This window comes from Eleutherodactylus coqui, chromosome 13, assembly GCF_035609145.1.
Source record: "Eleutherodactylus coqui strain aEleCoq1 chromosome 13, aEleCoq1.hap1, whole genome shotgun sequence".
Classification (NCBI taxonomy): Eukaryota; Metazoa; Chordata; class Amphibia; order Anura; family Eleutherodactylidae; genus Eleutherodactylus; species Eleutherodactylus coqui.
In genome coordinates, this window is record NC_089849.1 from 76,732,128 (window position 1) to 76,804,216 (window position 72,089).

The 72,089-nt window shown below is 46.1% G+C and overlaps 2 protein-coding genes across 2 annotated transcripts; one reads left to right on the forward strand and one right to left on the reverse strand.

The window, feature by feature from the left end:
• Positions 1–8,152: 8,152 nt before the first annotated feature.
• On the reverse strand, positions 8,153–21,857 carry RFNG (RFNG O-fucosylpeptide 3-beta-N-acetylglucosaminyltransferase). The gene is made up of 9 exons (XM_066586604.1): positions 21,768–21,857; positions 18,101–18,528; positions 17,526–17,574; positions 15,226–15,328; positions 14,214–14,367; positions 13,318–13,403; positions 13,072–13,237; positions 10,488–10,573; positions 8,153–10,405 (listed from the first exon to the last, which is right to left on the reverse strand). Exons 2-9 carry the CDS (start codon positions 18,473–18,475, stop codon positions 10,336–10,338), a joined length of 1,089 nt encoding a protein of 362 aa, XP_066442701.1. The 5' UTR covers positions 18,476–18,528; positions 21,768–21,857; the 3' UTR covers positions 8,153–10,335.
• Position 21,858: 1 nt separating this feature from the next.
• Positions 21,859–58,720, forward strand: GPS1 (G protein pathway suppressor 1). The gene is made up of 14 exons (XM_066586603.1): positions 21,859–22,009; positions 29,510–29,602; positions 31,855–32,036; positions 32,643–32,807; positions 32,926–33,061; positions 34,690–34,767; positions 38,439–38,499; positions 44,898–44,983; positions 45,071–45,165; positions 45,252–45,357; positions 48,041–48,121; positions 55,567–55,704; positions 55,783–55,917; positions 57,975–58,720. Exons 1-14 carry the CDS (start codon positions 21,977–21,979, stop codon positions 58,047–58,049), a joined length of 1,464 nt encoding a protein of 487 aa, XP_066442700.1. The 5' UTR covers positions 21,859–21,976; the 3' UTR covers positions 58,050–58,720.
• Positions 58,721–72,089: the final 13,369 nt, after the last annotated feature.

Sequence of the window (72,089 nt, forward strand, 5' to 3'; positions counted from 1 at the left end):
CAAGGGGGAGTAGCACCCCTTGAACAGTCCTTCTGCGGGAACCCGAGTGATGGCCCCTAGGGACAACAGCTCTTGCACCCCCAACTGGAGGGCCTGAGCAGACGCAGGTGACTGGCAGGGGGTGACCATGAACCTCCGGGGAGGAAAATTCAATTTTGTAGCCATCCGAGACTAGGCGTAAGGCCCAAGGATTGGAGGTCACCTCGTTCCATCTAAGGGCGAACCCCTTCAGTCTACCCCCTACTTGTAGGATCCGGGAAGGCGGATTCTCACCCTTTCCGCCTTTGGGATAGGACCAGCGTCCGGTTTTTCCTTTCCCCTTGTATGCTCTAGAGGGAACAAAAGGAGGAGGGTAGGAGGAGGAAGGCCGCTTAAACGATTTCTCCAATGGTAGTCCCTGGCTCTTATCCGATGCCTTCTCTAGGAGAGTATCCAAGGAAGGCCCGAAGATTCTGTGTCCTTGGAAGGGCAGGGAACAGAGTCTATTCTTGGAGGCGTTATCTCCTGTCCAGGCCTTAACCCAGACAGCCCTCCTGCTGTGTTCGAGAGGGCTGCTGAATGGGCCCTGAACCTCATTGACTCCATAGAGGCGTCTGCCAGGAAGCCGGTTGACTCTGGAGGAGGGGAAGGCAGCTGGAGATGTCCTCCCTAGAGCCCCTCTGAGAAATCAGCGTCTGGAGTTGGTCTAACCAGACCGACATAGATCTCGCCACAGATGTGGCCGTGATGTTGGCTTTGACGGTCAGGGCCGCGGTCTCCCAGGCCTTTTCCATCGCAGAATCCACTCTGGTATCTAGTGGATCCCGCAGTTGGGAAATGTCCTCAAAAGGGGAGGGCTGCTTTTTGAGACCCTGGCGACCGCCAGATCCACCTTAGGGACGGTTTCTAGGAACTCGATATCTTCTGGTGTGAAGACCATCCGATCCTTGAATTCCTTGGACAGGAAGAATTTCTGATCTGCCTGTTTCCACTCTGTCAGGATCAGCTGTTTTAAAATGTCATTAACTGGAAATGACGGTTTTGGCTGTGGTAGGAGTCCCCGGAACAGGCAATCCTGAAAGGATGGCTGCTGCGGCACCTCTTCCTCCACCTGCATGGTGCGCCGGACTGCAGTTAACAGCTGACCCAAGTCCGCCGATGAAAACGGGAATTTTTCTTACCGATAATTCCCTTTCTTAAAGGCATCATGACAGCATACACCTGGAGGCCGCCCACCCGCCGACCCGATGGGACAGGAAGAGGCAGAACACAAAAAGCACCTCCCCCCCACCAAACACCAGCGCGTTCCAAATAACCACAGTGACAGTATACTTAACCAGAAGGTGTGTTTTATTGGCCCCACACACCTTAGACAAAGAAATCATAAGCATACACATTACCTCATGTGTTTAAGCCAACAAGGGTAACCGTGTCGGTAGGGGGGGAAAAGCCCGTATGCTGTCATGATGCCTTTAAGAAAGGGAATTATCGGTAAGAAAAATTCCCGTTTTCCCTTCGTCATCATGACAGCATGCACCTGGAGGAATACCAAATAACTGGCATGGGCTTTTTTAGGGAGGGCGCTCGCGCCGAACGGACCGCCCCGAGCGCTGCTGGCATACCTCTCTAGACGTGGATCCCTGGAGACACCGGCGTCCGAGCCTGCAGGTACCGGGGCTGCTTCCTACCGGTACGACAACCCCACTGGGCAGCGTACCGGGGGAGGATTTTCCCACTGGGGGAACAGTGCTGGGTAGATCCTGCAGGTGAGGGTCCCCTCGTAGGGTCTCACCCGCGCAAGCCGTGCCAGCCCGAACAGAGAGTCGTCCCCCCACGGGCGGACAGGCTGCATGGGAGTCTTCTTTCTTCATTCACCTCCAGCATACACCTGGAGGCCCGCTTGGACTGTCCTGTAGGGACAGGAAGACACTGGTGAGCCGGTGGTGGGAGTTGCCTTTTGTATTTTCCGCTTCCTGTCCCAACAGGTGTCCAGCAGGCAACCTCCATGTGTATGCTGTCAGGATGACGAGGGGAAAAGATGGTGACGGGATATTTAAACCCGCTCATTTGTCTACTTACAGTACCTACTGTAACAGCTGGGAGCCCTTCCATGCCGTGATCAATAGCGATCTCGGCATGGAATCAGGTAACCTGTCCTCCTGTCGCCCATGGGCACCCTGCAATGCAATTGCGAGGTGCCAATGGGTTACAACGGCAGCAGGAGGCCTAAAAAAGGCTGAGATACCTGGCAGACACAGTCTGATTGGCTGAGAGCATATCCTTGCGGTAACTGCAACAGGTTGCATGTCAAATCTATCAAACTTTACAGGAGAGACAAAAAGATTCCCATTTTGCCCCCATCATTTTGATTTGTCCTATAGAAAGAGAGGGAATTTGATGATTTCTTATTGGTGTGTGGACATACGACATATGGCAATTGGCATAGTTCACTAGATTGGCCACCAGAGTGCAATAAACCAAAATTAGTTTGTTTTTTTTTACATACAACCTATTGCAGTTACCACAACAATATGCATAGTATACTGCATAAGCAGAGGCCCATTTACACCAGCCGATGATCGCTAAAAAAAATTGCTAATTGGCGATCGTTTTAGCGATAATCGGTGCATCTAAATGTGCGCCCATCGTGCGCTTTTCAGGCACTGTTAGCTGATCTTTAAATTCAAGCTAACCTAAAAATCGTCACTCACTTTTATCAGCAGTTCTCCAGTGTGCTGATAGCACACAAAGGATCTGAGAGAAGATAATTAACTGTGTTCAGGGAAGGCTTCATTTACACACCTAATTGGTACTTAAGTAGCTACTTAATAGTTTATGCAAAATGATTGCTCAAAGCTGTCACTCAAACTGTCATTTAAGTGATCATCGGCCCGTGTAAACCAGCCTTTATGCAGTGAACTAAGTTAGTGATCAAACAATCACATTTTTAAGTCCTCTTGAGGGACCAAATAATTGTGTCAAAAGGTGGTTCAATAAAGTTTATAAAAAAATAAAAAAAATCGCCTACAAAACAATTTTTAAAGGCATTATCTGGGGACATGATATTCTGTAAAGTCTTGCTTAGCCTGCAGTAATAAAATAACAGACTACATACAAACTCTTCCGTGCACCCGCATTGCTGCCATCTTGCTGGCATACCAATCCCTGAAGGTCTTCATTTACAGGTGCAAAGAGCTAGCGATTATGTCCCAGTCAAAAAGGCCATGTGACCACTGCAGCCAATCACCGGCTCTTTTCAGCTGGTCAATAGCCGCAGTGCTCATGTGACCCAGTGTCAGGTCACCATCACTCCCTCCTAGAAGTGAAGTTCAGTACGGACCGGAGACACGGCAGCGGTGCGGGAGTTTGAAAGGGCGAGTATGTTATCTGCTTTAATACTGCAGGCTGAGCAAAGTTTTACAGAATATCATGTCCCGGAAGAACCCCTTTAAATAAATAAATAGAAATACATATAAAACAGGTATCGCAATGCTTGTAACAATCCAAACAACTGAAATATTTCATTATTCATCTCATACGGTGAATAATGTAAAAAAAATTTAAAAATTCAGAATCGCTATTTTTCATCCACTTACCTCACAAAAAAAAACCTATAAAAAGCAATCAAGAAGTCGCATGTACCCTAAAATGGTATAGATGAAAAGTATAACTCTTCCCACAAAAAACAAGACCTAACATAAGCTTAGTAGGTGGAAAATTAAAATATCATGGATTTTGGAATGTGGTCATGCAAATTCAATTTTTCTTTCTAAAAAAATTAAATGTTTTGTGTTAAAGTAGTAAAAAACGAAAAAGAAAAAAACGACACATATATGGTATTGTTGTAATTGTATTGCCCTGCAGAATGAAGGAGGGGGATTATTGATGTTGTAAGGTGAACACTGTAGAAAAAAAAAAATTAAAAAACTATTCTAGAGTTGCTGTTTTTTTTTGCTACTCCCACCTCCTGGACAGCAAAATAAAAAAATGAGTAAAAAGTTAATGTTAGCCCAAAATGCTTCGAATAAAAACTCCAGGTTGTCCTACAAAACGTAAATCCTCATGCGGCTCTTTCAATCAAAAAATTAAATGTTCTGGGTCTATTACTGCGGAGATAAACAATTATCTTTTGTGCTTTATTTTAATATCCAACAGCAGTAACACATTAAAAAAATTACATTAACTTGCTATCACCATTATCATGCTGATCCAGAAAATAACACGGTGAACGCCAATACAACAAAATTCAAAAAACAGTGGTGACATTTCTGGATTTTTTTTTTACATCCCCCACAAAAAAAACCCATTTTTTAAAAACACAGTAGTGTCATTAAAAATACAACTTGTCCTGCAAAAAACAAGTACTAATATAGCTATGTAGACAAAAAAAAGTATATATAAAAGTTATGGCACTTTTAAACTAATGAAAAAACTAAGAAAAACCTTGGTCCCCAAGGTACTAAATAAGACGGTTAGTAAGGGGTTAAACAATAATTAAAAGGATATTCCAGGCTCTTACCAGTATAAACCTGTCCACTGGATAGGTAATAACGAGTTAATTGCCACTTAAGATCCCTGCCCATCAGCTGATTGTCCTGCCCACTGGAATCATAGAATGGTAGAGTTGGATGGGACCTCCAGGGTCATCGGGTCCAACCCCCCCCCCCCCTGCTCAGTGCAGGATTCACTAATTCATCCCAGACATTGGATCCTAAATGGGTAGAGTTGGAAGGGACCTCCAGGGTCATCTGGTCCAACCCCCTGCTCAGTGCAGGATTCACTAAATCATCCCAGACAGATATCTGTCCAGCCTCTGTTTGAAGACTTCCATTGCTGGAGAACTCACCACCTCCCATGCGAAACCTGTTCCTGTGGCATTCTTTGCTGTACATGACTTTTTGGGGAAGAGTTAATAAAAAAAGGAACAAAGAAAAAGAAACTGCAATTTTTCCAATCTGATCTATTCCATGTGAAAACTCTGGGGCTTTGCATTCCATAAACTTGAAGTGACTATCTGAGGGCAGTACTGGCTAATTAAAGCAGCATATAGTGTCTTAGACTAATTATATATAGTCAACAGTGTGCATCAGGTAGAGAAGTGGTGCAGCCATTTTGTTTGGGAGCAGAGGGAGCAGTTTTGCATACACAGTGTAAGGCTGCATTCCCACAAACGTATATCGGCTCGGTTTTCACGACGAGCCGATATACGTTGTCCTCATCTGCAGGGGGAGGGAGGATGGAAGAGCCAGGAGCAGGAACTGAGCTCCCCCCTCTCTGCCTCCTCTCCGCCCCATTTGCAATGAGAGGAGGCAGGACAGGGGCGGGGCTAAGTTCTGAGGAATTAGCCCCACCCCCATTCCACCTCTCCCCATTGCAAATAGTGCAGAGGGGCGGAGAGGAGGCAGAGAGGGGGCGGGAGCTCAGTTCCTGCTCCTGGCTCTTCCCTCCTCCCCCCCCCCCCTGCAGATGAGGACGACGTATATCGGCTCGGCGTGAAAACCGAGCCTATATACGTTCGTGGGTATGCAGCCTAACTACACACAGCAAACAGTGGATCAGGGTAAAGTTATACCCTTGTGAAGGTTGTTACTACGGTACCAGCAGTACTGATTGGAGGAACTTTTATTCTGCGGTGTTTGCTGTAAGTGTTCTAGAGGCGAGCCTTCTTCCTGCAGTCCTCTCCACAGAGCTGCTTCACAGCCATGACTGACAGCTGTAGCATCCAACCACGCAGACCACTAAAGGTTATCAATCGGACCGTTGTAGCAGATTAACCCTTTCCAATCCACTGTCTGACCTCTGAAGACATTATGATTTAAGGCTGTACAGCTCCGATGTTGGAAGCCGTCCGTCGGGGTTCTCTTACTGTATATTGCCAGCCTCTCTGCTGTTGGAGCCTATCCAACGTGTCACCTAATGCAGTACTGGCTTTAGCCAGCAGATAGCGCCGTTGTATAATGGCAGAAAAAGAGTAAGCCCCCTAGGAAAGCAAGGATACAAATTGGATTGGAAAGAGTTAAAGGGATCCAGTCACCAGATTCAGGATGTTTGACTCAGAGCTGAGCGCCAAGTCATGGAGGCGGCCCGTGCCGGCTACTCCCCTCCTGCATTATACAGACTGCCAGCTCTCTATCCTTTTGTGTATAGGCAGACAGCCATCACTCCACATGGTGTGGGTGAGGAAAGACCAGCACAGCCCGCCGGTCAGAATCCCCTTAATGGAGAGAAATAGGTACGCCTTCAGGACACTTGCAGTGTCAGAGTACGGCTCGTTTCACATGGGCAATCGCGATTCTGCCACGGGAAAAATCTGGGGCAAAAGTGCATTTTTGTTCTTGCGATTTTTGAGCATCAGTGATGGTTTTTTTGGGAGAATAATCTCACATCGCATCACTGTTGCCCTGTGATATAAAAAAAAACAACAAAACACAACACACGATTTATCTCAAGAGTCAATAGAGCTTTCTAATGTTAAAATCGCAACCTGTGTTTATTGCGATGCAATAAAAAGGAGGCTGCATAGGGAAACATGAGAGATTTAAGGAAAAAAAAACGCATGTCACAGAAAGAAAGAACATGCTGCGATTTTTTTGTTTTCTCAACATCACATCAGTGAAAGCAAATCGCTAATGGGAAGGAAACCATTGGTTTCATAAACTGCTTTTTTACGGACCTTTGCATCAGGCAAAAATTGCGCAATTTTCTCGCCTGTGAAACCACCCTAAAAGTGCATTTTATCAGTACCGCCACTAGCAACAGCCTTGAGAAAAGTATGTTTTAGTCCAGCTCATTGCAGCTGTCAGTTTTGCATCAGACTCCCTTGAATGGCCGTATATTACAGCGACAGGCGCTTCACAGAATAGACTTGCTAAAGGATACTCTTTATGGATTCAGCTTAAAACCATATAGACATGGGGCACATGTAATGCCAGAGGGGGAGATCTACATCAGGTGTGTGTTGATTCTGCCTCAGGAGTGAGTATATACACACCTGACATATATCCCCCCTCTGGCATTACATGTGCTCCATGTCTAGAGGGTTTGCTCATCTCTAAAAGGAACCCATGGGCTTCACACACATGCATTTTGTAGCGATGTTGTATCGCTACAAAAACATGTGATTTTGTAGCCCAGGTGAAACAGGCCTAAAGCACATAATGTGGTGCAAGGCATATTCTATAGGTTTTTGACTCGAATTGAGCTAGAAATTTGCCCTCTAATTTGCAAGTCTGGTGCACTTATGAGGACAGCACTCCACACGCCCGCAGGTCCGATTGGCAGGAGGCTGTGTACGCACCAAGCCTTACATTAGCCGAAATGTTGCATCATTTATATGACTGGGGTACGAAAGAAAAGTATGATGGAGATGCTGATGCGTTCGCACTCTATGGATTTTTGAAGCTGGGGGAATCATCTCTGCGGTGATATCTGCTGCATGATGGAAACCCCTGGTGCTGAGCTCACCTATAGTGACTATATACATAGCAGCCTGTCAAGCACCAGCCTGAAGGGCAGGAAGAATGCCCGCGTCATGAAATGCCAGTCTTAAATGCCACCATAGTTTCAGTGCTCTAATTAGGTAAATGCCACTATTTTTGTGCCATTTCGGCTACTGGTAGAACAGACCTGTAATAGGTTGCCATTCTAGAGGGAAGCAAATTACTCTAACCAATGCACTTCTAAGAGCTTAGAAAAGGGATCTCCTATTAAAAGGACGTGCTGCAAGCAGGTCTCAATAGGGAATCCGTTATCGCAGTCTTGGGGGGTCTTCAGAAAGCCCCAGGCTGCCATGACACCCATAAGGCCCACCTCCAATCTCTTCGAAGAGGCACTGTTCAGGACATTTAAATCCCAATCAATAGGGACATTTGAATGCAGTTGACAACAGCATTTAAACAGCTAGCAGACACAACTGGTGTTATCTCCGATTGTGGCCGGTGTCAGCTGTCAAAGACAGCCGATATCCACCCATGTATGGAGTGGGCTAAGCTGCTAAGCCCACTACATACACCTAATGTATTGTGGTTGTCTATATACATCTCAATTGCATGGGGCATATGCAGTTATGATGTATTTGGCCGTATTATGTAAAAAGGGTTAATCCTTTGCGGTCAGTGAATGGGAAAAAAAAAGGTTTGCGTACACAAATTCAAAGAAAAAAAAAACTGACAAATAAAAAATATAAAGGTTTTTATTTACAATAAACGCTGTACAGATGATCAGATTTAATAAATTACAACGCAGATAGTTGTACATCAAATTATGGACAAATCATCCAAAGCGTAGTACCGACTGAGTGGTAAGTCAGAAGCAGAGTTCATGGAGCGCATAAACAAACCTAGAAGAATACTTTGTTTTCCCCTTAACAATAAGGCTTTATGACACGTTCTAAAACGCTGCTTGGTCAGGGTTTAGCTGCGGAGACGTCCGTGGTCCTAAGAATAGGACAGTTTAAAAGCCCATTTAAAAAAAAGGTTTATAGCTCAAAAGCCATCTTTTGAGCTATAATCGTTGCGTGTAAATGTGCCCATCTTTCACTTTTCTGCCGAATGATGAATTTCAGTTCGGCATGAAATCCATTGTTCGGCAGAACAGCTGATAAGACAGACCACACGCTGTGTCTGCCCGGGGAGCGCTGATAACATTGTCTCAGCTGTCAGCCCCTTGGCAGAACAAAGGGAATTTATTTAGAGAACAGCGGGTGGTCTGTTCTCTGAATACAACCTCACAGGCTACTAATTGGTACTAATAGGCATTAGTACCAAGAAGTAGTTTATGCAAAATGATCGATCAAAAGCCGATCACTGAAAATATTCTATGAAAAAGGCCAAGAAATACACAGACTGTCAACTGAAATAAACTGGACATACAGAAAGCACCAACTGCCTGCTTTCTATCAGCGATGGGGACTGAAACAGCCATTTGAGGTTCTCCAAAGCTGGACCTGTGGCTGTCTGTAACAAAGCGCTATAATGGAAAGTCCCTGCAACACGGAGGCCATCATCACCGATGCTTACTGGCCATATCTGCTCACAAGAAGATTCCGCTCAATGCCGCTAAATTTATGGAAAGTTTTAAAAGCCCTCGCAGCATTTTAAAAATTTCAAAAGGGGTCGTCCAGCCCCTCTCTCTTGCCCAATCTGACATCGGGGGTGTGGAGGGAAGCTGCGTCACACTGGGTGGGATATTTGCCCACATAGGAGACATATTTGATACAAGACATTGGCAAATGTCCTGCTAGCATGCAGCAGCGTCTCTCCACATCCAATGTTAGATGGTGTTGGAGTGAGGCTGGACAACATCCTTTAAAACTAAATGCCGATTGGGTCATGGTAAAATAGATTTAAAGTCACAAGTGGTTCTTAAAAAGGAGGTGATCTCACAACAATAACCCCTGCTCCATCTAGGACTCTTCTCCCCATCCTGATCTCATGGATCATACAGCTCACTCTTTGGACAAATTACATGTCAGTTGTGTATATAAGAAGATTAAGATACATGTCTCGACCATACAGGTGAGTGCTTGTAGCGCAGGACACGTTCTGCTCATGCATTGGCATTTGCCAGTCGTGCTAGAACAGCAGCGGTTAAGTTGCTTTACAGCAAGTTGTAGAAGCCTGAAGTGCGACCATTATGTCCATGCGTATAGCTCAGTTTCACAACCACATTAGATACATTCCATGATCAGGCAGAGTGCTCAGTGTATAATGAGCGCTCGGCTCAGTTATTACGAGAGTTGTGCAACCTGCCATGTTAGTGCATATGTACAGAATGAAGCCTCTAGGAGGCCAATCAAAAAGCCAATGCAAAGGTCGGTTTAGGAGGACCCACCGTGACCACTTCAAATGTTGGCAGTCAGGTGTGGGAATCCTAGAGTGAAGAATGATGAAGCTTTCTTATGCTATAAGAACTGGAAATATGTTAGATAAAGCCATGATGATGAACAGCAGCCTGCCTGAAATGGCTGATAGTAGGGAACAATAGAACACTCAGCTGCACGCCACGAGAGCCTCTAAAGGGGCTGTCCAGAATTAGAAAAACATGACTGCTTGCTTCCACAAACAGTGCCAGTCCTATCCAGGAGCAACACAATTCCATTGAAGTATATGGCACTGAGCTGCAATACCATGCCCAACCTATGGACAAGTGTGGCACTGTTTTTTAGAAAACGGCAGCCATATTTTTCTAATCTTGGACAGCCTCTTTAAAATTTAGTGTTTTGTTAAGTAGTGCAGAAAAGGAGAAGAAATGGAAGGAGCCCGCTCTTTCCCGGGAGTGTAGATCAACATAGATATAGTCCAGATATAGTCCATCATTTCACAGTGAAAGACCTATCAGACCAAGCCACAGATCACTTTAAGGTGAAGGCTTCTTGTTAGGACACCAGCTGGTGTCAGGATACAACAGGCAGTGGAGAGATTTGAACCTGCAGAAAAAAAAAAAAAGGGAAGAAAATATTAGTTTTATGAAGTGTGTAAGTTTGCTTTACGGAATTGGACAGAACTTACCGAGTGGGATCTTGGTCCAGGCTGAAGGACCCGGCTACCCGCACAACATTCCTTCTATTTTCAGGACCACCATAGCTTAGAGTCACCTGAAAGAAGGAGGATATTCTGTACTGTCTCAAGAGCATTGTCTTTATGTAAAAGGAGGCGCCAGGAGGTCAGGCACGTGGTGCTAGCTACATTTCTGCATTTTACAGATAACAGGAGATCCAGGATGCAGTATTGTTGGAGAGAAGCTAATTAGAGCGAGAAAAATAATTAGCTTGGCACAGCAAGATCTACAAAATAGTAGAGAAAAAAGAAAAAGAGTGGGGCAACTCTGGTAGAAAAGGGAAATATGAAATTGAAAACCATAGACAGTAGGTCCTCTTTTCGAAGGGTACCAAATCCAAGCTAGCATGTGGATGCAAGACTAGGTCTACACGATGCCCAGAAAGCAAAACTACAAAGGAAGAAGGGCTGCCATGAGCACAATGGAGGAAAGACATTTTAAGTAGTTGGCCAAAGAAAACCAAAACAAATGCCTCACAGCACAGGGTTAAGTTGACCACTGAAGAAACTTCCAGCACCAACATTTAAAAGGCAAGTAATGTTTTGGGGATTATTTTCTTCCTCTTACAGTTATACACAATTGGCCAATTTTGAGAAATCTTGGACAACCCATTTAGTTTCACCCTACAGAATGTCAGGCTAATGGCTGCTTTGGATTAGAATTTACAGGTGAGTGGGACAGCACCTAAAATTTGCATCTTATGGACTGCTCCACTTTACCCCTTAACACCATGTATATTTAAGTCATGGAGACGCAGGGCGTGTATAGAGCAGGATCGGCTATCTTTGGACGGGGAATGCAGGACATCTTTGGAAGTTGACAGCTACTAGCAACAGCCTGGTTCAGCGTGAACTACGATTGTGGACGGTAGCTTTTAAAACGCCACTGTTGGCTCTGACAGCAGCATTTAAAGCTCCAGATCAACCTCCCTATGCTGATATAGCACGGTGTTGTTCAATTGCCATGGCAGCGTGGGGCCTTGTGAAGCCTCTCAGGGCTGCTATGGCTGACTGCCTGTAGATAGGCTGCTTGTCAGAACACAACACAATACTATGGTATTGCATTATACTCCATGAGCGATCAAATGTTTGCAAGTGCAAGTCCCCTATGGGGACTAGGACTAAAAGAACAAAAAACAGTTTTATTGTTAAAAAAAATTAAAAAGTTGAAATTGTATGGTAAGCACTTTTTATAGGTGCCAGTTTGGGGTACACACGGCTATTTTGATCACTTTTATTGCTTTTTTGCGGAGGCAAAAAGAAAGAAAAAAAAAAATAAAAAAAGACATTTTGCCTTCGTTTTTGCTTTCTTCCGTTAACGATTTTTGCCATGCCGAACAAAAAAAATGTGTGTTCAATTTGTTGTACGGATACGACACCAAAATAGGTGGGATTTTAATTTTTTTTTTTATAATAATAGTGGAGGGGGAGAGACAGTATTTTTTTTTTTGTTTTTTTTTAAACACTATTTAGGTCCCTTACACTATTTATGGACTTGCATCATAGCACCTATGATCGCAATGCTTATCGTTTCTAATAGCGATCATAGACAATGGCAAAGTAGGACGCCTGTATCTGGCGTCCTTTTTGCCATGGCAACCCGTCGTACCTCCGCGATTTACTTCGCAGGGGTCCAAGGACGTCACAGAGGGGAGCGCGCTCCCTCCCTCTGGGAACTCTTTACATGCAACAATCTACATAGAGCATGGGAGGGAAGGGGTTAACAGCGGGGGTCGCTGTCCCTATGCACCCCTGCTGTTGCAGTGGGAGGCTGGCCATAGGTGACAGTCGGCTCCTGCTGCCACATAGCGTGGGATCTCTCCTGATCTCGCGCTATCCACATGATGTAAGTGTAAGGACGTACACTTATACCCTGTGGCATTAAGGGGTTAAAAGACATCATGTCCAGTAACTCTGGTGCTATACATACAACTGCCGGACTTGACATCACTAAGGTCTACATTTTCCTAGTGGTCATACTTGTTTATATGCAGTACAGCCACAAGTTTCCAGAGTAGAGAGCCACATGCCAAACTTTTGAAGAAAGCACACTGGTAAGGTAGTATAGTATTATGTGGCATCAAATCAAATGAATTACCTCTACTCACTAGCGGGGGATCTACAATGTGGTGCCAATTCATTTGAACGGAAGCCATATTATACATTAAATTAAAATTTCCCTTATTTACCAACACGCTTTCCCTAAAAATGAGGAATGAAATTTACACACCCCAGTATAGTTGGGGCACAATTAACCCTTTCCAATCCACTGTCTGACGTCTGAAGACATTCTATTTGAAGGCTGTACAGCTCTGATGTCAGTAGACGTCCGGCAGGGTATTCTTACTATATATTACTGGCCACTCTGTTGTCGGGGGCCTCTCCAGCATGTCCGATACCACGTTATTGGCTCTAGCCAGCAGAAAGAGAAAGTCCTCTAGGAAACCCTGAATCCAAAATTGGATTGTAAAGGGTTAATACTGGGAAGGCCAAGTTTGAAAAAGACAAAAGTAACTTAAGTCACAAAAGTACTTACCTGCTGAAGCAAAGAGCTCTGCGGAAGCTTCTGTAGGTTCTCGAGGTGTGAATGAAACAGGTTACTGTGCTGCATCTTCACTTCCAGCATCCCTTCTATAATGTAGCCAATAGTGCAGTCATCGGGGAGACGGATCTTCTCTCCTGTGCTGATGAAGTTCCCCATACTGAGGGCAAGAGAGGACTTAGGATCTCAGTCATTTCTGAGAGACGGTAGTCAAGATGGTTGGACACTCCACGCACTCACCTAGCCCAGGGACTCATCTTCAGGGCAAGTCCTCGACTAATACAGAAGCCCGCACCCCCAGTTGCGAACCAAAACTTGAGAGATGCCTGAAAATCAATACATGATAAGAAGTCACTGCATAACAGAACTACTATACCAAGAATGAGAATGCCCCGTATGCTGCATTATGGAGGGACTACATTCCACCCGGATTACCATTCCCTCCTAATTACATGCATTCGAAAGGGGAGTACTTTGCCCGTCCACACAAGATGTTCCATGCTATGACTAGATATACAAAGGAGGAGTTGAGCAGGTTGGTGGGCTCCTTGGGGGTTTGGATTTCCACTGCTCATATAAACTGGAGGCCAAGGGAAGGCAATCAAAATAAAAACCCCAAAAAAACCTCTTTAAGGCCTCATGTCCACGGGCGGATTGGATTCCGTATGCGAGAACACACAGCGGAATCAGACCCTGCTCGCGGCCGAGGACACTATGGGTCTTCTGCTTACCTGTCTGGGTGTTTTGTGGGTCTTCATTTTCTTCTCTGCGGATGTGTGCGGGCAGACCGCCGCATATGCGCAGTGGAGTTTTTTTTTTGTTTTTTTTTTAAATCTCCTGCTTTCTCGTGGAATCCGGGTCATTCAATTGCAAACAGCCCACGGATCGGACGGCTTCCATCTACTTCAATGGAAGCCGTTCATGTGGGATCCACAGCAAAATGGAGCATGCTAAGATTTGTTTTCCGTACCAGAAGGTCCGCAAAACAAATCCGCATGCTTCAATTAAGCTGTGGACGCCCATGTCTCCCTATGGTAGGCTTGAATTTCGGATCATCCATGCGTGTGCCCCGCCTGTGGACATTGGGCCTAAGACTGCATAGCTATAGAGTACCAATAGTAAATAAGTATGCTTACTGAACCATCTCCTTTTACTCTGTCCAGGGTCTCTACGGGATGATCCAGACTTGGCCTTCCTACGTAGACGTCGGCGTTGTGTGGGAACGCAGACAGAAGATTTAGCATGGCTCTCAAGTTCAGATAATTGTCATCGTCCAAATGACAGAACCACCTAAAACAAGAAAGTTACTGTAAATACACACATTGATCGGTCCTACTAATTACATAAGTCTTATCTCAATTGCATAAAAACACTATTTGGCCTTTTTCTTTTAAAGGGGGTTACCTCACCTGGTACCCCTGCAACCTCTATTATCCCGAGTGGAAAGCTGCTGACTCTAAAGGATCCTGCAAAACCAAGTATTCTATGGGTCCCCATTCTTTGGGCTTCATTTCTCCTGCAGCTTCAACTGCTACAGAATAAGGGTCTTCATTTAGACAAACAGTTACTTTAATTATATCCGCTTCTGAGAAGTCTGTATGATCTCCAGCACTCATCACTCGATGCGAAGCCCTACAGCAAATCTACCCAATTATGCAGAGAACATGTCCCTATATTACCATGTGTGGGAAAGATGTAAGACGACGCCTGCATAGGATGACATGACGGTGGTGATACACAGTGTTCTACCTTCTTGTGCTAAGAGAAGTTATCCCATGGGATAAGTGTCTGATCACAAGAGTGGGGGTCCCTTGTCCCGGTCGGATGAATGGAGTCCGCAATGTGCAGATGTGCACTGCGGAAATCAATCATTGCAGGGAATGGATTCCACAGCGACAAATAGAACATGCTGCGGATCTCAAGATCACAGCACGACTATCTTCTGTACATTAATGAGGTTTTATAAAACCCCATTCACATACACTGTACTGTACATTGGCATATACTTCACAGCGATTCCATTGTGTGGACAGGCTATCTTGGCGTGGATTGGTCAGTACGAAGTCCACAGTGTACCGCGTGGTGTGCGCCGAGGCACGCTAGTTGAATTTTCCATATTTATATATAGATAGATAGATCAGTTCTTACTTTTTGGATGATAATACGAACTTGTCGTACTCCACGGACATCTTACAGCACAGGGCTTGGCGAGTGTGAACGGCCGAACAGTTGGTGTTCACCATTTGATTCCCTGCAAGAGGCAAAAGATAGTTACACTGATTACAAAAAATTCTACGTTTACTAGCATTATTAGTAAGGATGTGTGTCAGCACTTCATTGGGGGGCTCAGCAGCCACACAAGTCTGAAATCCTGCTGTGACTTGTTGGCTGGAAGGGTGTCAAATAGAGATGAGCGAACGTGCTCGGCCACGCCCCTTTTTCGCCCGAATACCGCGATTTCCGAGTACTTCCGTACTCGGGCGAAAAAATTCGGGGGGCGCCGTGGCGGCACGGGGGGTAGCAGTGGGGAGTGGGGGGGGGAGGGAGAGAGAGAGGGCTCCCCCCTGTTCCCCGCTGCTACCCCCCCGCACCGCCACGCCTCTCCCCGCCCCCCGAATCTTTTCACCCGAGTACTGAAGTACTCGAAAATGGCGGTACTCGGGTGCGTAAGTACTCGAAACGAGTACGTTCGCTCATCTCTAGTGTCAAACTGTTTTTCCATCTCCAATCTTCTAGCGCCCCTAACAGGTGAAGTTTTCAAGATTTCCTTAGGCTGTAGACACACGGTTCAGGTGGTTGCATGCAGTCAGGCTATGTACACCCACAGCAGCGAACGGCTATGTGATGTACCGGCAGGACCGTGGGGCTATTTGCTGCCAAGGGTCGGTGTAGTCTGGCCATATGCATCACTCAAAATGGGCGTTTCCAGCCTTTTCTTTGCACAAATGATGTACTTGTCAGTCACTAGGAATTAACACAGGAGATCTCGCTATAGGATATCCTCAAATCATGATCTGTTGGGGAGGACTTGGTGATAGGAGCAGAGAAACACTGGTGTTTTGCGTTCCTGACAGTATTTTCGCTATAAAAGAAGCCTATGAAAAACATCGTGGTGGGTGGGGGGGGGGGTTGTTGTGCGGGACTCCACCAGACCCAGAGCACACTACAATTACTAAGTGCCATGGACCTATGAGAACACAGAAAAAGTGAGAAAACCTCTGCTATCTGGACACAGCATTTAAAAATAAACTATGCAAGACCAGCCTACAGCCCAAAAATATTGTAATCTGGCATAATGGAAAACACATTCCCTGTGGCACGCTTCCCCATTTGGTAGGCTCAAAGTGCACATTTAAGATGCAAATACCGGTGCCAACTGTTGGCGATGGTCACACATGACAGAATTCTCCACTGTGAATTCTTCGTGCATCAAAATCCGCATGTGTTACATGGATTTTGATGTGGAATGGTCACCGATTTCACCACCTCATTTAAATGCCTGACATGAAAATCCATAGCATGAGTTGACATGCTGCGCACTGGACGAGTTTCTTGAAATCTTAGCGACACAGCTTCTATTGTAAGGCCCAATGTCTACGGGCAGATTGATTGGCGGAAACCACACGAGATCCAGAAATCAAAACGCCCATAGGGATGCATTAGCATCCGCAGAACAGTAAAAAGCATGCAGATGTGATTTTCTTCCTGCCATGTGGATCGTACGAGATGAAAAAAAAATAAATCACAACATGCCCCATTATCCTGCAGATCCCGAGCGGATGGCTTTCATTGAAGTCCATGGAAGCAGTCTGATCCGCTGACCGCCCACAGCGGTCACTGTAGACGTGCCGCGGATTTTAATCATAGGCTAGCATTAAAAGTGGTCTAGAAGAGATCCATCAGCTTAGATCTCACCAATCCTGTCCCGTTTGTGAAGGAGAAATGGTCGCCTGAAATGGAGTTCTGTGGTCAAATAATAGTCATGGTGAGAAAACCCCTTTAGTACTAAGCTGTGCCCAAACAGAGTAATGTTCTGGCTGCAAAATTCTTCTCTTACCCCTCAGCCACATTCTGTCTCATAGAATGGTTGGAAGGGACCTCCAGGGTCATCGGGTCCAACCCCCTGCTCAGTTAGCAGGAGTCCTCCTGCTTTAGTGCAGGAGTCACTAAATCATCCCAGACAGATGTCTGTCCAGCCTCTGTTTGAAGACTTCTATCAAAGGAGAACTCACCACCTCCCATGGTAACCTGTTCCACTCATTGATCACCCTGACTGTCTAATATCCAATTTGTCTCTCTTCCCTTTCAGGGAAGTCTTCTCAGAAAAGTGGTGGCTGCTATAACATTACTGTCCTTGGTTTTAAAATGAAGTCCAAACACATATGTTCAGATCTCTACAGCATCTTGGTCGTGTAGTGCGTACAGTACATTGTCATCTCAGTTCTTACCCGCTTTCTGCCGCAGTTCTTGGTCTTCCCAATCCGTGAATATGAAGGTCTGTTAGGATAGAAGATATTTTAATATGGAGTTGCTACTAAACAGTTATTAACCCCACTGTATCATACGGTTGATGAACAGGGGTTGAATGTTAAAAGATTATTCAGATAATCTGTGGATAGGTAGTAAATAGCTGATCAGTGGGGGTTTAGTGGGACCCCCAACATCCACCAGAAATGGGATCCATGTCCACAAGAGACTGGCAAATGACTGAAGCAAGAGCAGAGCACATGCTCGGTCAACACTTCATTCATTTCAATGGAAGCATTGGAGATAGCGTGCCATAGTTCAAGCACTCGCCTCATTGAAATGAATGAGTGGTGACCAAGCCTATGAAACTGCTCCATCCATTTGCCAGTCTCGGAGGACATGGGACCCCTGTTCTGTTGGTCCTAGCAGTTAGACCTCCATCGATCAACTAATTATCCCTCATCCTAAGGATAGGGGATAACTTTATATTACCAAAATACCCCTTTAAGAGACTTAAATAACGGATTCTAGAATCTGTACACTTTATATCCCTCACCTGCTCCTTAGCCTTGGAGATCCAGGTCTGCAGGAGAAGGTCTAAGCGACTTCTGTGATATTTCCTTGTGGTCTTTATGGCAATAAATACATCTTCAATCTGTAAGGACGCGTTGGCTTTCAGGCCAAGTCCTTGTGGATTGTAGTTCTTCCATCCCCGAAGAGCGGCACTTTGGTTGTGACCACGTGCAGAAAGCCTGGAAACTTCCAGCCGAGACTTGATGTATCTGTTGCTACAAGTGATGTTGCAGGCGAGGAGCGGGTGAGGCTTCAGAGAACCGAGCTTTATCCAAGGAATGAATAAGACAAACACAACACACACAGATACGGAGAGCAGGAAGCCGATCCTAGTCATTCCAGCACAGGAGATCTTCATTCTTCAGCCCTCTGGGGATGAGCCCAGGTCCGCCAAACCCGGCATTGCAGATACTAGAGACAAGAAAAACATTTTAAATAAGGGCGTTTCATATCTGCGTTGGGATCTCCAGTCGAAGGTTTAGCCGCGGATCCGGCACAAATACCGCATGCGGCGCTTTTTCTTCCGACTAAGAGATGGATAGCTGAGCGGAAAGCGAACGGTCACCCTTATAGTCAATAGGGTCCTTTTGGGGCCGTTTAGTTCCATCCCAAGACTGATCTGTTCTGCCACGAGGATTCCTCTCTGCTCAGAACAGAAAAACAGAAACTCAAAGTGCCGATGTGAAAGCAGTCTAAATCCTTTCTGTAGTGTCTATGTATGCGCAATCATAAAAGGACCTTGTATGTGGTCCGGATATCAGGCCCGGACATTCAATCGCCCAATCATCAGGCTGTGTAAAAGGTCCAGTGAACTAGTAAATGGTCGTTCATCAGCGGATCATGCCTATACCGCCCCACATGTGAACAGGTATATAAGTAAATGATCCCACAACATTCACTCCTAGAATGGGTCGTGTAGTACTGAGGGGGTTATCCAAAGACAAGGAGCAGATTTGGGGACTAAAACTACAAAAGAGGGGTACACCATCCTCACATCATTGAAGAGGGGAAGGTTCAAAGGTTTTTTTTCTGCAGTGGATGGCCTTGGGCTCCATTCAAGAGCGGATCTAACACGCGCCACATTTTCAGGAGACGTGCGTGGGCGGACAGTGCTTTTCTGTTGGCATATGCAACCTAGTTCAACAAAGTTAAAGTGTCACTCGTAAATTTGCTTGGTGGCAATTTTGGCAAAAGACGCTGGAATTCCCATTGGATTTCTCCTGTAGTGTCGCCATTTTCCTATAGACAAGAAGCAGCGGTGCGGTAGAAAATGGAGCTTTGAACTTTGAACCTTCCTCTTCTCACTGATGGGTGGATTGTGTACCTCTCATTTGTAGTTTGTAATTTAATCCCCAAATCTGCACCTGCTTTCTGAATAACCCCGTACACCCCCTGGGGAGAAGTGTAGACATGCCCTCATTTTCCGGTGGTGAATCTTTGGTGGGTCCAGGAGCTGATGAGTCATTGCTCGTACACATACTGTTCTCTAGCATAAAGAAGAGAAGCCCTGACAGACCGAGCGCCGACTTCCACCAGTGATCGAGGGAGAACAGGGAGCCAGGTAAGTGTAACACGCACATTCCTGGACTCTGTGATCCCAGTTTATGGCTTACAGGATGTGACAGGTTCCCTTTGGAGCAACCCTCCGGACGCAGGACAACATTTGTCCAGGGTCCACAAGTGGGGCGTTCTATTACCCAATGCCATCCTCTTCACCGTTTGGCTGCCGATCCACCTGTCCCTTGGGCTCCCCCTCATTTATCCAAGATGACCGTGGCGACTCTTATAGCCTACGGGCACTGGTGGCGCATCAGTATTCTCAAGGCCCGATTGACCGAGCAGATTTCTCATTTGAAAGAGCGAATGACGTCAGAGTTCACTCGGGGAGCCTGGTTATATGACAGATACGTCGTTGACGAGAAATAGTTCACATCGGCTGTATAAGTGACTGAGAGGACGGAATGATCAGTGAACGAGCCAACGATGATTTTCAGGCCTTCGTACAATGAACGCCCTCAAAAATGGTGCCAAGCAGCCGCCCCCTCAGTATAAGGTGGGTGTGAGTGTCACTCATCAGTAGCGGCACCTGTGCGGTGGCTCCTCCGGTCTGCATGCTCGGGATGTGGTGTCTGTGCCTGCCCTCCTGCCGCAGGCTAGCAGTAAGTAGGCGCCGCTTTCTGAAATTCTTCTTTAGTCTTTTTAGATTTGCCTTTTTGTGGGATTTTTGCATAAAAGTAGTCTGTAAGTGTTTGACACCATTTTATTTAAGGGTCATCGGCAGTGATGAGGCACTCGCAGCCTTAGGTCGCCTGCACCCGGGCGGGTCGGACCCCGCATGTGGGTTCCTGCAGTGGAGTTTGACCCGATGCCTGTCTGTTGACCCCAGCTTACTGCTCCGCCGGTGGTCTTGTCTGTGGCGGATGCAGATTACAGGGGATGCCGCACCGTCTCTATGGCAATGATGCAGCCTCCTCTGCTGCAAATGGCCCAGCCAGAGCGCCGGCCGGCACATGCGCAGTTGATAGGATGCCGCACCATCGCTGTGACAATGGCGCAGCTCCTGCAGCCATTCCGCAATGATGATTGCAGAATGGCCGCAGGACGGACAGCTTTCATAGACTTCAATGGCAGCTGGCCATAGATGGCCCGCACAAAATTCCAGCATGCTGTGGCTTCTCCCCCACGAGTGGAAAAATCCCAACCTATCTCCGCTCGTGGCAGGCAATCGCCTTTTCTCACAGCATGCTATGAGCTGGCTTTGCTTCAGAATCCGAAGGGGGGAATCCTGCTGCTGATTTCGCAATGCAAATCCCCCCGTGTGAGGGAAGCCTTAGAGGAGGTCATTGTCAAGGTCAGCATTTAGCAGTTCCAGAGGGCCACGTGTAAACGTGCGCTAATACAAGCGCCGCGTCAGCCAGACTATGAGAATACGTCCGGCCTCACAAACCGCCGCCATGCAGGTCAATACTCCGGCGCTCACGATCAGCTTCTGCTACGCTGGTTTTCCATATTTTTTTTTACTCCATAAGGCCGGGCGCCAGTGAGATATGTTGCGGTTTGGAGTACAATATCGCTACCAGGCCGGCTCCACGGCGGTAAACCGCTGCGTGACTCTGTGGTTTACACTTACAGCCATGTCAGCCCAGTCTAAACGGCTTCAGAAAGGAAAAAGGTAGCGAATCTTGAGCCAGCCGTCAGTTTTGCGCTGTTTTCTGCCCTAACTGATGAGGCTTCTATACCTCAAGTATCACCTAAAAGTGGAGGAGTGCTTTAACAGGGGCTTAGGACATCATACACTGCACCGATTGGCTGAGGCTGCTCACATGAGCAACACTGGCCAATCAGGAAGCAGCATGGACTGTCTGGCTACTGTTGCGCAGCGACAGGCGCGCCACAGCCAGGTTGGAAGAACAGATAAGGGCCTCAGCAACAAGCAGGTCACTAACCAACTAGGGAGGCGATGGCACCTGGTAGCACAAGTCCCCACCTGCAGCCCCTGACCGTCTGTCCTGGGCATGGAGGGTCACTTTAAGAGGGTGCAGTTACTAGAACGCTTCCCCTATACACACGTGATGGGGCACAAGGCTTAGCAGTGCGGGCAACATGCTGGTTATGTGCTGCAGCGGACCACATACCGAGGAGGCACCTACCTCTGTGCACGGGGCGCCCAATAACATACAGCTCAGCTGGCGGCGTAAGAGCGGTGACGTCACCCCCAGGAGGATCATGTGACCTTCACTAGGTCCGACGTAATGACGTCACGACGCTCCCCTCTTGACAGCCTGCGCCGGAAGTGTAATATGCGTAACCCGGAAGTAGTTTGAGGGTCCGGGCCGGAGCAACGGAAAACGAGGGGAAGATGCCTCTCCCGGTGCAAGTGTTCAACCTGCAGGTCAGCCGCCCGCCATACTGTGTAGGCCGTGACGTATGTGTGCTGGGACACTAGTGAGTCCTGGAGGTCGGTGCACAGAGCGGGGGCTCCGTCCTGCTGTAGCTCCCGGTACTCCTGGGGGTCTGTGCAGCCCTTCTATTAGTGCATGTAATACTGCAGCTCTGGCCGGTGCCTGTTCTCGGCACATATAGTGACGCCATGACAGGCTTTGGCGCAGTCCTCGCCAAACATCTCTAACTTCGGCCAATGTTATAAAAGACGGCGCGGTGCAGGGCCCGTATACAGCATTGGCTGCGGCCAATCACTGGGACTGTTGTTGTACGACAAGAGGCGCTGATTGGTTGCATTAGACGTGTACCCCAAGACTGAGGAGCGCTTCACACGGACGTATTTGCACGCGCGATACGGAGGGAATAGAAACCACTGATTTCACATTTCTGTATTTTCCACCCATTTTGGTCAGGCAAAAAAAGCACGTTCTATTTTTCTGCGGATTTGCGCACAAAGGGTCCTGATGGAAGTCAATGGGGATGCACAAATGCGCACGCAGTACGCCAGGAGAGGCGTGAAACGCTGGGTAGGAAATAGAACGCATCGGGACTCATTAGCCATTTCAATCGGTGCGCCTTTGTTTGCTGCGGGCAAATGATCGTGTCCTGCGGGCGCCAAAAAGGACCGTAAAACACGCCGACGCACATGCAAAATAACATCGTTCATACCGCGTAAATGCTACACTAAGGCGCGCGCAAACACGCTTACACACGTGTGATGCAGTCCTGAAGGGAAGGATACGTTGCCGCCATAAAACAGTGGGGCCACTTACCTTCAGAACGTCTGTGTAGGTACAACTGACTGTTAAAGGGGCCCGTCGCCCCCCCTCAGCACTATATATCTGATCGGCACGATGAATTTCATGATCCTTTAGTTCCCCGGGAGATACGCCGCACCAGAGCGGTAAGGCTGCAGCTTACCTCCCTAGCCCAGCTGACCGTTAACCCCTCTCCGCCCCAGGGCGTATATTTATGTCCTGGTTAAGAAGGCGTTCTTGCTTATGGACGTACACTTATGTGGGAGCCGGCTGTGACTGACAGCTGGCCTCCCGCTACAACAGTGGGGATCCGTAAGAATGCCCATCCCTGCTGTTAAGCCCTCACATGCTGCCATCAGTGTTTGCAGAGGTAGGGCACTCCCTGTGTGACACCATCGTTCCTCTGCCATGTAATCGCGGAGGCCTGATGGGTTGCCATGTCCTGTGATCACTATGATTGACGATAATGCATTTCAGTAGAGAAGTACTGCAGTGTATTATCAGAGCTGTCATAGCATCACACGTTCAAGTCATTGGAACATTAAAAAACACTATTTTTTGCACACTTTTCTCTTTTGGTTAACTTTTTTTAAAATTTTTAAGAATGGTATGACCGCATCCATAATGACGTGTACAATAAATTGAACATTCTCTTTAGCTGGCGCAGGAAATGCTTAAAAAATATGTTCATTTTGCCTTAAAAAAAAAAAAAAAAAAAAAGTGAACAAAAAGCCAAATGACTGAGGGATAGATCATGCTCCAGCCCACCATCTGCATCAGGGACAGATCCGCTCATACAGGGTGCCTCCGGGGAAAGTGCCCTGAGCACCTGCCTGTCCAGCTTCCTACTGATGATTGGGGTATCAGGGTGGGATAGGCCTCAGAAGCGACCAATTAGAGCTCAGTTGTCATTTCTTAAAGGGAACCTGTCGTCCTCTTCGAGCTTCATAACCTGCGTATGGTGCTTAACCCTTTCCAATCCACTGTCTGACGTCTACCTTTTATCTGCCGCTCTGGACCCTCTTCTTCGCCCCGTGCAGCCGCCGATCTGCCACTGTATTTACATGGATCACTTCTGTAGTAAACGCAACAAGATTGTTGCCTACAACTCCCAGCATGCATAGAGCTTGTTTACTGGCCAGCGCTGTAGCTCTGCCCACAGCTCACAGGTCCTACAACTTACCAGCACCAACCTCCCCCTCAATCGAAGTGCCAGAGAGCTGCTAAAGCCGACAAACTGGACCGTCCAGCACTCTGAACTGCACATACAGCGCAGTGCTTCTGCTCCTGTCCTCCCATCATGCACTGCTCACGAGGTGTTGGAGGCTATGAACAGGGGCGGAAGTAGCAAACGCAGATAAGACGGCAGAGGAAGAAAAAAAAAAAATCAAATATGCAAATAATTAGAGTTGTGTGATGAGATGACCTATCCTGCTACCTGAGGTCCTAGAAGTGGTTCCCCCTCCCCGGCCTATAAAAGGCTCTCAGAGGCTCCTTGTGTGTGGTGACCTCTTCTTCTGCTTCTGTGGAGCTTGTTGACCACTAGACGCCTCTACGACGTAGGGAAGAGATGTTACCCCGTTACCAGAGTCTGAGAGGGGAGCATTATTGGGATGTGAGAAGCTGGATGGTCGTAGCGATGAATTGTCCCCCACTGGGCCGTTCTGACCAGACTGTTAGGACGTGTTGGGACCAGTGGATGTGTGAGCGAACACAAGGTGACTGGGCTTAGGATGCCCACGACAGACCACCAGTAGAGAGGATTGTTGAACAAGCACGAGCAGCTCCAACTGTTTTGTTGTCTGCCATCCAGGACAGGTGACACCATCGTTATACCCCTGTATCTGTAGGAACCATTTCCAGGCACTTGGCTGAAGGTCATTTGGTCTCATGGCGCCCGTTACGTGTACTACCTGTGGCACCTACCATTGCCTCTGTTTGCAGTGGTGTTGTGAACAACGAAACTGGACGCTAGGGAGTGGAGCCTGGTTGTCCTCAGTGACGAATTCAGGTTTTGTTTAGGCACGGACCACGGCCGTGTTCGTGTGTGGGGACCCTGGGGTAAGCACGTCAATCCTACCTTTGCTGTGGAGTGGCACACTGCCCCCTGCCGGTGTGATGGGTTTTTTTTTTTGGGGGGGGGGGGGAGGGGGGCATCACAAACGACAGTCGGTTCCCCCAGTAGTGGTACAAGGGACAATGACAGCTCAGCGATATGTTCAGGACATCCTGCAGCCACATGTGTTCCTCTAATGACAATGTCCAAAAGTCATTTTCCAGCAGGATAATCCTTGGTCGCACACACAAGGGGTCACAGGAAGCCCCCATAACATTGTCACACTTCCTTAGCCTGCCCGGCACCAGATTTATCACCAACAGAACATGTATGGGACCATCTGGGATGCTAACTTTGACAGCCTACAAGTATGCACCATATAGAGGCCATTATAGCAAATGTGGACCAATATGCTGCAGGATACCATACAGAACCTGTCTGCCTCCATGTCCGCCCTATCACATCTTGTATTCAAGCTAGAGGTGGTACAACAGGATACTAGAGCCTCCATGCCCGCCCGTATCACATCTTGTATCCAAGCTGGAGGTGGTACAACAGGGTACTAGAGCCTCCGTGCCCACCCGTATCACATCTTGTATCCAAGCTGGAGGCGGTACAACAGGGTACTAGAGCCTCCGTGCCCACCCGTATCACATCTTGTATCCAAGCTGGAGGCGGTACAACAGGATACTAGAGCCTCCATGCCCACCTATATCACGCCCGTGACGCGAGCCGTCAAACGCAGACCACGGCAACCCTGGCTCACGTCCCAAACGCGCTTCATCCGGCGGTGCTCTAGGTGCGCCGAGCGGCTGTGGAGAAAGTCAAAGCTGCCGGCAGACTTCCTCCACTTCAAATTCATGCTTAAACCTTATAACCTAGCCCTTCACCATGCCAAACAAGTTTATTTCACCTCCCTTGTCTCTTCACTATCCCACAACCCTAAACAACTCTTTGAGACCTTTCACTCCCTCCTCAGCCCCAAAGAACAGGCCCCTGCGACAGACCTGACTGCTGGAGAACTAGCTGACTATTTCAAAGAAAAAATCGACCACATTCGAAAAGAAATCTCTGAAAGCTGCATGGTTAGCCCTGATCCCAGTCTCATCAGCACTGCACCCAGCACCTACTCACTATCTACGCTAGAACCAACGACAGAGGAAGAAGTCTCCAGGCTCCTTTCTGCTGCCCGCCCCACCACCTGCGCCAGCGACCCTCTCCCCTCTCACCTCCTCCAGTCCCTTTCCCCAGCTCTCATTACTCACCTCACTACAATTTGCAACCTCTCCCTAACCTCTGGCACTTTTCACTCCTCATTCAAACACTCCATTATATCCCCTCTGCTTAAAAAACCAACCCTGGACCCGACTGATGCTGCCAACTATCGACCCGTCTCAATCCTCCCCTTCATCTCCAAATTACTGGAACGCCTGGTCTACTCCCGGCTTACTCGCTTTCTCTCTGACAACTCACTCCTCGACCCCCTCCAGTCTGGTTTCCGCTCTCTACACTCGACCGAAACTGCCCTCACAAAAGTAACAAATGACCTGATGACTGCAAAGTCGAGAGGTGATTACTCCCTACTAATCCTCCTTGACTTGTCTGCTGCATTTGACACTGTCGACCATAATCTCCTTCTCACTATGCTCCACTCTATTGGTCTAAAGGACACTGCTCTCTCCTGGTTCTCTTCCTACCTCTCTGACCGCTCTTTCAGTGTTTCCTTTGCTGGTTCTATCTCTGCTCCACTTCCTCTCGCTGTTGGGGTACCCCAGGGCTCGGTCCTTGGTCCCCTTCTTTTCTCTATACTGCCCCAATTGGACAAACCATCCACAAATTTGGCCTCCAATACCATCTCTATGCTGACGACACCCAACTATACACCTCCTCTCGTGAGATCTCTGGACCATTCCTCCAAAATATCACCGACTGTCTGTCCGCTGTCTCTAACACTATGTCCTCCCTATTTCTCAAACTAAACCTCTCTAAAACTGACCTCCTTGTCTTTCCACCTTCTAACCGACCTCCCCTCAACATCTCCATTCCAGTGTCTGGCACCATCATAACCCCCAGATGGCATGCCCGATGCCTTGGGGTCACACTGGACTTTGACCTCTCCTTTGCCCCCCATATCCAATCTCTGGCCCAAACATGCCACATGCACCTCAGAAATATTGCTAAAATACGTCCGTTCTTAACCACGGACACGCTAAAGACGCTCATGGTCGCCCTCATCCACTCCCGGCTTGACTACTGCAACTCGCTACTCATTGGCCTCCCCCGCACTAGACTCGCTTCACTCCAATCCATAATAAATGCAGCAGCTAGGCTCATTTTTCTATCCAGTCGTTACTCAGATGCCTCTGCACTATGCCAGTCGCTGCATTGGCTGCCCATCCACTGCAGAACTAAATTTAAACTCCTCTACCTCACTCACAAAGCTCTGCATGGCGCTGCGCCACCATACATCGCCTCCCTACTGTCAGTACACCACCCAGCCCACTCACTCCAATCGGCTAACACCCTCAGACTAAACACCCCTGTAATACGAACCTCACATGCTCGCCTACAGGACTTCACCAGAGCAGCACCCATCCTCTGGAACACTCTGCCCCAAGGCATCCGGACAATTCCCGATGCACGAAATTTCAGACGTGCCTTAAAAACGCACCTCTTCAGGGAAGCATACCAAATCTCCTGACCTAGTCCCTCGCCCCTCCCTATGGTGCCCCACCCTGTTTGCCTTCTAATAAATGATCTGTACATGACATTTCCTATTGCCTGTGTTCCCCAACCCCTGCACCTCCTGTACCACCCCCAACCCATTTGTGTCTAACCCAATGTACCTCACATTGTAATTGTTGTATTGTTTTGCATTTATCCAGGCCTGAAAGCGCTGCGGAATAAGTTGGCGCTATACAAATAAAGATTATTATATTATTATTACATCCTGTATCCAAGCTAGAGGCGGCCCAACAGGGTACTAAAGCCTCCGTGCCCACCTATATCACATCCTGTATCCAAGCTAGTGGCAGTACAACAAGGGTACTAGAGCCTCTCTGCCCACTCGTATCACATCTTGTATCCAAGCTGGAGGCGGTACAACAGGGTACTAGAGCCTCCATGCCCACCCGTATCACATCTTGTATCCAAGCTGGAGGCGGTACAACAGGGTACTAGAGCCTCCATGCCCACCCGTATCACATCTTGTATCCAAGCTGGAGGCGGTACAACAGGGTACTAGAGCCTCCATGCCCACCTATATCACATCCTGTATCCAAGCTAGAGGCGGTACAACAGGGTACTAGAGCCTCCATGCCTGCCAGTATCACATCCTGTATCCAAGCTAGAGGTGGTACAACAGGGTACTAGAGCCTCCCTTTAAGGGGTCAGTTGTCTGCAATAAATTCTCCGTTTGCTCTGATATTGTAATTAGAGTTGAGTGAACGTACTCTGCCAAGCTTGATGCTCGTTCGAGTATTAGCGTACTCGATGGTGCTCGCTACTCGAGCGAGCATCACGCCGTGTTCAACCCCGCCCCAGTTTTGGCTCCTCTCCGCCACTGACATGTCAGATTTGACCCCTCCCCGCTGCGACGCTGCGCACGTCAACGGTAGTTTGTGGCTGGCTTGGCGGAGGAGAGAGAGAGAAAACATGAAGAAAGGAAAAAAGAAAAAAAAGCTCCGCAACTGGCGGATCCCATACAAAAATGCTCGAGTCTCCCATTGAAGTCAAAGGGATTCGTTATTCGAAAAGAGCTCTCGAGTATTACGAAAAGCTCGACTCGAATAACGTGGACCTGAGCATTTGGGTGCTCACTCATCTCTAATTGTTATCTCTTACTTATATGACTGTTACAATCACACAGAGAAAGTTTAATTCCATCCAACAACTCCTTCTAGGGGAGGGATTATTTTTGACAATCGGGGTAGTTTTCAGGTGGAAGGTCACATGACATAGATGAAAAATGAAGTAAGCAGCTAGACCCGGTACAGTGAACCTATTAGAAAATGAGTTATTGTGGCGGAGCACTGGAACGAGGCACCCCGGGGGTGGGAACAAAAACTGGTCCATCATCTCTGAGCCGCATAACATAGTTTATGGGCCTCAAAGGCGATGACAGGTTCCCTTTAAACTGCTTTTGTCTAGTAAAAGCTGTGGTTGGTTGCTATGGGCAACCGTAAGTTTCTCTTTTAGGCAGTCTTGATAAATGTACCCCAGATTGTGTTGCTGTGTCTTTTCCTAGTCTTTATTTAACAGCACTGCTTAGGGGTACATGTACTTCTGTACTTTAAGGGGTTTTCCATTGCCTAAAATAGCTTCACAGCTACTCTGTCCTTCCTGGTTGCTACTAACCAGGACATGTGACTACGTCAGCCAATCACTGGCCACAGCAGTGACTTTCTATAGCCAACAATTGGCTGCAGCAGTCACATGTCCCGGTCAGCAGCAACCAGGAGGTACAAAGTTGCTGTGAAACAATTTTAGGTAGGGGGAAAACCACTTTAACCTTTCAAAATATTTTATTGGAAATAATCCAAAAAGGTTTGTGCATAAAATGCCGGAAGTATTGTTCGATCGAATGTTGTGTGCAGATGTGCGGACTAACCCCTGACATTACTTGTTGTACCGGCAGGGTGCTGTAGAGCCCATGCAGATTGATGCTGACCCCCAGGATGACCAACAGAATGTCCCAGACATTAATTATGTGGTGGAAAATCCTACTCTGGTAAGTATATACTGACCTATGTCTGCTTATACATTGTCTACCAGTAAATTGTCCAGTCTTAGGAGGGTCGTTCCATCATTGTACATCCTAAATTATTGTATAGAAGATGGTACATACTGTTAATTTATTATTTTCTGTTACAAAATCTATTCCATGAAGTTAACACTAGAATAGCGCCACCTGGTGTTCAGTTTGCCTGTCCACTTATTGAGCTGGGTGCTGGTGGACACACATGCTCAGTCCCTCTCCCCACAGTCAGATCTCCCCATAGTGATCACTGCAGAAGAGCCAATAGAAATGGCTCCGCACTTGTCAGGTAGAAGCGGAACCTCTGTAGCACATGGCAGTGTAGCTGAGAAGATTCCTTCTGCATGGAAGTATGAAGGGTACATTTTGTCAGCTGCCAGAGGAAGAAGGAGACTGATTGCAGCTCAGATTAGCTGCAGCTCTCTGGGGGTCACTTGGAAGCCATTATTTATGAAAAATGTATTTTTTATCCTAGGTAGTTTGCCACTACTTTAACCCCTCCGTGCCCATGGCAAACAGTTACATACTGGGTGCAGAGCTAGTATGGAGCAGGACGCTTCATACACGGCAGGTGCCAGCTGTCTTTGACAGCTGACACCTGCCCGCAACACACCTCACCCTATGGTAACCTCAACGTGGCATTTAAATACCCCAATTGGTGTTCCCCCAAAGGCCTCTGCACTAGGGTCACAAGTTGTCATTTAATGCTCGCGATGGCAGCCTGCGGATTTCTGAAGGCGCCTAAGGCTTTCTTGTGACTGGTTGCTTATCAAGACGTGCCTGTGGCATACCTTAAGAGACTGTCTGTGAGAACATTGTGTAATGCAATACTATTGTATTATATTACTAGCGTACCCGTCGCGCGTTGCTGCGAAGACAGACATACATACATACTTCGTTTTTATATATCTAGATGACGGCAGCTTGTGTAATGCAATACTATTGTATTATATTATATAAGCAATCAATCGCAAGTTCAAGGCCCTCTGTGGGGACTAAAAAAGACAAATGTAAAAATAAGTACAAAAAAAGCTTTATTAATCATTAAAAAAGATAAAAGGTAATGCGTTAAGAAAAAAACCTTTTTCCCAAATTGCAAATAAAATTAAATCAAAACAAATAAAGCCCAAAACATATTTGGTATCGATGCATTCCTAAAAGTCCAGTCAATGAAAGTAATGCACTATTTATCCCGTACAGCGCGTCATCAGAAAAAAAAAACACACCACACCAGAATTGCTTTGTTTTTGATCACCCTGTCTCCAAGAAAAAATGTATTACAAAGAAAGTAATCAGTAGAGATGAGCGAGCACGCTCGGTTAAGGCAGTTACTCGAGCGAGCATAGTTTTTTTTCGAGTAACTGCATACTCGTCCGAAAAGATTCGGGGGGCGGCGGGGGGTGGGGTGGGGAGATCAAAACAAAGCAAAAAAATGGCCTCGTCATTAAAGGGGTTGTCCCGAGGCAGCAAGTGGGTCTATACACTTCTGTATGGCCATAATAATGCACTTTGTAATATACATTGTGCATTAATTATGAGCCATACAGAAGTTATAAAAAGTTTTTTACTTACCTGCTCCGTTGTTAGCGTCCTCGTTCCCATGGAGCCCGACTAATTTTCGCCCTCCGATGGCCAAATTAGCCGCGCTTGCGCAGTCCGGGTCTTCTGTAGTCTTCTATGGAGCCGCTCGTGCCAGAGAGCGGCTCCGTGTAGCTCCGCCCCGTCACGTGCCGATTCCAGCCAATCAGGAGGCTGGAATCGGCAGTGGACCGCACAGAAGAGCTGCGGTCCACGGAGCAAGAGGTTCCCGGCGGCCATCTTCACAGGTAAGTATAGAAGTCACCGGAGCGCGGGGATCAAGGTAAGCGCTCCGGTAAGCTGTCTGTACGTCCCTGCATCGGGGTTGTCTCGCGCCGAACGGGGGGGGGGGGTTGAAAAAAAAAAAAACCCGTTTCGGCGCGGGACAACCCCTTTAAGGTTAAAATGATTATTAACCGTGGAGTAATACACTGGGTGAAAATTCACCGTATCAAGTTTTCAAGCTGGTGCCATCGGAGCGCTATTAATTGAATTTCCTTTATTACAAGAAAACTGCATTGAGCTCTTATGTGTATGATGAGATACTTGGCAATTCTCGTGCAACAACTTTTTATTTATTTTTTTTAAGTAATTATTTTTGCTTGTTTTACCCCATTGGCCTCATGTCTGTCTTTCTGTCTTACCAGGATCTCGAGCAGTATGCTTCCAGCTACAGCGGCCTCATGCGTATCGAGAGGCTGCAGTTCATTGCAGACCGATGCCCACAGTTGCGGGTTGAAGCTCTAAAAATGGCTCTATCGTTTGTACAGCGAACCTTTAATGTTGATGTATATGAGGAGATTCATCGGAAGCTGACAGAAGCATCCAGGTGACTACGAAAAAGAACAACTTGAGACATTTTCCACCCTTCACTTTTCTTGTATTTTCATCCCTTGTGTAGTTTCTTTTTTTTCCTGTACTTGCTCTGAGTCTTTCTACATCTCTCACATCTAATCTAAGAATGTGTCTTTGCTGTAAAGCATTCACTCCAGCTCTATCTGCTAAGGGTACCTTTACATGGGGCGACTGCCGGGTGCATTAGTGCCTGACAGCCGTCCAACGGGCTGCCGCCCAACTATCGCGCTGTGCTTTACACAGAAGAGATAGTCAATCATGTGAATGGCGGTGGAGCGTCTGGGATCATTTCGGCTGCCCGCTACCATTCACATTACACAGAAGTCACTCAAACATTGAGCGGCTCCTGTTTATGCAGCCCGAGAGTCGCTTGATTTTAAGTTCTGCTCAAAACCAAGCAGCTCCTACAGATGAGCGATTTCTTGTTCCGTGCCCCATGGGTTACTGTTTCCTGCAAGAATTCGGATGATAATAGCCCTATGGAAAAGTACCTTAACTATATGTTCTGGCACACTTTGTTTATTGTCCCCTCCTGCTGTAAAGCCATCTATAGTATCTACCCTATGCTGTGCTTGTACAGGGAGTTGCAGAACGCACCTGATGCTTTGCCCGAGGGCTCGCTGGACCCTCCTCCACTGGACACAGCCTGGGTGGAGGCAACTCGTAAAAAAGCACTTCTGAAACTGGAAAAGTTGGACACTGATCTGAAGAATTACAAAGGGAATTCCATCAAAGAAAGTATCAGGTACTAACTAAGTCTTCTGATAACACAGTGAGGTGGTTGTAGATCAGAGAAGGATCCCAGCCATAGGCAGCTACAGAAAAGGATTAGGTTTTTATAACGGATTATTATATTTTTGCAGGAGGGGTCATGATGATTTAGGGGATCATTACCTGGATTGTGGAGACCTAAGCAACGCACTGAAATGCTATTCCCGTGCCAGAGACTACTGCACCAGTGCTAAGCACGTCATCAACATGTGCTTAAATGTCATCAAGGTGAAGCTCTGCCATTCTCACTTATTGATATGTACAGGTGGTCCAAATGTATGGAGACACCTGAATATATGGATTCCTCTGGTTGGGAACGACGTCCCGTGTGTGGCATGTTGCTATAGGGAAGGGAACAAATCTGAGAGGGGCGGTGTCCAACCTGGTGACAATTTTGAAAGCTGCCATCTTGGAACCAAGTTGATATTTTCAAATAGGACGGGGTTCATCTGATAAAGAATGTGATGAGGAATCCAGATCTGTTTTTAAATGCCGCATACCTTTATTGCTGCCAAAGTTCTGAAAGTTTTTTTCCGTGACATGGAACACAGCAATGATCCACTACAGGATATGCTTGATAAGCTTCCCATTGTTTAGAATGGTCAAGGCTATCCTCTTCTCTCGTTGATGATGAACTGAGAGCAACACCTCAGCAGAAATGCTTGCACGGGTGTCCAGGATCTGCTGTTGCATGTGCACCACTGTATGTTACACCTGGCCTTGGCATCATCCCACAGGTAGTTCAAGGGTGTGAGGTCCAGTGAGCGCGGGGCCACTCTACCGGGACACTATGCCCAGTCTACTTCCTCAGAAACTGCTGATCCAAAAAGTCACATCCATATTGGTTGGGGGACAGGAACACGGGGAATGGGCCATCTTCGTTTCCCAATGACGGCAACACCTTGTCGCGTAACAGTTACAGATAGTTGGCAGCAGTAAGGTTACTGTCTAACATGAATGGGCCCTCTATCTTCATACTCCACACCGCACCACACTATGACTTTCTGTGCACCAGCCATCTCGGAGGAATATGTCCAATGTGGTGTGTGTCATACCAGGAGCAAAGGTGTTGTTTGTTCACCCCCTGCTCACGTAGAAGTTTACTCCATCACTGAACAGTACTATCTCTGTGAAATATGGGTCCCACTGTAATTGCAATGACACCCATTCCGCAAATTCAACATGGCGATCATTGAGACGATGCAGCAACTGTTTCTGCCCAATGTTGGTTTGACTCACCCCGCTCTCCCGTAACAGCCCTACAATGTCGGCTCTTGCAGAAGGACGCCAGGACGACCATTATTGCTTTATCTGTGGCAGTTTTGTTACGTCCACTTTTTGGCATGTCCTATACAGAACCTGTTTGGTAAAATTTGGCAAGCAATTGCCAACTGTGCTGTGGCGGATGGGAGGTCTGTCAGGGTGCCGAATGTTGAAATTCACTGCAGTAACTCAGGTACTGCGCTCATCGGAGATCAGCACAATCTCTGTGCTCTTCTCTCGTATTAATCTCGCAGTCATAGCAGTGTCTGTAACAAAGAGAGAATTAATAAAATGTTTGGCAGGAATGAAGGTACGTCACATTTGGATTCCTCATCACATTCTCTATCAGATGCATATGTCACATATTGCCTTTCCCATTTGAAAATATCGACTTGGTTCCAAGAGGGTGAAATTTCAAAATGGCCACTGTGTTGGACACCGCCCCTCATAGATTTGCCCCGTTCCCTTAGCAACATTCCACACACAGGATGGTTTTCTTAACCACCGTTTTCCATTTATTCAGGGGTCTTCATACCTTTTGGACCACCCTGTACTCTCTTGTTTCAGTTCTAATCCTTTTAATTTCTCCGTAGGTCAGTGTGTATCTCCAGAACTGGTCTCATGTTCTCAGCTATGTCAGTAAAGCGGAGTCGACGCCTGAAATTGCTGAGGTGAGCTATTTTAGCTGCTTTATAGTACCTTAAAGGGGTTGTTCAACTAAAAAAAAAAAATTCAGTGGCTGATCATACCTTTAACGCCACAGGGCGTAAGTGTACATCCTGGCTGCGGAGTACTTAATGCAACAGGATGTACACTTACACCCTGTGAATAGCATGAGATCAGAAGAGATCCTGCGTCATCCGGCAGCGGGACCCGGCTGTTACCGATAGCCAGCCTCCCACTGCAACAGCAGGGGTATATAAGCACAGCGACCCCTGCCATTAACCCCCTTACATGCAGCGATCTATATAGATCATGGCATGTAAAGGGTTCACAGAGAGCGCACGCTGTAATCACTGAGGGCCATTGGGTCGCCATGGGAACAGGACGCCAGATACAGGCGCCCTGCTTTGCCATTGCCTATGAAGTCCTGCAATGCTTTATCATAGTGATCATAGCTGTTATAGTACAAGTCCCCTTCAGGGACATAAAAAGTGTAAAAGAAAAAAAGATAAAAATTGTGTAAAAAAAAAAAATATATATATATATTTTTGTGGGTTTTTTTTTCTCCTATTAGTTTAAATAAAAATGTGTTGTCATATCCGTAGCGACGTGTGCAAGAAATTGAACACACTTCTTTTATCCTCCGCGGCAAAAAGAGTAAACAAAAAACCCTTAAAAAACTGAGACAAAATGCTTGTTTTTTTTAATCTTGGCTTCAGAAAAAGGCAATTAAAGTGATCAAAAAAGCTGTATATACACTACCGTTCAAAAGTTTGGGGTCACCCAAACAATTTTGTGTTTTCCATGAAAAGTCACACTTATTCACCACCATGCGTTGTGAAATGAATAGAAAATAGAGTCAAGACATTGACAAGGTTAGAAATAATGATTTGTATTTGAAATAACATTGTTTTTACATCAAACTTTGCTTTCGTCAAAGAATCCTCCTTTTGCAGCAATTACAGCATTGCACACCTTTGACATTCTAGCTGTTAATTTGTTGAGGTAAGCTTGTGAAATTGCACCCCACGCTTCTAGAAGCATCTCCCACAAGTTGGATTGGTTGGATGGGCACTTCTGGCGTACCATACGGTCAAGCTGCTCCCACAACAGCTCAATGGGGTTCAGATCTGGTGACTGCGCTGGCCACTCCATTACCGATAGAATACCAGCTGCCTGCTTCTGCTGTAAATAGTTCTTGCACAATTTGGAGGTGTGTTTAGGGTCATTGTCCTGTTGTAGGATGAAATTGGTTCCAATCAAGCGCTGTCCACTGGGTATGGCATGGCGTTGCAAAATGGAGTGATAGCCTTCCTTATTCAGAATCCCTTTTACCCTGTACAAATCTCCCACCTTACCAGCACCAAAGCAACCCCAGACCATCACATTACCTCCACCATGCTTAACAGATGGCGTCAGGCATTCTTCCAGCATCTTTTCATTTGTTCTGCGTCTCACAAACGTTCTTCTTTGTGATCCAAACACCTCAAACTTGGATTCATCCGTCCACAACACTTTTTCCCAGTCTTCCTCTGTCCAATGTCTGTGTTCTTTTGCCCATCTTAATCTTTTTCTTTTATTGGCCAGTCTCAGATATGGCTTTTTCTTTGCCACTCTGCCCTGAAGCCCAAAATCCCGCAGCCGCCTCTTCACTGTAGATGTTGACACTGGTGTTTTGCGGGTACTATTTAATGAAGATGCCAGTTGGGTACCTTTGAGGCGTCTGTTTCTCAAACTAGAGACTCTAATGTGCTTATCTTCTTGCTTAGTTGTGCAACGCGGCCTCCCGCTTCTTTTTCTACTCTGGTTAGAGCCTTTTTGTGCTGTCCTCTGAAGGGAGTAGTACACACCGTTGTAGGAAATCTTCAATTTCTTAGCAATTTCTCGCATGGAATAGCCTTCATTTCTAAGAACAAGAATAGACTGTCGAGTTTCAGATGAAAGTTCTCTTTTTCTGGCCATTTTGAGCGTTTAATTGACCCCACAAATGTGATGCTCCAGAAACTCAATCTGCTCACAGGAAGGTCAGTTTTGTAGCTTCTGTAACGAGCTAGACTGTTTTCAGATGTGTGAACATGATTGCACAAGGGTTTTCTAATCATCAATTAGCCTTCTGAGCCAATGAGCAAACACATTGTACCATTAGAACACTGGAGTGATAGTTGCTGGAAATGGGCCTCTATTCACCTTTGTAGATTTTGCACAAAAAACCAGGCATTTGCAGCTAGAATAGTCATTTACCACATTAGCAATGTATAGAGTGCATTTGTTTAAAGTTAGGACTAGTTTAAAGTTATCTTCATTGAAAAGTACAGTGCTTTTCCTTCAAAAATAAGGACATTTCAATGTGACCCCAAACTTTTGACCGGTAGTGTACCCCAAAATAGTACCCATAAAAACTACAGCTCGTCACACAAAAAACACGCCCTCCTTCCATGGAAAAATAAAAAAGTTAACGGAATTAGAATGCAGCGATTTAGAAACAAAAAAAAAAATTCCAAAAAACAGGGTTTTTATTGTGGAAAAACCTAAAAAAAAAATTTGGGTATCGTTGCAATCATACCGACCCGCAGAAAAAAATGTATTGTGTCAATTATGCTCCATGATTAAGAGCGCTTTCACATGACCGTTTTTATGTGCAGTTTTTTGCGAGCCAAGACCAGGAGTGGGTTCAACATACAGAAGACATGCAAATCTTTCCATTATACCTTCTCTCCACTCCTGGTTTTGGCTCACAAAAAAAGAACATAAAAATGTCATGTGATAACACCCTGACGCTGTAAAAAAAAAAAACAATGACCGAATGGATGTGTTTTCTCTCCCTGCTGTCATAAAAAAATTAATAAAAGTTTTACAATATAGTCCTATGTACCCAAAAATGGCATCAATGAAAACTACAGTTCGCCACGCAAGCATTAGGATGGCTCTTCCCATCTCCGTCATGATTGACTGGGACAGGAATATCCTTGTAAAGCTTTCCTTCCACTTTCTTTCTATCGATCCTTTTGGACTGCGTTTTCATGGTAACAGACAGAAAATAGATTCTGTCTGGTGTGAACATATGGCCGTGCTCCTTCCTATCTGCCCTCTACTGCTAAACCCACAACATGTAGGAGGACAATGCAAGAAGGTACGAGACTGCAGGGTCACACTACAGACTGCTCTGTTACCCTCCTGGAGATGGTTAGTCTGCATAGGAGGTGGAGAAAGCAATTGATTGGGTTTTTTTTAGCCAAAGTCAAAAGTGGGTCCAGCTGGAAGAAGTCCTTCCTCTTATAGTTCTAGTTCCTTTTCTATCCACTTCTAGTTTGGGCTGAAAAAAACTGCCACAAAAAAAACAAAACTATGGTTTAAAAAAATTAAATTGCTATGTGTGAAACCACCTCTAGGGGGTGCTTTGTGAGCAGTTACCTAAAAGTTTAGCTTAAGATCAGTCTTTTACAAATGCCTTAGACGAGGGGTATCTGGCTCCTTTCTGCTCTACATGGTTCTTTGCATTTTGCTTGCCACCAATGCATTGCCTTTTGCTCCCTTGTGTGTGTGTAATTGAGAAAGCTAATTATAAGTATGATTACGGATGCAGTCATTGATGGTTCATGGAGGATTTATAGTGGACGTTGGCTCCACACCAGACCAGTCGTTCAGCTTGTCTGATTCTTGTTTCCTTTGGTTTTCCCAGCAACGAGGAGAAAGAGACAGTCAGACGCAGGCTGTGCTAACCAAACTGAAGTGTGCGGCAGGTTAGTATCACCCGTCCTGCACAAGAAATAGAGCCAACACAACTGTCATTAACCCTTTAAGGACCAGGCTGTTTTGTACCTTAAAGGGGTTGTCCCGCGGCAGCAAGTGGGGTTATGCACTTCTGTATGGCCATATTAATGCACTTTGTAATATACATCGTGATTGGCTGGAATCGGCACATGTGACGGGGCGGAGCTACGCGATGACGCGTACAAGGGGGCGGAGCCAGAACACAGCTGCTGCCGGACCGAGCCGAAGGGAAAAGACCCATCTGCGCAAGCGCGTCTAATCGGGCGATTAGACGTTGAAATTAGACGGCACCATGGCAACGGAGCAGGTAAGTGAATAACTTCTGTATGGCTCATATTTAATGCACGATGTACATTACAAAGTGCATTAATATGGCCATACAGAAGTGCTGAACCCCACTTGCTTTCGCGGGACAACCCCTTTAAGGACCAGGCCCTTTTTAGGGATTTTACCCATGTGGAGGTTTTAATGCCCTATTTTTTTTCCTTTTGCTACCAAAATAATTTTTGCAGTTTTTTCCCCCCGTGACATATAGGGCTGTTTTTTAAATATCTTTTTCATTGACTTTTATTCCGTTTTTTTAGTTTTATTGGGGGTAAAAAGCTAAAAAAAAATTTTTTTTTTACATTTCTAGTTCTTTTTTATTTAGTATATTTACACTACAATAAAGTATAGGGACGGGTTCCTCATTTTGTTTTGGATGTTTTGATATATGATATGTCTGGTTTTGGTTTACAGGGCGCATACGGCGACAGTTTTGGTTGGCGTCGGCTTTGGGTTAATTTCTTTTTTATGTATATATTTTTATTTTATTCTGTAATTTTGTTTTATTGATGTATGTAATTATGTTTTTTTTTACTATCTATGTCCCCCATGACGTCATATAAGACCTCTGGGGGACATTCACATGTTTTTTTTATTTGACACTTTCCCACTGTAGCTGTGGCATCCATAGGAGCCCCAATTACAGGGAAAACATCCCCTGTAGTGACAATAGCTACTGGCAGAGCTGATCAGGGTCTGCTGGGACCCTGTAGCTCTGCTGTGACAGGGTATCCCGGCAGCCGGCTCGCATAGGGGAAGAATGATTTTCACTTTCACTCTTTAGGGCTCATGTCCACGGGCAAAATAAGAATTAAAATCCGCAGCGGATTTTAACTCTTCTCCCGCCCGCGGATCCGCATCCCATAGGGATGCATTGACCACCCGCGGGGTAGATAAATACCCGCGGATCGTCAATAAAAGTGATTTTAAAAAAAATGGAGCATGAAAAAATCTGGACCATGCTCCATTTTCATGCGGGTCTCCCGCGGGGACGGCTCCCGCGGGCTTCTATTGAAGCCTATGGAAGCCGTCCGGATCCGCGGGACACAAAAATCAGATTTTACTCACCCGCTCCGGTTCTTCTCTTCGCCGCGGCGCCATCTTCTCTCAGTCGCGGCCGGATCATTTTGCTTTAAACACAGCAGGGGTTTAAAGCCTCTCCTTCTGCAATAAGTGTCCTGGTTTTCATTGTGGACACTTAATAAAGGGTTTGTCTTCATTGGCAGCTCCTTTTAACAAAATGGGTCCTGGTATAATCTGCCACCATGACCATGGGGAGAAACACTTTGCAATCGTAGCTTTCACAGTGTTTGATAAAGGGCTTATTCACACGAACGCAATTTGCGTAGCGTATTATGCGTGCAAAATTTGTGCATGCAGTGAATAGAACCCATTGATTCCAATGGGTTCGTTCACATGAGCGTATTTTGTGGAATACACAGCAGAAGGTAAACCTGTAACAATCCACAATTATCTGATATCTTGTCTGACACCGGAGCCGACTTGTTCTCTCCTCCTCACACTTGTAGAAGTGCCCGCCACCACAGTAATGATGGACAGCTCTGTACTTGGCTACTATTGTTCGCCTTTTCTGGCCCTCCTTCTCTTCATCTTCAAGAGGTAGCTTTCAGGACTTGGCCCTCTGCAAAGTCTATCTGTCTAGTACATCTTATCACTTACCGGCCTGACGTCTTTGCAAGGAGAATTGTAAAGTGTGGGTTTATCTGCTGAAGCGTGCCTGTTGGTGCTGAGGAGAGGATGAGGTCGTCACTTGTGTTCTAGACGTGGATGTGTTTATTTGGAGACTGTAAAGATAAAAATGGGCAGCAATGCTCTCTGTCAAGGAGTCGTGGAAGAACATAGTTGCACTTCCCCAGGGGGCTTCAGAGAATGATCCTTGAGTAGAGGTGAATATTCAAGAATAGCTGGTAAAATAGGTCAGCACTTCCCAATAGAACTATAGAGGTGCACGTTAAACCACGGCTGCAACATGAAGTAGAACCAAAAGACGGCAACAGCACTCATAATATATTTACTATCAGAGGTATACATACCTATATCAATACTCTAATCACATTAAATAATGCAAGGTTCTTGGTATAGAATTTGATTAAATTACCTTGGCCCATCTACCAACGTCCAGGTGACCAAGCTTTCAGATGGGTCCTAAGACTAATACCAGGTGGTTTAATCTTAAACTTTCCCAGGTTAGGGAAAGTTAGGACCCATCTGAGCTTGGTCACCTGGACGTTGGTAGATGGGCCACTGTAATTTGATCAAATTCTATACCAAGAACCTTGCATTATTTAATGTGGTTAGAGTATTGATATAGGTATGTATACCTCTGATAGTAAATTTATTGTGAGTGCTGTTGCCGTCTTTTGGTTCTGCTTCTACTGTATGTTGCAGCCGTGGTTTAACGTGCACCTCTATAGTTCTATTGGAAAGTGCTGACCTATTTTATCCTTTTTTTAGCTGATATACCCGGCTTTGCTCGAGTTAATTTGATACAGCAAAATTCTACGAAGTCAAGGTTACTTTAGAGGAACCGAGGAATAAAATATTTATACACATAGAGGAGCGTTAGATTCTCCTCAGGCTGCATGTACCGATGTCCCTCTGCAGAATATGCCACCCTTCCCACCCTCCTCATTTTGGACCTAAAACATGCTCGCACCAAGTTTCAGGCATGCACAACACCGGGAAGTTACATTACATATTGGAGCACTTGCTTTTGCAGTTAGCATTGAATAATCGAGTTGTGACTCCCTTACTTATCCTATTTAGGACCTAAAGAATGCTTTTGCCAAATTTCACGCTTGTATGACACCGGGAAGTTACATTACATAGGGGTGCACTCACTTTTGCAATTAGCATTAAATAATTGAGTTGTGACCCCGTTACTTTTCCTATTTAGGACCTAAAGAATGGTTGTCCAAAATTTCATGTTTGTACGACATCGCGGAGTTAAGTTACATAGGAGTGCCAATACGTTTGCCCTTTGCATTGAATAATCAAGTTGTGACCCGTTTACTTTTTCTGTTTAGGACCTAAAGAATAGTTATGCCAAATTTCATGTTTGCACGACATTGGGAAGTTAGAGAATTACATTAGGTACATTACACAGGTACATTTTCAAGTTGTGACCCCTTTACTTTTTCTGTTTAGGACCTAAAGAATAGTTTGCCAAATTTCATGTTTGTACGACATCGGGGAGTTAGAGAATTAGTAGTGAGTCAGTCAGTGAGTGAGGACACACACACACACACACATATATTTTTATATATACATAGATAGAGTGATAGATTTTCTCTGTATGGCCTCCACATTGCATTTTAGAAGCCATCGTGATATTTGGTGTAACTTTTTTTCTGTTTGCAGAAGCGGTTTATTGCTCTGTAGTCAGTCTATTGACAATGGATTTAACATAGTGTCTATCTCCAACAATAGGTTGGGGTCTGTTTACACTAGACGATTTATCACTTGAACGAGCAAACAAAGGGAGGGTTCGCTCAAGCAGATACATCGCTGGCTCGTTCAAATGAGAAATCGTTCACTCTGGATGCAGACAGAGAACACCTGAGATCGGCTTATAACCGGACCCAGGTGACAGAGTTTCAGATGGAAGATCAGCTTTTACAAAGTCAACATGCAAAATATTTACGTTGTCATTGATACATTAACCCCTTCCTGCTATAGGACGTACATTTACATCCTGCTGCATCGGGTTATATATGAAGGAAGATCGCGGGGCGATCTCCCTTCATACAGCGCGGGCGCCATCTGTTTCTAACAGACGACACCTGGCGGCAACAGCACCGATTACCCACGCAAGCAAAGCTGTTAACCCTTTAAATGCCGTTGTCCATTCAGGCAGCGGCATTTAAATCACCCGAACATCGTTGATGAGATCGCAGAGAGCTGTGTAGGTGTCATGGCAGCTTGTGGCCTTCTGAAAAGCCCCCTGGGCTCTCCTAACAGAACGCCTATCAAGCCACCCCGTGGGGTGGCTTGATAGACTGCCTGCCCAATCGCAGTATGATGTAATGCTATGGCATTACATCATACTGCAGGAGCGATCAAAGCATCACAAGCTGTTGTCTACAGAAAAGGTAATAAAAGTAAAAAAAAAAAAAACGTTTGCCATATTTATAATAAAAGAATCTAAATCATAAAACAAAAATACATATTTGGTATTGCCATGTCCGTAAAAGTCTGATCTATCAAAATAATGCATTATTTACCCCACATGATGAATGTAAGAAAAGGGAAGGATTTGCTCACTTCTTGAAGACCTTAAACACATTAGAAGATGTCTCTCTGGCCTATTAGTTGTTAGGTCAGAAACACAATCTTTTCTCCTTAGGGAGAGCACCTAGACGGTGAATGAGGAGACTAAAAAGGCCATTTACACCCCTCTGGGTAATATGCAAATAAGGGAGATGAAACAATACCTCCACAGTGCCACCTATTGGAAGGCAGCAATCTCTAAAGTCAATGTTTGGCTCTTTATACAATCCGTGCAACAATGACCAGGAATTGAAAGCAAAGTCAGAGCCAATGCACATACAGCTGTTTCAGGGTTGATAGCGTTTCTGACACACATCATAGTCCTCTCTCTAGCAAAGTCAGGATTCTACTGCACACCGATGAAGGGCAAAAACCCTGAAACAGCTGTCTGTGCATGGGCTCTGACTTTGCTTTCAATTCCTGGTTATTGTTGCAAGGCTTGTATAAAGAGTCTAACATTGATTTTAGGTATTTCTGCCTTCCAATAGGTGGCGCTATTAGATCTTATTTCTTTCCTTATATCTTTTAGCTCCCATCACTTTGCTTTTGCCCAATTTTAAAGATTCATATTAACTCTTCTGCCGTTCATAACTGTTCTCTTACACTTGCGTTTGTAGGCGCATCATCAGTTTAAAAGGCAAACTTCTTTGTTAATGGTAAATTCCTTGATCCAGAAGTTAAGTGCCTTTTATGTTGTGTTGCTAGTAGCAGTCAATTTCTACAGTAACAAAAAAAAATCTCCCCTGCCAATTTTACTGATTATCGTTAAAGAGAATCCGTCACCTCGGAGCCCCCTAAGTGATTGCTATGAAGTACGCTGATTTCACACCTGTACTTCTTATTGTTACATTCCCTCCCATCCCTTTGCCGTGTGCTTACAAAGCGGTCGTTCCCTACATAAAGAAAACAATTAAAAGTGCGCCGATAGTGGAGAGGATTAGTCCTCTTATGCATCAGCATGCAGTAAATGGCCATTTTGCCGGCGCTCAGTGGGAGAACAGCCGTGAGTATAGAGATAAAAGCACAGGTTTGATATCTGCATCCTTTCTAGTATTCACTCATTGCCTTAGTTTATGGGAGGGGGGTCCGAGCTGACAAGTCTGTCTCTAAAGATGTGATTTCTTCCATGACGTCTTTTAATCTACCATGCACAGCGTTTGCTGATACCTGTCGGCTGACTGCCCTTACATTGAAGGGCACATTCAACCCTTTCATTCAAATTAGACGTCTCAGCTGGTGGCTTTTTAAGGGAAAGAACTTTTTATATCTGTGATTTCTTTTTTATTTTTTTTGGTTATGATGCTTGAATACTAAAATAAACTTCAAGGCTTACAAGGAATGTATTCACTCACAAGCATCATTGCTATAATGAAGGACCTTGACCAGAATATGTAGAGCTTTAGACGGACTGTGATCTTCACTTCTGCTGTGGAATCCTGATATTAAAGGTTTAGAGAGTTGGGGGGGGGGGGGGGGTAAAAGTTCCCGAGAACACTTGAACTCTTGAGGAGTGGAGAAGAAATGGCACCATCGTCCTAGCGGGTGGTGTGACGGCAGCCTGTAGTCTGCCTCGCTCTATTGGCAGAAGCTCCTGTTATACCTGGCGTGTTTTTCAATGAGGAACGCAGGTTGGCAGGAATTACTAGACCTCAAAGGGAAGGTAGGAATAAAGTAACATTCCTTGCCTAGTATGTTGTTGCAGTTTTGTCAGGTTGCCTAGAGCAGACATCGTGAAAATCTTTCCTTTTTTCAGGGTTGGCAGAGCTAGCTGCTCGGAAATATAAGCAAGCAGCCAAATGCTTTCTACTGGCATCGTTTGATCACTGTGATTTTCCGGAGGTACGTCCACTGCGCCATTCTTGAAACCTTCAATTTTCTTCAATCTAAACCTCTACTTATTTTGCCTATTCCTCCCTCTTTCCGCAGCTTCTTTCCTCTAGTAATGTTGCGGTATACGGGGGGCTTTGTGCCCTGGCCACGTTTGATCGACAGGAGCTTCAAAGGAATGTTATCTCTAGCAGGTGAGCGGTAGGCAGCGTATGACGGGAGGGATGGTTGGATAGCGCCATTGTTTGGTTACAAAGTATCCATTGTGTTTTATCTGCAGTTCATTCAAACTGTTTCTGGAGCTGGAGCCTCAGGTCCGCGATATAATCTTTAAGTTCTATGAGTCCAAGTACGCATCGTGTCTAAAGATGTTGGATGAAATGAAGGTGAGTGGGACGGCAGGCTCTTATCGTGATCCTGTATGTACTTAAAGGGCACCATCAAAAATAAAGGAGTAGAGCATGAAGGAAGGCGACCACTAGTCTGACTTTTGTGTGTAAGTTTGGAAGGAGCCTGACGGATTATAGCAGGTTAGGACGGTGGAAAACTCCATTCCCGTTTATTTGGTTTTATCCAACATCCGAAAATGATATTCCAATGTGTGCATTAGACTGTATTGAGTTACTGATCGGTGGCCATTCAATCTTTGACAACCCAGTCACCTTCTTTCTCCTTTGATACGTTGACACGGGCCCATGTGACTGTTCTGTTGGCGTCACCTCTGGGTGCTGGTAAATCAGCTCTCTTCTTCCACTGGTGCCATCATATATCCCTACCCATGTCCATTACATAAGGGGAAGGGGAGGGATACAGGAGCAAAGGGGAAAGAAGGGTATGATGGGACTTTAACCCCTTAAGGACCAGGCTGTTTTGTACCTTAAGGACCTGACACTTTTTAGGGATTTTACCCATGTGGCGGTTTTACTGGCCTTTTTTTTTTTCTTTAGCTATCAAAATTATTTTTGTTGCGTTTTTTTTTTTCCTGTGACATGTTGGGCTGTTTTTTAATATCTTTTTCACTGACTTTTTTTCCGTTTTTTTGTTTTATTGAGGGTAAAAGGCTAAAAAAAATATTTTTTTTGACATTTTTAGTTATTTTTTAATAAATATATTTACGGGTTCCTCATTTTGTTTCGGACGTTTTGATATATAATATGTATTGTTTTGGGTTACAGGGCGCTTATAGCGATGTTTTTGGTTGGCGTCGGTTTTGGGTTATTTTCTTTCTTATGTATATATTTTTATTTTATTCTGTAATTTTGTTTTACTGATGTATGTAATTATGTTTTTTACTCTTTATGTCCCCCATGACGTCATGTAAGACCTCTGGGGGACATTCACATGTTTTTTAGTTTTTTTTATTTGACACTTTCCCACTGTAGCTGGGGCATCCATAGGAGCCTCAGTTACAGGGGAAAACAACCCCTGTAGTGTCAGTAGTCAATGGCAGAGCTGGTCAGGGTCTAGTATGACCCTCCAGCTCTGTTGTAGCAGGAAACCCCGTTGGTCACGTAACCCCCCCCCCCCCCTCCCCCTCGGGCTCCCGTAGTGAAAATTACTCTTACTTTCACTTTCTAGTACACAGCGCTCATTGAGCACTGTGTACTCGGGGAAGCAGGAGGCAGAAAAGGTTACAAACCCCTCCTGCCTTCTCCTCAGGAGGCTTAAAGCGCCGCCATAATTTTACATGTAGTTAAGCTTTAAGCCCAGGACCAGGCTTCGTAAAGTTACAGTGCCTGGTCCTAAACGAATTAAAATTTTTATTGAGTGCAAGTCCTACCTCATACCTGGAGCTTTGTGAGGGGCGCTAGTGTTCTATAAGGGGCTGGCGAATAATGCTAAATTTTAATTTTTTTTTAGTTGGATTACAAATTGCTATATCTTAATGTATATACACGTGTGTTTTGTTTTTGTGGTCCCCCACTTAACACCTTTCGAAAGGGGTTGATCTGTCTTGTCCATATGCATATGGCTTTCATAGAGCGTGGTTACTGCTTGTTTGATGAGAGAACACCTAGAAATTAGGGCTCCTTCACATGGGTGTGTAGTGACGGCGTATTATGCGAGCAGGTTTTGCTCGCATTATACGCTGTACTAATCTCCCATGTCCCTGCTCACACATATTGCGCAAAATACGCCCACATGAAAGATTACAGCATGTTAATCTGCGATCATTTTAGCGATAATCGGTGCGTGTAAATGTGCGCCCATCGTCCGGTTTTCAGGCAATGTTAGCTGATCATTAAATTTAAGCTTACCTAAAAATCATCATTTGCTTTTATCAGTAGTTCTCCACAGGGAGTGCTGATAGCATTGTTTCCCAAAACAAAGGATCTGAGCGCAGATAATAGTCTATAATAGATAATAGGGAAGGCGGCTTCATTTACAAATCTAATTGGTATTTAAGTAGCTACCTAAATACCAATGATTGCATACCAATGATTTATGCAAAATGATCACTCAAAGCTGTCACTCAAACTCATCGGCCCAGCCTGTAAACCAGCCTTATTCTCAGTCCAGGACGATATTGTTTTACCAAACCCTATTTTTTAAATAAAGTTGTTTTTATTCTGCTCAATAATGCGTGTACGTTGCATATGTTTAGTTCTGCTTATGGATAAGTACATAGAAGAGGCAGAGGAGTGCAATGGCACACGACTACAGCTAAACATTTGTTTGTAGTCTGTAACCATGGAGACTCGTAGATCTGATAGGAGATGTATTGGCCACTTCACTTTGCTTTTCCTCCAGTTAGCATGACTGAATGCCCACTTACATAGAGCAACATACTGCACCATCTGACACTGGTGTGATGAGTTGTGCCGCAATGCCTATTTGTTTAACTATGGATATTTCAAGGTAGGTCCTTTGCAAAACTGGTGTCAACAAAGCCTCAAGGGATATTTCAATTTTAACACCTGTATGACAGATCAACAGTATATGCCATAAGAGTTGCCACTATCTCCATACAACTCAATGGAAAGGTGTCTGTGTCTAATGCACCTTTAATTGAACCAAATACATGCTGACTGCATGCGTGATGTTGTGCACCTTCTTATCCCCCCCCAGGATAATCTCCTACTGGACATGTATCTGGCTCCTCACGTGCGGACACTATACACTCAGATCCGGAACCGTGCCCTTATACAGGTATCTCATGTACTCGTCTGCTTTCTCCTGTCATTTGCATAGGTTGATTGCTATTCTGCTGCTCTCTGCTGGGCTTCCTCTGCCTTCTGTTACTTCTGCTGCCGCCTGCTGTGCCCGCTCCTAAGGCTCCATCGCGTTACGTTATATTCAGCTCGCCTGCTGTTACTTTGTATTTCTCTTCCTGCCAGCCTATGTCTGCCCTTTTCTTGCCATTATTTTATGTGTAGGCTCTGCTGTTAAGGGATGTGTTTTAAGGGGAACCTGTTAGCAATTTCTTCCCATATGAACTAATTACAGCGTTATCAGTATGAAGCATCCCTCTCTCCAGCACTGTATGCGTTATGACCGCGGCCAAAAACATATCTAGAGTTTGGAACTTTGAAAGTCTCCCGCCTGCATGTAAGTGATGCAGAGCGGTTCGGTGGGCAACGCAGGACGGGGTTCTGCTCGCTCCACATAAAGCTGGAAATCCCACCCCACTAGCCTCCTTAGACGCGGATGACGCCTAATACGTCTCCAAAATCCTGAACCCTGAGCTTGGATACCGGTGCGTACAAAGATTCTCTTCTGTGGGCAGAATCGTGGAGGTTATTTGCACATGCACCAGCATCCAAACTCAGGGCACCGGCATGGGATTTTGCAGCGATGTATGAATGACTTATTGGGCCTCCACCACATTTGAGGAGGCTAGCAGAGCGGGATTTTCGGCTTTACATGGAGATAGCAGAGACAATCCGGACCACTCTGTGGTAGCATGGCTGTTTGGTCTAAGGCGCTGGATTTAGGCTCCGGTCTCTTAGGAGGCGTGGATTCAAATCCCACTGCTGCCAGTTTGAAAGCTCTCAAATTTGCGTGCCACGTGGGAACTTTTTAAAGTTCCCAAACTCGGGTATGCTTTTGGCCGTGGTCATACTGCTACACTGTTATAAGTTAAAATGAAAAAAAACTGCCAGCAGGTTCCCTTGTAGTCTTCAAGCTTTCATGTGGTAATATCTAGGGACCAAATCAGTCTACACTCCGGACTGGTAAAAATTAATAATCCAAACATGTATACAAGACCCGGCATACTGGTTCTGGACAGTCAATTCCGTTGCATGAAATCGTCCGCATTTCCCCTACGAGGCTCTTCACGCATGCCGTGAGTCAGTGCCCCTGCTACAGTCTCTTGCTCGGTCCCACTTTGTCAACAGAACAACAAACCTCTGTTCTCTCTCTTCTGCGTGTTTTGTGAAAAATAACCGTTTTTCTGGAGTCCATTATTTTTTCTTTTGTGTTTTTTGTCTTATTATTATACTTGCAAAGCCCATTGTTCAAACAAAAAGAATTGGCACAATACTTACTACCATGTAACATAGGGGGTGCAGATAGTGCACCATATCCCTCAGCATGCAGAGAGCCAAACTGCTATCAGGAGGAGCTCCGGTCCAAGGTGCTGTTGACAGCCGCTCTCACACCCTGCCTCTATGGAGGGGGATGCTGCGCAGCACTATACTTGCACAGAGAAAGAGAGAAGGAGTTTGCTGGGGATTGGGTCACGCTGATAACCCGACTGCGGATGGTCTGGAGCAACCCGAGAGAACCTCCCCATCACACCACTGATTTGCCTGCTCCAGTGTCCTCATGGCTTCATATCTTTTTCACTTTTTACATTTTGTTTTATTGTGGCATTGTGCAAACTCAAAAGAAAATCATTTTTTCCCCCAATAATGCAGTGTTCCCCAACTCCAGTCCTCAGGGACTCCTAACAGGTCAGGGTTTTAGGATATCCTATAGTACAGTGTTCCCCAACTCCAGTCCTCAGGGACTCCTAACAGGTCAGGGTTTTAGGATATCCTATAGTACAGTGTTCCCCAACTCCAGTCCTCAGGCACCCCAACAGGTGATGTTTTCAGGATTTCCTCAGTGTTGCACAGGTGATGTCATTATTGTCGGTGCCTCAGACATTGCCACAGGTGTTCTTACCATAGGAGATCCTGAAAACATGACCTGTTGGTGGTCCCTGAGGACTGGAGTTGGGAAACACTGCAATAGTGACATAGTGAAAACAGAATGCTAGAAATCTTTGTACATTTTGTAAAAACGCTAAACTACCACTTGGCGCTGCCATAAGTATTGACACCCTGTACTCTCTATTTAGTTGAAGCACTTTTGGCAGCGATTACAGTCTCCATTCTTCTTGGTTATGATTCCACAAGGTTTGCACACTTGGACTTTGGGATTTTCTGCTATTCTTCTCTGCAGATCCTCTTCAGCTCTGTCAGGTTGGATGGAGACTGTCTGTAGACAGCCATTATTAGGTCTCCAATAGATCTTCGAATGCATTCAAGTCAGGGCTCTGGCTGTGTGCTCAGGGTCATTGTCTTGTTGGAAGGTGAACCTTCTGCCCGTCTGAGGGCCCTTGTGCTCAGCATCAGGTTCATTAAGAATATCTTTGTACTTTACTACATTCAGCTTTCCATGAACCCTGACCAGTCTCCCTGTCCCAGACGCTGAAAGTACCCCCCAGCATGATGCTGCCACCACCAGGCTTCACTGAAGGGATGGTATTGGGCGGGTGATGAGCGGCGCCTGGTTTTCTTCAGACATAACAGAATTATGGCCAAAAAGTTTAATCTTGGTTTGATCAGACCAGAGAATCTTGTTTCTCACAGTCTTGAGTCATTTAGGTGTTTGTAGGCGAACTACAGTCGGGCTTTAATGTGTCTTTTATGGAGCTAAGGCTTCTTTCTGGCCACTCTGCCATAAAGCCCAGATTGTTGGAGGGCTGCACTGATGATTGACGTTCCAAATGCACTGCACGTTGGCAGAATGTCCCAGCATGCACCTCTGCCGGATGCCGCTGTATAATATATATGATGATTGTCCTTTGTAATTGCATTTAGTACCCGCTGTTGTTTTGACACTGGCTTATTTAAAAGGCTCTGCAGTATTGATTAAATGTGCAAATCTGATTTCTGTGCGGAGATATGACTGATGTTACAAGCCTGGAGCCGGAGGCTGACGGCTCACAGAATCTGATGACAACATATCTCCTTTTGATTTGTGTGAAGTGTGGTGTTGTCATGGAAACTGTGGCTTTAAATGGCCAAATACATTGATGTCCTGCATCTACACTTCACACACCTACTGACAGAAGTTACCTTTAACTTCTTAGATATATATGTTGAAAATTAAAAATGGCATAAAGGCTGGGTGCACACTGGTGTGTTATGGGGCAGGGTCTGCACTTGGATGGTTTTTCACCCAGACCGGTCCGCGGGGCACGTCCTGTACCTGTCCTTTTCACAGACGAGAAATAGGACCTAGCGTTGCATGTAAATGTGCTGCGTCCGTGTATATCGGTCAGCGTACAGCCTGCAATCGTGTGCTGTGTGATGCGAGATGTGCCTGAATCAACTAGAACATTCTGCTAGTGTGCACCTAGCCAACGGGATGACATTACACACGATACGTTGTGGGTTTTTATATACCTATACAAAGGCTACAGTTAATATTGAGTTGAAGAAACCAAATAAAGGTATTGTCCCAAAAAGTGGGAAACGTCCACCTATTTGTCGGAATTATAGAACCACTTGTCCACCGCTGTCATTATAATCAGGTAAGTGTTGGCCAGCCCACCGATTTACTGACTACATCATATCTGTGTGGTTTTGGTTTAATTAGTTGCTCACAAGACTTGTTGGTACACGAATGAGCTCTGACATCCAGTGTTCTGTTGGGTTTGTATCTGGAGGTTGGCTTGGCTTCTTCATCGCAGTAACCTTTTGATCCGTGAGAAAGCTCTTAATTAATTTGGAAGAATTCACCATGGAAATCTTCCACCTCTACAATCCATGTGTTTTTGGCACAGAAGCGGAACTTGGCCTGACAATGGGCAAAATCCGCATGTGGAAATCTGATACAGAAAATCGCCTTTCCATGAGTTTCTGCATCAATATGTCACTTTTTTGTACAGAAACGCACGGAAACGGGATTATCTACATTCTGCACATGAATTTTGGCCATTGATGGCAAATTCAGTGTGAAAAAATGCTTTACAAAAATGTGGATTTTAGAGACAGAATTCACGTAGAAGTTTTGACAGTGAATCCCGCCGTTTGAACGTATCCCTAACAGGCTCGCCGTGGATAGATATTATTTTCGTCTAGCTGTCATGCTACTGTTCTCAAGATCCATGTGTTGGAGTCCGTATAAGATAGATCGCCTTTAGACAGACGTGCTATTTGACGATCTAGATTCGGACTTGCTTTTTGCAGTCCCTCGTTTCGTGGGGCCGTTCCAATTTCTTGTAATGCTTTAAAATTTTTGCGACAATGTAACTGTTCACACCCGCACTTTTGCAAAGTTTTTTTTTTTTTTTTTTAAACCATTTTAACTATTCCTTGTTTTTGGCTTCTAGTCTTCATTTTTCTACCTTTTTTTTTTTAATCACATAACTTCTATTAAAGTTTATGCAGTACAAATAATACAATCGCAGAACATAAACCCCTCCATGCCGCACATTGTTTCTAACTTTTGTCACAAAGCTTTTAGTTTCTTCAACTCAAGGTTAATTATGGCTTTTGTCAGTATGTTAACTAAGACGTGCTGCATACTGATAGATGAAATGTTCTCTTTATGCTATTTATATTTGCAGCCTTTTATCTCTGGCTCCTTTCATACCGGCGTTTTGCCTCTGTTGAGCCCTATTGTCTCTCTGTTCTGTTTTTGGAGCAGAGAGAAACCGAAATGAATGGATTCATTTTTCTCCTCTCCATTGATTTCAGTGGGATTTCCCATTGTTCTCAATGGAAAACATCACATCGCACGGCATGCAAGGTGTTTGACTGTCCCATTGAAAACAATGGGCGATTCGTTCAGAGGGACGCGAAAAAATAGGAGACGCAGCGATCTTTTACCTCGAAAATATTGCTCATGTATGACTCTATGGAAAAGAACGGAGTTCAAATTTGTACGTCTCGCAATGCAGAAAACGCGCGTGAAATTCGCGCTCCTGTGAATGTAGCCTTACTTCCCTTTTTCTCTGCTCCAAAAACGGAACTGCAAGATGGAAAGAATCAACAAAGGGAAAACACTGACGTAAAAATATTTCACTGTACTTTTTGCTTGCGCAGGGCGTGTGCAATTGCACGCTTCAAAATACAAAAAGCACTAATGCTCGCAGCCATTGAAATGACCAATAACTGCATAAGTTCAAAGTGTTCTCCATCACTGCGCAGGAAAATAGAGCATGCCGTGTGTTGGTTTTTGCGACCGACTTGTGCATATGAACGAACCCATTGCAATCAATGGGTTGTATTTTCTGCGTATTGCGTGTGCAAAGTTTTCACAAGCAAATACACTCATGTGACTCCGGCCTTACATACATTACTTATGACAACACTGCAGTGGAATGGAATCAGAAGGGGGCATTTCATGAGAAGACCTCAGTGGTGCAGCCTCAGGCTGTAGGTCTATCTATAACCGCCTGCAGACGGCCGGGTCGGATCCGGCTGCAAGAATTCTCGCAGCAGGCCCGACCCGAGCACCTGCAGAGAGCAGCGCAGGCACTCACCTCTCCTGCGGCCCCGGCTCTTTCATGTGCCGGCAGCCGGCGCATGCACAGAGCGGAAGCGGCGGCTGGTGAGTGAAGTTTCTGTGCGGAGATTTCCCAATCCTATGCAGGCTTTCAGCGGTGGAAATTCCGCAGGAATTTTCGCCCGTCTGCAGGCGGCCTTATCCTGCTGCCTCTTCTCAGGCCATGTGACTGATGAATGGGACATCACAGGCCAATGTGCACCTGAGTCCCATTTAAGTCAATGGGATTAAGCTACAATACCAGGCAAAGGTACCCCGCTGTGCCCGGTGTACAGGAAAGAGACCTCCGTACTCACCTGAGTTCAACAGCCTTTTCAGATATCTGATCACCAGGGATGCAAGGAGTTGGCTCCCACCAATCTGATATTGATGACATATCTTAAAGGGGTTGTCTCGCGAAATCAAGTGGGGTTATACACTTCTGTATGGCCATATTAATGCACTTTGTAATGTACATCGTGCATTAAATATGAGCCATACAGAAGTTATTCACTTACCTGCTCCGTTGCTAGCATCCCCGTCGCCATGGTTCCGTTTAAATTCGCCGGCGGCTTGCTTTTTTAGACGCGCTTGCGCAGTCCGGTCTTCTGCTCTCAGCACGAGCCGCTTCAGTGTGCTCGCCGCTACAGCTCTTCTGCGCATGCGCAGACGAGCTGTATCCTCACGGGAGCGCGCTGGAGCGGCCATTCTGCTACCATCCTCTCTTAGAGGAAGGTGCAGAGCCGCCCAGCTGCCCAGCAGAGCCGCCCAGCCCAGCCCAGCCGCCCAGGTAAGTGATGGGTGACGGACTGCCGCTGTGGCCCCGGGGCCTGGCGCTGTGGCCCCGGGGCCTGGCGCTGTGGCCCCGGGGCCTGGCGCTGGGGCCTGGCGCTGTGGCCCCGGGGCCTGGCGCTGGGGCCCCGGGGCGTAGCGCCGGTTACCTGCTGCCTGGCGGTGGGTGACTGGTCGGCGGCGTTCAATCCCGGGGTCCGGTCGGCGGCTGCGGGGCGTCTGGTTGTCAGGGAGACACAGCTGGTAGCGTCTCGGGAGCGCGCACGTCGGGCTGCAGCAAGCGAAGGGAAAAGAGCCGGTGGCCATCTTGGGAAACTTTTTATAAGTTGCTGAAACGCTGGAACCGTAAGTAGAAACCAGCTAGAAAAGTCATTTACAGGGGGGGCTTAGTAATGTATGGTTAATTAGGGGGACTGGGCAAAAAAAAAAATTCACTGCTTCCTCGAGACAACCCCTTTAAGGTCTTAAGGTTAGATCACTAATATCTTGGTCCCAGAAAACCCCTTGAACTTTAACAGTATATTAATCCCTTCTCAACCCCCCACGTAGTAGTATGTTCATTCTTATACCAGCTGGAGATTTTAGGTAGCGACTGTAGCACCCAATGGCATCTAAAGACTGTTGTCAACCTAGCAGCAACCAATAGGTTGCTGTGGCAGTCGGTGGCCTAACAGAAGCCTATAGGGCTGCATTACCGGACCATGGACCATGCCTATCACTGGACCATCATTGGACCTATTGGACCATGCCTATCACTGGACCTATTGGACCATGCCTATCATAGCAATGGAAGCCATGACACTAGTGTGAATAGAGCTTCATGACCGGAGTATTCTGATTGTTCCACTGACCTCCCTACATGGGAAATAAGTGCACATTCTCTGGCTCCTTTCTTTGTCCATGACCAGTGCCGTTGGCTTTTATTGTAGGTGATCGCTGTAATCGTACTGCCCAGCATGTGCCGCCTTTGCTTGGAACGTTCTTTGCAAGTTTCTCTAGACCAATGTTTTCTCTATTGATACATATTTCTTACTACCCCTTTAACACTATAGTGTTTTATTGTTCACCTGTTTACTTGTTTCTTGTATATCTCTCAGTATTTCAGTCCATATGTATCAGCGGACATGTATAAAATGGCAATCGCATTTAACACAACGGTGGCGGCGCTTGAAGACGAACTGACTCAACTTATCCTTGAAGGATTAATAAATGCTCGAATTGACTCTCATAGCAAGGTACGGCCTCTGGGACTTGAAGCACGTTTCTTGGGACTACAGCCCCCACCATTTATAACCTTGCCCGTTTCCTTACAGATCTTGTATGCACGAGACGTTGATCAGCGCAGCACCACGTTTGAGAAGTCTTTACAGATGGGGAGAGAGTTTCAGAGAAGAGCTAAAGCAATGATCTTACGAGCGGCTGTCCTGCGTAACCAAATTCATGTTAAGGTGTGGTTGCTTGAAATTATAGAACTAAACCTGATTTATAAATCTTCCAACAAAAAAAAAGGCAGTTTTTATAAATAAAATGTAAAAAAAACCCATGACAGCGGATGTGAAGGATTAGAGCTCCAGGACTACTCTCCATAATCCGCGCCATCCTAATCCTCCCCGACTCCTCAAATCTTTCCCTGCCCTAATGCCCTCCTTTCCTACCCTCTGGGACCTCAGCTTGTTTTGGTTCCCCCTCCCTTCTTACCTGATCATTTATGCTATCCGTTCAAGTTGTAACACAATGCTATGTAAACTTTTTTTTTTTTTTTGGAAGTTGTATTCCCCTACTTTCCTTTCTCCCATTTTTCTTTCTGTACCTAGCCCATAATTCATAAATGAAGAATTTCATAAAAAAAAAAAAAACATAGCCCCCCTCCCCAAAAAAGTATTCTTCTAAATATGACTCATTACAAAGGTTGAAAAAAAAAAGTTGCACACCAGTATGTAGAAGACCCAACTTCCTGCAAGGGTCATGTCCCAGCTTACAGGGCACCTGCCCACAATCCACACCGTCGTGAATTGGAGACCTAGCAAGTTATTAGATCTCACATTCTAACTAAACGCTATTTACTCTATTATTACGTTTTCAATCATTATGGATTGATTACTACTTTATTAATGCAGTAGATGGCGCTCTCTTAGTCAAAACGCAAGATCGCGCAACAGCAATCACTATCTCTTGTTCTGAGAGTGTATGATGCATGCTGGGATCGCAGGACTCGAAGTTCAGACCCAACTACATGTACACATCTACATGCTGGTATGTTCAGAAAAATATTTTTGGGGGTGAGGAGGGGCTATAGATTTTCGATAGGCCTTCTTTTTAAAAGGGTTATTCACGAAAACAAAATTGATGGCCTACCCTTTGCTTTCGGTAGTGGCTCTGACTGATATTTCTGCTCGCTGCCATTCAAGTGAGCTACAATAACAGGCACAGGCAATACCGAAAATACGTAGTTGTGCCTGGTAAGCAAAATAGTTAGCCCCAATCTATAGGAGCTTGATTGGTGGGGATCTGACCGCTAGGATCCCCACTGATCACAAGAGTATGGGTTCTGAAGGTCCTTGATGACTGCAGCAGTATTCATACTTGCGCATAGCTTCCTCATGCATTTCGCTGGGACAGCCGGAGACTGCTAAATGGTTAAAATCTATCTCCAGTAGTTCCATTGAATTAAATGGATGAGTGGTACAACCTTCAAGACCCCCATTTTTGTGATCATGGGGGTCCCAGTGGTCTGACTCCCACAGATCAGATGGTTATCCCCTATCCTGTGGATAGGTGATGACTTTATTTCATGGAACAACCCATTTTAATAATATTTTGCCTCTAGTAAAGCAGTATAGCCCCTAGTAAGGCTACCATAACGGCTCTTGTTTGGTTGTCACCAGCTTTCCAAGACTCCTACATTACAAGTTAAATGAAAATATATTTAGACAGTACAAAATCTAACTCCCCACCAAATAACAAATTAATGTCTAGTAAAACGATCATTTTAATGATGCACATGTTAAAGGGGTTGTCCCACTTCGAACTTTCTTGCTACACTATGCAGACAGCTCTGTGCATTGCCTGGGTTAAGTCCCATTCACTTCAATAGGACTCGGCCTGCAGTACCAGCCCGGGCCACTACACAATGTACGGAGCTGTTTGTTTCTTGCAGCAAAACAACTAGAAGTGGGACAACCCCTACAAAGAAAGGTTGGAGTCGGTATGATATCGTTTTATGTCTTGATGCAGATGAGACATTATCTCTGCCTTTTTGCGTTGTATTCCAAGGTGGCTTCATTTTATACCGCAGAGAAATCTGCCAAAGTATTGTCACATGTGAATCCACCCTGAAGGTAAACCTGGTGTGATGCCTGGTGCAGTCCTGAGGTGGTGGCATGTGATCCACTGCACATACAATGTGTCAATGTTGCCTTGTGTATTTTTACTTTAGTACCTCTGTTTGCATTAGATGTATCTATTTTGCCACATATTTACTAAGCTTCTGTATCTCTTCCTTTAGTCACCTCCCAGGGAAGGAAGCCAAGGAGAACTGACACCAGCTAACAGTCAATCCCGACTCAGCACCAACATGTGACCACCTCGTTCTTCTGCACTCCTGGCCCTGTCATCTGCACAGCACTCCGCAGGGCGATCAGATAATACCGCAGAGACATTAACCACCTGCTTACGTTACCTTCCCATAGGCTGCCTCAGCTGTGTTTGTGTGAGAGCTTGACAGGAGCTGCATGGTTTGTCTCAATGGTCTCGGTTTATTGGACGTGATCGCCTTGCTCTCTCCGGTGGGATTAGGAGTAGTGATGTCATGCTGATCTATATCTGGATGGTTTCCAGGTAGTGGCTGCACAGGGGCAGAACAGATAAGTCATTGTCATGTAGGTGGCGGGGAGCAGCTACGGTAGCCTCTTCTTTTGAATGTTACCAAGTGCATTCAGCAGCTCATGTGTCAGACACTACCATGTTCTCAGGTCCTCGCTCCCCCCAGTGTCTCTTCCCAGTCCCACTACTTCTTGTTTCTTGGTTCTGCTTCACGTTCTGCCCATCTGAACCAGGCTGCCCCCTCCGTAACTCCAGAGACATCAACTGCTACCAACTCACTCTACAGACAAAACGCTGGCTCTTCCCACCTTTTTCTTTGTGAAGACAGGACATATGACTGTATTATTATCCCATAGCATAAAGCATTGCAACTTACATGTTCCTTGTTTCTTCTGGTTTGGAATTAAACATGTTCCTGTTTTTGCTGTTTTTTCTCACTGTGATCTGTTATTATTATTGTTTGGTCTGTACATTTATTACGGACCTTTTGTACTTCAAGAGCCACATTCAACTTTTATATTATGCCTCTGATCATCCAGAAAGGTGGAGAAGCAAGAAATAAGGATTTTTAAAACCTTTGCTAATTGAGATTTCACAATAGTCTAGCCACAAAACCAATAATGTGAATTGCCAGTTCATGTGGTCATATGGGCACCAGTTTATAAGGAGGACATAGCTGAACTGGAGCGAGTGCAGAGGAGGCGACTAGGATACTTAAGGGAAAAGGGTGGATTTCACTATAAAGACAAGTTATTAGAGATGAGCGAGCACGCTCGTGTAAGGCTGATATTCGAGAGAGCATTGGTCTTTTCGAGTAACTGCTTACTCGTCCGAGGAAATGCGTGGGGGGGGGGGGGAGAGAGAGAGATCTCTCTCACTCTCCCACCCGCCACCCCCCCCCCCCCCCCCCCCCCCCCCGCATTTGCTCAGACGAGTAAGCAGTTACTCAAAAAGACCAATGCTCTCTCGAACATCAGCCTTACATCAGCGTGCTCGCTCATCTCTACAAGTTAGCGAACTTGTAGTTTTTTCAGCTTGGAAAAATACAATTTAGAGGCAATCTAATTACAATATAAAAATCTGTGGATGTACAGTACAGTAATTTATCTTTTTACACCCAGGCCTGTAACCATGAAGAGGGCGCGTCCTCTGCATCTAAATAATAATCTTTATTTGTATAGCACCAACTTATTCTGCAGCGCTTTTGATGAATGCGGGAGCTCAATCAGGATGGGGTGGGGTAGTACAGAAGGTATGGGGGCAGGGAGTGCACATGATGGGCATAATTTGAGGGAGGGGGACTAAATTAGAGTTGGGAAGTGAGTCTTTACGGCACATCTGAAATTCCGTGCATCAGGGATTGTCCGGATGTCTTGAGGGAAGAGCGTTCCGTAGAGTCGGTGCGGCTCTGGTGAAGTCCTGGAGGCGAGCACTTGAGGTTTGTCTAGTCTGACTGTGCTCGCGGAGCAGGTGATGTATGGGCTGGAGGGAGGTGATGTACGGTGGCGCGGAACCATGGAGAGCTTTATGGGTAAAGATAAGGAGTTTAAATTGAGTTCTATAATACATGGGCAGCCAGTGCAGCGACTGGCATAGTGCGGAGGTGTCTGAGAAGCGGATGGACAATAAGATGAATGTAGCTGCTGAGTTTTAGTATGGATTGGAGAGGGGATAGTCTGGTGCGGGGAAGGCAAATTAGCAGTGAGTTTCAGTGGATGAGAGCAACAACGAGAGTCTTGAGCGTGTTCGCTAAAGAAGAAAGAAGGTTTCCCCATTAGACAGGGATTCTTTACTGTAAGAGCATTGAGACAAATAATTTTTTTGCCACAAGTTGTAGATTTGCTGAACAAGTTCAAGAGGAACCTGGATGTCTTTCTTGGCGGATATAATATTACAAGCTATGGGAACTAGATTTCTGACGATGGAGCGTTGATCCGGAAATTTATTCTGATTGTTATTGGAAGTCAGGAAGGAATATTCCCCACCAAAATGGAGCAATTGGCATACACCTCATTGGGTTTTTGTCAGGATCAACACTTTAGGATTATAAGTGTGACCTGTGTTATTTTTCATCTATGCACTTATAACTTCTGAATTGGTATAGCGAGCCACACAGCAGGGAGTCGTAAGCCATATGTGACTCCCGAACTACTGCCTGGAGGCCACTGCGTTAGACCTTAGGACTCGGGATCTCCAGGAGAAAATGTGTCCCAGTTTCAAAACCACAAGGTGCTTGTAGCACATGTTTAAGTGCATTGGTTACTTTGGATATGGGGATTTGTTCAAACCTGAATCAAACTGCCTTTGATATTTATTGAGTTCGTCCCACAGCTGCTGCAGGCCAAATGTAGTATGTGGTGGCTACTGACATGAATGACCTCTCATGTATTGCATGGTTTGGCCAAGTCATCAGAGTGGATTTATGGCTTAGAATGACTTTACACGGGATAACAGCTGGTTGCCTCCATTCGCAATAACAGACCGAAAGAGTCTAGGTTTTAGTTTAGCCAAAAACCGAGCGACTGTGAGTGAGCAGTTCTCGATCACTTGCCCTATTGGGTCCAAAGTCTACTGCTTCCTTCAGTATTCTGGGATGTAATTCATCTGGTCCTGGAGGCTTGAATTTATTTAAGCTAGATAAGGTCTCTCTGCTTATAGATAGCCTGGATTCTTTCATTCCCCCAATAGTACAGGGAAGATCAGCTGATATTACATTTACTTTCTGAGAGAAAACAGACACAAGATAGGAATTTAAAATTTCAGCCTACTTAACATCATTTTTTGACCAGTTCACCGCTTGCTTTTGATATACCTCAAAATCAGTTTTTGTTGCTTTCGGCCTCTTGCAAGTAAATATTCCTTATTAGCTTTAGCTTTTCTGACACTTGCACTTTTGCAGACCACATTATATTCTTCTCTAGATTGTTCCCCTCTTTCCATTTGATAAACATATCTTTCTTCCTTTTTAGCATGTGTAAGTTCCCATTCTTCCTTCTTTTAGGGATTGTTAACGATTGTGCTTCGAGAATTCCATTTTTAATATTTCCCAACCTTCTTGGACATTTCTGTCCTTACGAACATCCAGCCATTGGATTCTTCCTACCCTCCTTCTGAGTGCATAAAAATCTGCCTTCTAGAAATCCAACCTTGAAGTCTGAGTCTTCTCAGGTCTTCCTCCCCTTTTTATCCAAAATTCAAGAATAGCATGATCACTGCCTCCTAAGGCCCCAGCCACCCTTACTTCCTCTACCATTCCCTCTCTGTTGGTAAGAATTAGGTCCAAGATAGCAGATCGCCTTGTTTTCTGTTCTACCTTTTGGAAGATAAAGTTGTCAGCAAGAGCGGATAAGAATTTGTTGGATCCATCACTTTTACCTGAGAGATCCCCAACAAATGTCTGGATAGTTAAAATCTCCCATGATCACTATGTTGTGCTTCTTTGAGAGCTTGGCCATCTGATGTAGAAAGAGTTCATCCATATCTTCTGCTTGTCCGGACATCCTCAGGATAGGTCATCAATAGTTGATCGGCCAGGGTCCATCACTCGGGAACCCCGACCAATCAGCTGAGCAGTCACATGCTGTCAGCGCGGCAAATACACAGAGGTGGGAGCAGAAGCCTCTGCGCCGACCTCTTTATAGTGGCCGGCGCTTGTAACTGCAGGCACGGCTCCCATTAATTTTTAATGAGAGCTGTGCCTGCAGTTACTACACAAGTTGGCGCGGAGACTTCTGTGTATTTGCGGCGCTGACAGCATGCACCCGCTCAGCTGATCGGTTGGGGTCTCGAGCAAAGGACCCCGGGCCATCAACTATTGATGAACCATCCTGATGACAGGTCACTAGAGATGAGCGAGCATACTCGCTAAGGGAAATTGCTCGATCGAGCATTGCCCTTAGCGAGTACCTGCCCGCTCAGGACCAAAGATTCGGCTGCCGGCGGGGGAGAGCAGGGAGGAACGGAGGGGAAATCTCTCTCTCCCCCGCTCCCCCCTGCTCATGGCCGCAACTCACCTGTCACCTGCGCCGGCACCCAAACCTTTGCTCCCGAGCTGGGAGATACTCACTAAGGACAATGCTCGATCGAGTAATTGTCCTTAGCGAGTATGCTCGCTCATCCCTACAGGTCACCAATTGTATTTCCCTGGAAAGAGCCTTTAAGCCCTGATCGTCCTTGTAGGAATATCCCTTTTGCACAGTGCATGCATTCTGCTGCTGGTACCCGCAGCTACACCACCTTATCAGAATAGTCTTACTTGTCCGGGGAGTTGTCTTATAATAACCTATTGGGGCATACCTAATGATACAATTCCCTAATGTAGTCAATTATCGTTAGAGTCTTTCAGAAACTTTCTCCTACTTTTCTATTATCAGCGATTCTGTGGGTTTTTTCCTGGATGCAAGTTGGGAATCAGCGTGCGCCTTGGTATTTGCCGTAACAATCACTTGAGACGGATGCTGTGAACATTGTTTATGTAAGGAGGGTAAAAATAACTCCGTTCTGCTTGCTTTAGAAAGAAGTCTATGGGGGGTCCTGCCAGTTGCCTAGTCAAACTATTACCACCTGCTGTTTATTCTGTACATTTTTAGATGCCGCTCTCGTTACTGTGGAGACGCTTATGTGTTCAGTCGCCTTGTCTGTGTCAGGATTGCACGCTTGCCCGTACATTTTCCTACTCGCGTTACTCCTCACACCATGCCTAAATTTATCACTGATCAATCGCTTACTTATATATTTGGCTCACTTCGTCTCTTGTGGTGACTTAGATGGAATTAATAGAAGCTGAAAAGGCTCGCATTACAAGTCAATTACACCTATTCATACAGTTTACTATAGAAACTGACTTTGTATAATGATTTAAAAACACTGATTCAAGAAACTTGCTAGGCAATTCCTCCTTTGACTAGCTTTAGACAATCAGTACTATAATTTCAACACACCTTGCCTTCATCAATGATAAAGGTGATTATAAGAAACGTATGGCCTTTTCCCACGAGATGATAATGTTCAGATTCCCGCGCTCCTGCAGCAATTTGTAGGATGATCGTCTTGTGTAAATGCATGCAGCGACTGAACGCGAACCCTTCACTCTCTCTGCATCCCCGGTGCTGCCCTACCAAGTGTCTGGTACTGCTTCTACTGTGCTGCCGCCCCACAGCTGCCTCCAGCGCTGCAGGGCTATTCACGTGCGCTCCTGGCCGCGCGCTGTCACAGTCCCGCGGTTGTGACTGCAGTACTCACCAGCCTACATGCATGTGCGCTGCCGCCTGCATACACAGCAGCTGATGGACCACCTGCATTGATTGCCCAACAAAAGCGCCTTCCCTCCATGTTGGTAGCAGCTACTCGCCACGGCCAAATAGCAGGAGACCTCCAAGGGCTGAAGGGACAAGCGTCTTTGGACAGCAGTAGGGCAGCACAGCAACACACATGGCTGCTGAGCGGGGGCTGCATAACATACCCCAATCCTAACCCTAATGCCAATATGCCACCATAGCCAATCAGGAGCTTGGGGGCATTAACTGGGTGGATACTGTGTGTCACTAGGTCTCCAACCATCATTCTGGTGGAGACAAGATACACCAGTACCGTAAGTGGTTTACTGTCACAGTTACTGGAATCGATGCAACGTCACATTGCTATACTTCACCGAGCTAGAGAGGTCCTACACACTATTAGTTCCTATCCCATGAGTTTTGTCAGGTCAGTGTATATTTATTTAAATTATACTGTATTTCCCCTGGGAAAATGATCCAGTCCTGCTATTACCTTAGAAATACTAATACAAAATAATGACCAAATCCACAAGATATGAGAGAGGCCTTATTTGTCACCCAACTCTTCCAGAGTCCTAATAGCCCAAATTGCCCAGTTAGGCAATGATGTGGGATGACTTGTTCTTAATTAAAGAGTTATTCTCACGACAGCATGTTATCCTCTATCCACAGAATATGGAATATCTTGCTGATTGGTGGGAGCAAGGTCTGACTACTGGGACCCCCCAATGATCCCAAGGTTTCAGCTTTGGAACGTGTTAAATTGCGGTCAGCAAAAGTGCTTGAACTTGGCTTTCTCTGCCAGTCCCATTACAGTGAATGGAGTGGAGGTGGTACCTCCACTGCCCGCCCTTCAGGATGTGCTGGAGCTGAAACCGTAGGATCGCTGGGGGTCTTAGTGTTCAGAACCCACCAATCGGCAAGTTATTCCCTATCCTGTGTGTAGTGGCCCAGAACAATATGGCCCCTCCATAACGGTATGCATGCATTGTCTATGGTATTGTCAGTGTCTTCTGTGTTGCATGATTGATGTGTATTGCATAGCTGCAACACTGAAAGAGTTAACTGTCTGGTATGTGAGATGTCATCTGGAAATGTAGTCTTTTATGTTGTGAGTTGGTGGTCACCCGACCATGCTTGATATATGTGTTTTTGCAAGGTGTGTGCAAGAAAGTTCTGTTCTGGGCTTGCAAGAGAGAGGAGTATTAGGAGTTCTACAAGAGAGCCACACAGGCACCTTCAGCCCTGTGTGGCCCAGAATGGAAGAGGCTGAGAGATAACGAAAGCCTACCGTGGGCCGACTTCACGCAGGAGATGCCGGTGTCGTCCTTGGACATGGACGGAGGGAGAGAGAGAGAGAACGAGGAGCTGCCCTGCAGTGCACCCCTCTTTTCCAAATGTGAGTGTTGACCGGTAGAGAGTTGGAGAGAAGAGTGCTGCCTGAATCAGGACCTACAGATAACAGGACTGTGGTTTCTCCTGTACACCCGTGAACCCTTCCTCTCACACCACTTTGAAGTTTGCACTGTATTTTCCTGCTGGTGTGTATTATCAAGTTATTGTAAGTAACCGAGCTTCACCGACTGTTTCCGGTTTGGCTCAGAAAGTTAAATCCCCGTGGGTAGATTGTTTTATTTCCAACATCAACTGGATTCACCGCAGAGGATGGAATGGTGTCGTCACGCGTGACAACAAGAACTAAGGTAATCCATGACTGGGTTTCCCGGTTTTCATAGCCCCTTGGACGCGTCCCTAGTTACCCTCTCGGTGGGAGGTGGTAGAGCCACCGTGATGACCCAAACTCTACCCCGGTATCTCCTAGGCTGGGGCTTGCTCCTCGGATGCTGCATGTGAATATGGGATAACCTGCTATGATGGGGATACCCCTTTAATGGCCTGTGGGCTCAGATGCAGGATAGAAACACACATAGTGGCCTCAGGGCAGCTAAAAACAAGGCCAACATATGCAATTTCAGTGCTAATCAGCAAGGTCTTCAAATGGGTATTAAAGTGTCAGCAATGTTTCTGTTGGTAAACAGCAATTTTACCAGCTGTGTTGAAAACTGCCCTTTGCCATAAAACCACATATCAGCCTGAGAGGTCACTGTGTGTTTCTATCCTTATGTATTGGGAACAAGCCATTCAGATATCTCACTCTGCTATTGGAAGCGCTCTAATTTGTGTTTTGCACCAGCCCCATAGACATTGAATGGCACGGCAAGGTGCCTACTTGACCACTGCTCATATTAAAACTCCTCCCTGTGCAGTGAGGAGCAACAAGGCACTCAGGTCCCCCATTCTACTGATCAATGGTGGTTCCTCTAGAAATCAGATATTTATCCCCTATCCCGTTGAAAAACCTTTATAAATTAGGGGCAGAGTTATGGAAGTGCTGGTGAGAGGGGCAAACAAGTCTGATTACCAGTTCCCTGGGTATCAAGGCACAGAGCTAGCACAGCAAACTGAATCTTTGCCTCGTGGATGAAGTAAAGCCTAGCTAGGATTCGGAATTAAAGGGGTTGTCTCAAGGAAGCAGTGAATTTTTTTTTTTTGCCCAGTCCCCCTAATTAAGCATACATTACTAAGCCCCCCTGTAAATGACTTTTCTAGCTGGATTGTACTTACAGTTCCAGCGTTTCAGCAACTTATAAAAGTTTCCCCAAGATGGCCGCCGGCTCTTTTCCCTTCGCTTGCTGCAGCCCGACGTGCGCGCTCCCGAGACGCTACCAGCTGTGTCTCCCTGACAACCAGACACCCCGCAGCCGCCGACCAGACCCTGGGATTGAACACGGCCGACCAGTCACCCACCGCCAGGCAGCAGGTAACCGGCGCAGCCCCCCCCCCCCCCGGCACAGCGGCAGCCCCCCCCCCGGCACAGCGACAGCCCCCCCATCGCAGCGACAGCCCCCCCATCGCAGCGACAGCCCCCCCCGGCACAGCGACAGCCCCCCCATCGCAGCGACAGCCCCCCCCGGCACAGCGACAGCCCCCCCATCGCAGCGGCAGCCCCCCCCCGGCACAGCAACAGCCCCCCATCGCAGCGGCAGCCCCCCCGGCACAGCGACAGCCCCCCCATCGCAGCGACAGCCCCCCCCATCGCAGCAACAGCCCCCCATCGCAGCAACAGCCCCCCCCATCGCAGCGGCAGCCCCCCCCCCGGCGCAGCGACAGCCCCCCATCGCAGCGGCAGCCCCCCCCGGCGCAGCGACAGCCCCCCCATCGCAGCGACAGCCCCCCCCGGCACAGCGACAGCCCCCCCCGGCGCAGCGGCAGCCCCCCCGGCCCATCACTTACCTGGGCGGCAGGGCGGCAGGACAGCAGGACGGCGGGACAGCTGGGCGGCTTCTTGGGACAGCTGGGCGGCTCTGCACCTTCCTCTAACAGAGGATGGTACAGAATGGCCGCTCCAGCGCGCTCCCGAGCAGTGACAGCTCGTCTGCGCATGCGCAGAAGAGCTGTAGCGGGGAGCACACTGAAGCGGCTCGTGCTGAAAGGAGAAGAACGGACTGCGCAAGCGCGTCTAAAAAAGCAAGCTGCCAGCGAATTTAGACGGAACCATGGAGACGAGGACGCTAGCAACGGAGCAGGTAAGTGTATAACTTCTGTATGGCTCATATTTAATGCACGATGTATATTACAAAGTGCATTAATATGGCCATACAGAAGTGTATAACCCCACTTGATTTCGCGAGACAACCCCTTTAATACAACCCTTTTAAGCTCATCTTGGAGATTCCTTAGTCTGAAGTGAGCAGCTCTTATCCTTCAATTAGCTGTGTATCTATGCAAGGAATTATCCACCCAACTGTCTAAACTCTGCATTTACATGCATTATTGGATACAATGGGGTGCAGTGCTGTAATCCTAGAAAAGTAAGACCCTATAATGAGGAGTACCCCGTCCGATCATCCTTCACAAACCTCTTTTTAGAGATTATTAGGACCAGTTCTAGTCATTCTGACCACAGTGATGATTATTACAACTCTGTCTTAGGATGGAACCGAAGAGCACCGAAAAGACCCTATTAACTATAATGAGGTCCATTCGGTTTCCACTCAGCTGCCTGGAAATGTATATTCCATTCAATGAAACTGAACCCCTACTCTTAGGCTGCATTCCCACGAACGTATATCGGCTCGGTTTTTACGCCGAGCCGATATACATTGTCCTCGTGTGCAGGGGGGAGGGGGGAGGATGGAAGAGCCAGGAGCAGGAACTGAGCTCCCGCCCCCTCTCTGCCTCCTCTCCGCCCCTCTGCACTAATTCTTGGAACTTAGCCCCGCCCCCATCCCGCCTCTTCCCATTGCAAATAGTGCAGAGGGGGTGGAGAGGAGGCAGAGAGGGGGCGGGAGCTCAGTTCCTGCTCCTGGCTCTTCCATCCTCCCCCCCCCCCCCCCTGCACACGAGGAAAACGTACATTGGCTTGGCGTACAAACCGAGCCGAGGAATGCACCCTTAGGCCTCATGTCCATGGGCGGACCTGATCTGAGGAATCCGTGCCGGTCACCTGCACGGAAGATCCTCAAAGCAAGCTGCTCACAGGGATGCATGGGCCGTCTGCAAATGCATTAAAGTATGCAGATTTGATTTGCAGACCTTTTGGTCTGGAAAACAAATCGCAGTATCCTCCATTTCACTGCGAATTCCGTACGGACGGCTTCCATTGAAGTACAATGTTAATGATTGTAACAAATCTCATTCAATCACAGCATGAAAACTTTGCTGCAGATTATAGACATGCCAATTTTCCAATCCACAGCATGCCCTATGTATTGCAGAAGCGCAATTTCTAGGGGAGCTTGCCAATATGGTGAGCCACGTACACCAAAGCATTAAAGAAATAAAGCTATATTAATGCTATCACTATATTCATGGCCCGTATAATTACCCCCATATTGTCACTAAAAAAAACCCACTCTATGAAGACTAACATTAGCAATAACAACAATATATAATGGCCAAATTATACCGCCACACCATGATCACGTATTACCAACACTGTAGTGGTGAATGACTACTACAAAGATCAATATTTCCAGTAATGACAGTATATGGGAGCCAAATTATAACCCCAGATCGTGACCACATAATACCACCATAGTGTTACTGAAAAAGCAGTACAGAAAGACCAATATTACCCTGATATAGTGACCATATACTAGTTCTACATAGGCATTGTGTAAGTGATTATAATTAGAGATGAGCGAGCATACTCGCTAAGGCAAACTACTTGAGCGAGTAGTGCCTTATTCGAGTACCTGCCCGCTCATCTCTAAAGATGCGGCTGGGGAAGATAGTGAGAGAGAGATCTCCCCTCCGTTCCTCCCTGCTCTCCCCCGCCACTCCCCGCCCCCCGCCGAATCTTTAGAGATGAGCGGGCACAGTACTCAAATAAGGCACTACTCGCTCGAGTAGTTTGCCTTAGCGAGTATGCTCGCTCGCTCATCTCTAATTATAATACATTTACCTCCAGTGATCACTGGTGATGTCCCCTCTGACTGGAGTTGTTTACTTTCCCTTTTTTTTCTCCATCTGGCCCAGACTGTCATGATAACTTTTCCTGGTCACAGTATGTCTTTGTGGAATCTGAAAAAACCTGCCTGTTTTCCACACCTCTACACAGTCTTCTCATCCCATACTGCCTCAGATAGTAATAATGCCATGTGCCCCTCACACTAACTGCCACTTCTATTGCCCCCCAAAACAGTAATAATGCTCCTCTTGACCCCCATTCAATAATAATTTCCCTCATGGCTCTCTTTCAGTAATAGTTCCCCTCACCGTTCCCATTAGTAGTTCTCCCACTCATGGCCTCTATTGAGTAATAATAATTGCTCGCTCCTGGCTCTTTTTAGTAATAATAAAGTCCTCATGCCCCCAGAGCAATAATAATAATGTACCTTATTGTCCCTTTTTTAGCAATAGTGCTTCCTTTTATGGGCCCTTTTAGTAATATTAATGCCCCTCCTTGCCCCCTTTCAGCAAAATTAATGCCCTTAATAGCCTCCCATTTTAGTAATCCTAATGTCCCTCCTGGCCCCTATTTTAGGAGTCATAATGCCCCTCCTAGCCACCCTTTTAGTATTCATCATAGCCCGTCTGTATGGAAGTGATTGGAGCAGCGTGGATTGTAGAGGCTGGCCGGACGCAGCAGAGGTAAGTATGTATGTTTTTTTCCCCCATCTGCTCTTGGATGCATACCCCTTTGGCTGCGCCCCTTGCTGTTGCACCTCCACCCGGTGCTAGAAACAGTCATGTATTGCAGAAATGTTCCGGATGTTTACAGCATAATTGTATGCTACTATGTATTATCCTACTAACCATCTATTGACAGCACAGACTTCTCTACATGAGTCACAGAGAAAAAGTTGGACATCATTGATCTGGAACTTGAATTGAAGACCAGCTATAATGGCTGCGCCTGGTTTTCTCCCACTAACAACATATCGTTATGTAATGTCTAATGCCTCGCGGCAGGAGAGTGCAGGGGTGATGTTTGTCTGTACTTGTTGCCGCAGCCTTTTCACCATTACATAACAGGCCTATCTTTTATGCTGCAGTTGTTATTTCCATGGGAGCCTCAAACCCTCTCGTCAATGTACTATTGTGATGGATGAAAGGTCTGTATTGCCTTTTATCCTTGGTAGGTTTTCATGACCGACCAGTCACTGTTTACATGACATCAATAATAACACTTTCTGGCCTGTCTTGCATTTAAAATGCTCCACCATTGGTTAACATTGACTCTATAACAGTGACACACGAGAGCTTCCTTAAAAGGGGCTACACATCCTATTCTAGGGTCAGGGCAATGGGGCAGATTTACTTACATCTCACATGCCAATCTAAGTAAAGTCTGTATCTGTCTACCAGGGACAAATGTATTAATAGGTGCAAGCTAAAATATTGGCTGCTTACAGCATCCACTAGGGGGAGCTCCCTACACATGGATGTATAAAGGTTGATGTTAATGGGAGACCTATGAATACATAATAGTAATTTCTTGATACAATGTTATTCTTATAAACGCTTCTGTTACTGTTTTGATAGTAACCTGCAGGATGATGACACAGACTGTATAAATACTTATTTTAGCTCAACAGCACATGATCTATATGAGTGACAGAATTCAGGCTGCTGTTTATGGTACCTACATTCTGCGTAAATTCGGTTTTGAACACATCGTTTTGTGAACGTATCTGTTAGGGTGGCTTCAGACGAGCGTGTATTTTGTGCATTCCCGATGGTTCATGCACATGTTTGTGCTTTACAGGCGTGTGCTTGCAAAAGATAGGAATGCACGCATTGTCTTCAATGGAGCCGCGGCTGCTTGAAAACAATGGTCTGCCGTCACCCCTGCATTGTTTTTCAGGGAAGGGCTTTACATATAAGCCCTTCCCTGAAAAACAAAAATTTTAGAGTAAAAAAATAAAAAATAAACTTAACTGTACGCCGGTGCCATGTCCCCCGTGGGGGTGAAGAACAAATCTGCCGCATGTGGCAGATGTTTCCTTCATCCCCACTAATAAAAAGAATTCCCTGCTGCAACATCTGTGACAAATGCCCCAGAGGAATTCTTCAATTCTCTACCGCAGCTGTCACACATGTCAGCTGCTGGAGAGGATTCGGCTGCTGGCATCCCATCAATTGATTTCAGGAAAGGGTTTTAAATATAAGCCCTTCCCTAAAAATCCAGTAAAAGTGCTGTAAAAAACAAAAAAAAGTAGATATTCACCTTGCTTCAGCTGCCGGGGCTCAGCCGCGTCTTTTCCGGCTGTCCCCGACTCTGTAGTGCTGCTCTATCAGCAGGCAGGGATTTCAAACCCCGCATGCTGAAAGAGCTGAATGTAATTGGCTGAGCTGCTCAGCCAATCACAGGCAGCTTTCGCCGAATGAATGACGGGGGCGAAAGCTGCCTGTGATTGGATGAGCACCTCAGCCAATCACATTTAGCTCTTTCAGCAGGCGGGGATTTTGAATCCCCGCCTGGTGATAGATCAGCACTACAGAGCCGGGGAGAGCGAGGAGAAGATGCAGCTGAGCCCCGGCAGTTGAAGCAAGGTAATCTATTTTTTTTTGTTTTTTACAGCACTTTTACACGATTTTCCAGGAAGGGCTTGTATTAAAGCCCTTCCTTGAAATCAATTGACGAGGTGCCAGCAGCAGAGTCCTCTACGGCAGCTGTCAGATGTGGCAGATGTAGCAGCAGGGAATTCTTTTTACTAGCGGGGATGAAGGAAACCTCTGCCGCATGCGGCAGCTCTGTTCTTCATCCCCGCAGGGGACATGGCAGTTGCGGAGAGGTAAGTTTATTTTTTATTTTTTTTACACTAAAATTTTTGTTTTTCAGGGAAGGGCTTATATGTAAAGCTCTTCCCCGAAAAACAATGCAGGGGTGCCGGCAGACCATTGTTTTCAGTGGAGCTGCCAGCAGCAGCCGCGGCTCCAATGAAAACAATGCATGGACCTGCATTCAGCGCGTGTTTTTACACGTATGTGGGTACGCACATATGTACGCACAA

Excerpts from the sequence above, each read along its gene's own strand:
- RFNG (XM_066586604.1), bottom strand. The coding sequence starts at position 18,475 with ATGAAGATCTCCTGTGCTGGAATGACTAGGATCGGCTTCCTGCTCTCC. Across the intron at positions 15,329-17,525 it reads AGAACTGCGGCAGAAAGCGG|GGAATCAAATGGTGAACACC; the intron begins GTAAGAACTGAG and ends TGCCTCTTGCAG. Across the intron at positions 14,368-15,225 it reads TTCGTATTATCATCCAAAAA|GTGGTTCTGTCATTTGGACG; the intron begins GTAAGAACTGAT and ends TTCTTGTTTTAG.
- GPS1 (XM_066586603.1), top strand. The coding sequence starts at position 21,977 with ATGCCTCTCCCGGTGCAAGTGTTCAACCTGCAG. Across the intron at positions 32,808-32,925 it reads TCCATCAAAGAAAGTATCAG|GAGGGGTCATGATGATTTAG; the intron begins GTACTAACTAAG and ends ATATTTTTGCAG. Across the intron at positions 38,500-44,897 it reads CAAACTGAAGTGTGCGGCAG|GGTTGGCAGAGCTAGCTGCT; the intron begins GTTAGTATCACC and ends TCCTTTTTTCAG.